At 38.9% G+C, this 72,089-nt stretch overlaps 1 protein-coding gene across 1 annotated transcript; it reads left to right on the top strand.

Moving 5' to 3' along the window:
* The first annotated feature begins 12,008 nt into the window (after positions 1–12,008).
* Positions 12,009–70,553, top strand: NUDT14 (nudix hydrolase 14). The gene is made up of 5 exons (XM_014871336.2): positions 12,009–12,353; positions 39,070–39,113; positions 53,120–53,184; positions 57,967–58,204; positions 69,061–70,553. The coding sequence occupies exons 1-5, from the start codon at positions 12,273–12,275 to the stop codon at positions 69,299–69,301; spliced, it is 669 nt and encodes a 222-aa protein (XP_014726822.2). The 5' UTR covers positions 12,009–12,272; the 3' UTR covers positions 69,302–70,553.
* Positions 70,554–72,089: the final 1,536 nt, after the last annotated feature.

Below are 72,089 nucleotides of genomic sequence, written 5' to 3'. Positions count from 1 at the left end.
AGCAGATAAATTTGAGGGCTTCGAGCATCTTGTCTTGTCTGGATGTACCATCCACTACCAGCAGAAACTTAATCTCTGTGACCAGATAGAAATAACTGGAGCCTGAAGACTCCTCTTCTGTTCTAGGAGTCATCACCTTCAAAGCCAGATCTCCCAGCTTTTTATCCCAGCACCACTGAACTCCCAAACTCAAGGGAGGGAAGGACAGAAGGAAGGGTGAAGATGCAGCAACATGAAACCTAAGTCCTCATTCACCTACATCTCCTTGAATAACAAGGGAGCAGTCCTGTTGTCACTGAGCTGCAGGGACAAAAGGTGCCAGCCCTGCAGTTCTCCTCCTGAGGCTCCCTGGTGGGCACACAGGAGGGATGCCAGGTAAGAAGAGACAGGAGGTGGTGGAGGAACTGGAACCAGTGTGTTTTCTGCCATGCACTTTTCCCCAGATAAATCCCTACTTGCCTTGCTCACAGTCTGTAACAGATGAAACTTGGTGTAATCTATCAACTTGTCTATAAATTACCAAAAGTACCATACTGGTTATCAGCCATGAGGTGGTTTCTCATGGAATTTGTGCTCCCCTCGTGAGTGATGCCCACTGTTGGAAACACACTTCTTAATTTTCATTTACCTTACTGCAGCTTTTTATTGTGAATTCTGGCTATTGCAATGACGTGGAGCATCTCCCTGCAAGGGTGAATTGGGAAAAAAACAAAGGCACTCCATAATATCAGTGTTTTTTTGTTTTTTAAATTTTGTGAACAGATTCTGGGACCTGCTCTTCTGCCTGCTTGCACTAGAGCATACAGCAGGCATTACTGACAGCAAAGAGCTGCTCTGGAGCCTCAGGGTACTGTGCAATGCAGCAAATGTACAAAAATAAATGGTCTGTTGTATGGATCTCGCAGTGATATCTGGCTGAACAATGAACACCTTGAGGGGGGCACTGATTGATGACAAGCATGGGATTCAATCTTTGTCCCAGATCCATCCATGAATGGATCAGTCCTCATTTTCATTAAATCATTGTTTATTTTACTGGCCCACTAATTGCTACTATTAAAGCAAATGGTACCATGTATGGTCTTGCAGAGTATCAACTCAGAGCTGCCTGGCACTTAGGTGTGTAGCAAGGTGCTGCATGCAAACACCTCCACCCAGAGGATGGGCATTTCTTTGATTATTACTCTGCTTTACCTTTGCCATCTCTTAGGGTAGTTCCCCCCATGGGCACTATCCACAGACACCAGCTGCCTTCCTGTTTCAGCCAGCAGCTGCTACCAGCTCTGCGCTATTCATTTGGCAGAGCTCTCACTCCTAAGCAGGTTATTATGGTTTACAGGCATTTTCCTGTGCTGGAAGGACCAGGAATGAAGGTGCTTTCATGTGCTTTTTGGCTCATATCACCTCTGTGTCATATGCAATATCCAGCTCTCTGAAACTACACCCCCTGTTCGCTGCTGACATTGGGGAACGACTTGGATTCTAGGGTACAAGATGTGATTTGCTATCTACTTTTCCTCCCAGACACTTTAAACCACCTCGGAACTCATTTTATCATTTATTTTAGTATTACCAGGAGGATATTGGATCAGTATTTTCTCTACCAAAACCAGCAACACTGTCAGCAGAGAGTTCGTCCCATAAACTGGATGGGAGCCAGACATGCAGGACTCCTGCATGAACAATGGATTGTTCTGGAGAATAATCTGTAGAAATCCTGCTATATCTCACCCACAGAGAGGTGTCAGAGATCCCAAACTGGGGTTAAGGAATAACTGCTGGCACCTAGGGTAGATTCCCGAAGACTTCACTACACACAAAGCAGCCACTAGGCCAATCAACTTCAGCATAAGGGTTTCATATAGATCAAAACAGCTCAAAACAAACATCTCACCCTTCATCGGTTATGCTCGCTTCTGTCTATTTCTTTTTCTTGTTGTGAGAAAATGGGCAGAAAACAAGTGGAGAAATATAAATTTATTGTCCATAGACTGGAAATATTTTTTTTTTCCGGTCAGCTCCATTCCTGAGTCAGCTATCTGTGTACTCTGCTAAAGGAAGTAATGGAAGTTGTCTATACAAAAGAAAGGGAGCACAAATCAACAGGAGAGAAAATTGGGTTTATCTTGAGCCACTGGCAAAAACAAAGCTATCAACCATGTGAAACAAGACAGGGCTTAGAGCAGAACTGCAGAGCCCCTGTACTGTATTGATGATATCTAAGTTGTGTGACTGTTTTGCAGCTCTTTTGCCTTTAATCCAAATAGTGTCAGCCTTCAGATTGCTTCTCAGCCTATGTGTCTGCCTGCAGACACTACTGCATTGATTTCCATCTGGTGCATGTTTTAAAAGTTTTCCTCACAACAACCTTAAAGATTAACTGCCTTTTTTTTTCCCCCTCAGAACTTCAGATTCTGAAGCATGCTGAGGAAAACAATCACAGCAAAGAAGCACCAAATCTGCGAGCTCTCCCGTGATCCGTGGGCATACAAAGATCTACCAGCAGCTGTTAATATCACGTTATGGATGATTAGCAGGACTTCCTGTATCTAATGAACATGACTCTTTCAGTGAGGAGGAGACACAGTACAGTGCTGTCCCAGGAACATAAAAACGATGTAACATTCAGTCAGGAATGCATTTACTACATGGCCTGGAATGGTGAATTGATCTCATGCTTCTGTAACAAAGATCTCATCTGTAGTCCCCATGCACTGCTGGCACTGGCAAGGCTTCAGAACGAGCCCGACGATCCTGCTCCCAAAAGGAACTGATTAGGAGGGATGTTCTAGGAGCTATTTGATACAGGCAGCACAATCCAGAATGCCATTTACAGAGCAAAAATAAAATAATACAGCAATCTTTAAGCATTTTTATATCTAAGCATGCCAATGGCATCTTCTAACCGACAGTGAAAACAGGCATTCAACACCCCTATAACCATGGTGTTCCTGGATTTGAAGCAGGTAGAGTGGATGGACAGATGTTTTGGTGTAAGCATGGCACAAAAGAGAAAATGTTTCCATTTGGTTTTTGCTGCTTTCCTGTTGATTTTAACTGGAAATATAAAGGTAGGTGCATTTAAAATCCTTCTGCTCATATCTCTACATCATGTTTCATGCACCAGGGATCCAGGATATCCAGGGATATGTGAAATAAAATGTAAAATTGTGGGATGACCTGTATGGTGAAGGGAACAAGGATGATGTAAATAACACAGGCAGCTTGTAAGAAAGCTTTCAGAATCTTTTGCCAAATATCCAACTTGTGGCAACAGTGCAAGCAAGGGGGCGAAAATGTACTTGGAGTTTTGCTTCATCAATACTATAAAATAAACCCAAGTTAAAACGGGTGTTGCCCAACCCAATTGTCAAACATCACTGCTGCAATACAAAGACAAATGTTTATTGGCTTAACTTTGAAACTGCAGCAAATGCTCTTCTATTCAATTACATAAACAAATACAGGACAGAGTATATAATAGGGTCCTTTCAAGTAAATTATGCTTTCTAAGTCACGTGTAAAAGAAAAATGACTTTAATGTTTATATTTCTGTAAAATAAAAAACCATCAAGGTTCTCCTTCTGCTGTATTCTAAATATAAAAAAATAAAGAATGTTTAAATTATGTCCATTTTATGACAAAGTCAGCAAAGCAAAGAAGCATAGCCAGGCTGACAATCCAGCTTTTCTTCTCACCATTACAAGAGAAAAGGAGAAAAAAATTCTTTATTCTGTTCTCATTTACAGTAGCACAAATCCCCAGGAACTGCACTGACTTCAGTATGTTATTTTGGATTTACAGCACACTAAAAGAGATTAGAATTCAGTCACACATGAATGAAGAACAGAACATCCACATTCATTCTAAACATATTTTCCTTTCTTGTGTATATAGAGCAGCAATGCTGTCCTTAGCAATGACAGATTATGTGCTGCTGGTTTACCTGCTTGCCTAGAGGTATTTATACAGGTACCAGGCAGGATGCCGTGGTGAAGGAAGCACTTTGTTACCCTCTCCAGCAAATGCATCCCGATTTATGTCCAGAGAGAAATGCCTGCTCTGCAGCATCAGGGCATCAGGCAAAACATACTCACAGCATTATGCATCCAGTGATGAAAACCACCTGTTTGTGAGCCTGTTCTATTGTCTCTGCCAAAGACTGGCTTTAAGTCCTGACAATTTCTCATGCAGATGTATTAGCATACATGGACTGTATATCTTTAAAATACAAGCAGAAAACTGTAGTAAAGTTAAAACAATATATAATTCCTTATCTTGATGGAGGAAGGCATTTTCTTCTTACAGGTTACTTAGTTATGGGAATCTCAAATCCAGTCTAGCAAAAGAGCAATGCAGTGAGTAGATCCCTACCAGTTTAAAAGCAATGGCATCCCCTGCATGGCACAAGCCAACTTCATACCCTAATGCCCCATGCCTTGTTTGTCGTGTTCAGCTGAGGTGCAAACTCCTCACACACGAGCAGGGAGCCAAACAAGCAGGGCCTTCCCTTTGCTCTTGACACCTGTCAACATTAAACACATCCGCCCCTCCTGCTCTGCAGGCTTTCTAATGAAGTGGCTGCAGGCAAGGAAGAGGAATTAAGAGAGGGAGCACTGCAAAAGTAAAATGAAAATAGGCTGCTCCAGGAGATCGACAGAGATTAGGGTTGGATATCCCTGGGCTCAGTTTTACTGTGAGCATACTATTGCCCACATCTCCAGTTGAAGTGCTCTGGAAACCTTCTCTGTAGCCTCCAAGAACACAGTGCAAAATAATAATTCCAGCGTGACAGATCACAAATAGGAAAGAGGAGGAAGGGTTGATTCTTGTGTTTTTTTTTTTTTTCTGAACTGTAACTAAAGAATTGAAAAGTATGCAGAACATTTATTAAAAAAAAAAAAATTGTCAAGGTTTCAAAGTCAGGCACTTTCCTAAGTTAGGAAAGGTCAGTGTCAACAGTTCTGAGAGTCCAGTATAAAATGAGTAGGATTTTGTTTTTCAGAACTTTGATTTTTATGGAGATCCAATCTCTTCCAGACCCAATCTTTTAAAGACCCAAATTCCAACTTTCCAGCTAGCCCTCAACAACAAATCAGCTCAACTACCTGCAGGTTACTTGCTAAATCATTTCAACTCACTCAGTCCAACCCTTATATTGCTTCCTGACTTCAAGTCTCTGATAATGGAATCCTGCTGCTCCGTATCTCCAGCCCACATCCCGCACTGCCACAGCACTCCCAGAATCACTGTGCTGTCCTTCATCCACATTTTTTGAAGAAAAGGTACAACTCCTTGAACTAAACTGTGGGGCGCTTACCCCATCCTTCTTCTGAGATCTCCAGCTCACTTCCAACCACAAGAATCTCTCTAGGGCATTTAGGCTATTTTGTTCTGCAATCCAATACTGATGAGCACAATAAAGCTCTGGGTTCCTAAGCACTGGCGTAATAGAAAGAAACAGGAAAATAATGTAATATGTCTAATGAAGAGGGGGCAGGAAAATGGCCAGCTGTGTCTCTACCTTTTTATCACATAAAACACACATATATTTATATTTAAATATGTCGAAATAGAAACCTGCTCCCTACATCTGGTGAAAAAAAACTCTCTGACTATATTTTTATTTTGGAATGTCTCAATTTACCAAACAGAAACATTTCATCCAGACAAGTATTCAATTAAATTCCTTTGAAAAATAGGCAAGCTTCCACTGGAGCTATGCCAGCTCCAGCTTCTGAGTAGCCCAGCTGGTAGTCTCCTGAGGACCAGGGCATCCAGCTCCCACAGTTCCAACAAATCTTGCTGGACAAATTGCCAAAAGATTAAGGACCCTTGGGCTTATAATGTCTCCAGTCCAGGGCAGAGTACCAGGCACAGCACAGTGTCGTGGTGACTGAGGAGCTCAGAGATAGCAGGGTCATGGCTACAGCCATGGCCAGCACTCCAGCATCCAGCAACTCCTGCTCCAGTCCTTTTTTACAGGCAATTTCAAACTGTTGGAACATCAGTGTTCCCTGAGAAATCAAAACACTTTTCTCCTTCCAGCTCTATTGCATACATATGTGGCAAACAAAAGAAGACTCTCTGTGATCTTTTGGTCTCCTTCAGCTGTTCCTTATTACGTACATTCATCTTATTTGTTCTTCTGTGCAGCTTATTTTGCTGCTTTTTTGTGAAAGATGCCATTTTTCTACCTGCATTTGAACAGTTCCCAGCATAATGAGATCCAGATATTGGTTGTACATGGTTCTGTAATACAAACAACACGGTGTTATCATTTTCTTTTTTCCCTCCTTAGGGAGAAGTTTATTGAAAAATCAAAGCCTTCCCTCTAATCATTTTCACTCTGTTAGCTGTAGGCAACATTTGTTGGATAGTAATTAATATAATACAAAAGTATCTAAATTTTGCATGCATATTGTTTCTTTTTTTTTTTTTTTCACAGACTGTGTTTGTTCTTCCCCCAGCTGAAAAGCTAAAAATGAGAATTTACTTCCCATGTTCTCACCTCCCCTCCTCTACTTTATACCATATTGCAACTTGTCATATTATATTGTGAATAACTTAAGAACTATTTGACATATTAGTTACACATTTATGTTGCAGAGCTTTTCTCCTTCACTATTTTTAGAGAGACCAATTTTACATGTCATGATATCCGTATCTATATTTATACTGAATATGTTTAATTTTTTTTCTTACCATATTTAGTTCAAGGCTTTTACTGATGATAGGCAGAAAAAAGAGCTATTTATCAGACCTTCATTTCACAAGGCAGATGGATAAATTTCAGCTCTTCTGGGAAATCACACTATTCTAACTAGACACAGGTGAATTTCCTACTACAGCCACGAGACAGTTCTTGACTTTGCAAAATAAAGACCAAGATGGTTTTTCTCATTAAAAGAGATACACTTTTTTCTGAAAACAAGGTGGAGCTAATCAAAACATCTGAGGGAAACAAACTGACATATTCTTCTAACTTGCTGCGGTGCACATCAGCAATACCACACACCATGCCTGTCTTGATCATGCTGTCAGTCCTTACAAACCAAATTCAGGAATAATTGCTCCAAGTTCTTCAGACTGAGGCTATTCATGGATTAAAGTATCCCTGAACCAACTGATGGGGAATAAAACTGTTGGAACATAATGTTACGTACTGCAGTGTGGATCTCTAATTTTATATTTTGTAATTTAAATGTAAATAATTTATTTTTAAAAAAGTTGTCTCTCAGAAAAGTTACTACTAAAATCAAAACAAATTTCTCTAGGGCTCTATTTACAATGCCAAAAGAATTGCATAAGCACGATTCCTGACTTTCATGAATGTAACCAGGGTGGTTATGCCCCAGAACTTAATAATAATTAAAAGTTAGATATTGGCAGCTTCAGGCTTGCTTCTCCCCAGGAGCCTAAGGGGTAAGCTTTAGAAGGCAAACTTCACAACAGCCACTTCATTACAGAAAGAACATGCATCTGATCCCCAGAAAGGCACTCAAAACTAACGTCTCTGTGGCGATGCAAGGATGGCCCACATGAAGAGGATACGGTTTCAAGCTGTCAGCCATAAGGATTCCCAACATTAGTTTACAAAATAGACTTCATTTGGGACACTTTCATCCATCCTTCTCACTAAGCCTGTACAACAAAGATGTCCAACTCTCCTAATACCCCTACGTGACCTTAACAAAAACTGCACAAGGAACAGAGGTGGAGGAAGTTCTGGGAGCAGTTTCTAGGCAGAAGACAACAGCTTTGATGGCATCCCAGCTGGATGGGGCTGATGTGGGCACACAGCTGGATCCAGTGCCTCTCGGCTTCAGCAGCCTCTCCTGGCGCTCTTCTGCCCAGAGCTGGGGATTCAGGTTATCTGAACAGCAGGCTACCCCAACAGCAAACGTGTGGCATAATTTCAGCTTAACAGCTCACAAATCATTCAGTTTGCCATCATGTATATTTCCCATATTTTTCCTTGCAACCATGAGGGTTAGAAATATTTTTTTTAAATGAAATTTGAGGACTGCAAGTCAACATGCCTCCAGTTCTTGGGGCTTTCATACTTGTGTAGCATCTTAGTAACTACTGTGTTCACAAGTACCAAAAGCAATGATACATGCAATATATTGAAGAGTCCTCTGGAGATGAAAGGTTCAGGACCTGATGATTTTTTGCTCATGAGCCATTGCATATCAAAGAACAAAGTGAGCCTGGCAGGGATTGACGGAGATTAGAAGTACACGCAGACACGCACACAAAAATCACTATGGAAAATGTGCTGCCTAACTCTGCATGAGTGAACCCACCAGCTCAGACACCTTGCTAAGCTCCAGTGGGAAGAGGGAAGTACTGCAGGGGACATTCCTGGGTGGCCACTCACTGTAAGCCTGGGCCGAGGTGAGAGGGTATGCTTGGCTCCCGGAGCCACGGAGAGCAGAAGGGCAGCAGCACCGGGCTTGCGATGGAAACATTCCCGGTTGTGTCCCAAAACAAACAGCAATAAAACAAACTGCTAATGAGGATGGAACCTGACCCTCTGCAGAGTGCATGCCCAAGGACCGCGGGGCTGTTAGGGGAAGGGAAGGACTGTGTCGGCAGAAACGCCAAGCGCAAGGGGATTTTTTAAAAGAGCAGCCAAAAAAAAATGTTTGGGTACTTTGCTGGTAATAAAAGTTACTCATGAAGTAATACAGAGCAAACACTGCTTTGAAGGGAAGAGAAGACTGTTAAACAAAGAACTTTACTCTGCGGAAAGAATTCCTTTTTAACTCTAATGTTAACATTTCATTTTTTGTAAGAAATCCCAGTGAATTTTCCCTTAAGACTCTTCAGACAAGCCACTTCTCTTTTTTCCCTCTCTGCCTGCTGACATACTGTTCTTTCTGGGAAAAGAACTAATTTTTATTCACACTTTCTCCTTTTTTTCATTAGGCTGTTTATCACAGTGTTACACAAAAAATTCTCAGAACTATTATACAGTCTAGGGACAAACATCTAGATTTTCCTATTTTACAGCAGGAGACAGCAGCTCCAGGACACTGGACTCATGAGCAAACCACCCATGACACTACCTTGTTTGTTCTTTTGTTTTTTTAATAACAAGAAAACAATGTAGAAGCCACTGCTAAGGGAGAAAAAGGAATGTATTTGATGTCATGAAAGGCAACCTGTCATTCTGACCAACACATTCGTGGTTTTCTGGAAGTCAAGTTAACAGTCATACTTGGCAAGGAAGATGTGATGGCATAAGGCACTTCGTTTGTGGGAGGACATCAGAAATAGCTATTTCGATTAGAAGTGCAATGATAAACCTGGATAGCACCCTTCATAGAAACTGTGATAGCCAAGAGTAATCCAGGTGTAAGAAGTTTGGGAACTGATGAACTAGGGACAGGATTGTAGAAACATAAATGATACTGGAATAATGCTAATCAAACCCAAAAGATTCTGCAAGCAGTTAAACATGGGTTTAAGTACTGGAAATATCTCACTGAAGCTAATAGGCATTTAGTCAGTCCTTTAACACTTTGGAATTATGGACATCTGTTTTCCCAAGTCTCTGGACACATACCACCACTAGTATTTCTGCTTTTAAATGGAGCAAACACACAGGAATGTCAAGGAACACACAACAGAGAAGTTGGGGCAGTTTATTGAGAAAACATACCATGTCCTTTGGAAACCAGGTAGGAACAGAGCTCTCCTGGCCCCTGAGCTGAGGGGCTGGGCAGCATCTCTGCATTCTATCATCTCCTAATCATTGCTGTGAATTCAGTGCACTTAGAGCCAGGTTGGTGTCACTGTGCCAGTCAGCCACAAAAGCAGTGAAAGGGAACAGGAAAGCAGGAGTGTGTCTTACCCATACAAAAGTAAGTTGCTCCCCCTTCTTATTGTCCCTTTGAATAAATGGCAGCTGAAAGAAATTTCCTTCTTGGGATTGTTCCTGAACTAGCAAATGCAAAGCCACTTGCTGCAGAGGGTATCTAAGCCTTAATAATGAACTGTAATGAAATTCAGGTCCAGGTGCTGAATGATAGTCCCACTATGCAGGACATATTTTTCCTATTTATTTTCTTGCTCAGATTTCACCTGTAAAACAGGAACACTAAGGCAGCTCCTCAATCTCAGCCTGTTAAATCCTCAGTTCAGCTGGCATACTCACAAAGAAGATTTTCCAACAAAGGAATCGACAGCTTTCCATTGCAACTGCAACACCAAAGCGATTGGTGCACCAGAGCATCCCAAAATGCATTTTCCAGGTACATTAACGAGATCAGGTCTGTGACACATCACAACCCCAAAAGCTTCCCACCTAAGTCTAGGAATGGAATAAGCAATCCATCATATAGTGTGACACGTTCCCCAAAACACACACACACTCAAAACCTGAAAGTGGTGTCAGAATGTTTATTGAAGAGGGCAATCTGACTGGCTGAACCAACCTGGGTAGCCGGTAACTTTTAACATAAGCAAACAGAGATACTGTAAACCTGCTGTGCATGGAAACTGTGTTTATACTTAAATTGGACTTGGAGGACTGAAATAACTTACTAGAAAAATATAGCTTAAGTTCCCAGGAGCTCTGAATGACCTTGAGATCATTCTGAAAAAAACAGAAATATGTAGACATATACAGTGATGCAAACAGAGTTACACAAATATTTTTGAAGTCAGCTAATAAAATACATTTCCTTGCCTATTTTTTATGATAGCTTTGCAAACATACTTTTAAAACCACACTTTTCAACCCCACCAAGCATTTTTTTTGCCACTTGCGTTATCAGAACTGATGGTAAGCATTCTGCAATGTAAGTGCTGCCTCATTTACTTCTTAGTGAGTTTTGTAATTGCTGGATCTGTTCCTTTTAGGCAGACTGCTGAAATTCTTACTCCCACATGACAAGACAATAAACTTTCTTAGTGATGTAGTGGAAATACAAAGGAAGACCAAAAAAGATACAAGAAATTTCAGATTTTTCTCAATGCGGCTAATACATTGACAAAATATTTTGATTTATATGGCATCTAAATTGCTGCAGACAGGCACATCTGCATGGAAAGTGATCACAAATCAGAGAGATAACAACCATCACAAATTGTGAGCTCTGTTGCTCATGAACTTAGAAAATAATTATTAAAGCATTAAAGCAGCCAGAATAGTGTAACCTAATGTTGCATAACTGTGAGCAAACTGTTTCATTTTCCACAAAAACCATGAAATTGCTAAGTCTAATAGTGTTTTGCTTTAAAAATAATGACATAAAAGGAGAGGGGATAACTATTTTATAACTTGAAAACAGCCAGGGAAGTCTAACTGAGCTGCATTTATTCTTCTGCCATGGGCTGAGTGTATGGCCAGTACTGGAAGCTGACCCTGAAAAGGAAAGTTGGAGATGCATTGACTGATGGACTGCAGGTTATCCATAAATCTCTATTTGTACCTGCATTTTCCACAGCACTCAATCTCCATTCAGCATGAAAGCTCCACATATGCAGGCAGGCAGAAGGGACTGTGCTTTTCACAGCAAGGCGCTCATTCTGCAAAGCCTGATGATGTCCAGGAATGGGATAACCTGGGAGTACTTAAATGGCATCAAGGCTTTGGAGGGGGGCAGGTTTCAGTTCAGTGCCGGCATAGCCCATAAATTTTGGAGTGAAGCATAAGAATAACTGATGCTCTGAGAGCATCTGCAAAGCTCCTGAGATAACAGAATGGCAAATAGGCAAATAATTCTACTCCATGACGGAGGTTGTTGTGAGTTGGGTAGGGGCCAGTCTCTTTTCCGTGCCTGCAGTGAGAGGAAAAGAATAAATGGCCTTAAGCTAAGAGAGGGGAGATTCAGAATAGATAGTAGAAACATTTTTTTCCACTGTTATAATGGTCAGACATTGCAACAGGCTGCCCAGGGAGATGGTGGAGTCACCAGTTCAATAGGTGACTGGATGTGGCACTGGGCGATGTGGTTTAGTGCTTTAAGGGTTACAGGGGCAGTGCTAACTGGACGCTTGAACCGGATCATCTTAAAGGTTTCTTCCAACCTTGGTGATTCTGCGAATGAAGGCAGCGAGGCTCCTGTGTCCCGGTGTCGGGGGTGAAAGGCAGCACTCGGCGATCCCGGCTCCCTCTGAGGGCAGAGGCCGGGGAGCGCCGCGGCCGCGTCCCGTCAGCTCCGGGGCCGCTCCGCGGCGGCTGCGCGCGCCTCTCCCCTTCCTCCTCCTCCTCCTCCTCCTCCTCTTCCCTCCTCCTCCTCCGCCGGCCCCCGGCAGGGATGGAGGCCATCGAGGAGCTGGCGGTCCAGCCCTGCACCTCCTCCCTCTACCTGCGGCCTTTCCGCCTCTCTTACCGGCAGGTGAGTGGCGCCGCCGGCCCGCCCGCCCGCCGTGCCCGGTCCCTGCGGGGCCCCTCAGTCGCCGCCTGCGCCATTTTGCAGCAGCGCCGGTGCCGCCTCATGGCGCCGCCCGCCCCGCTCCGCCCGCAGCACCGCCGGGGCCCCTCGGCCCGCCCTGAGGAGGGGCTCGGGAAGGGCAGTGCAGGTGGCCCGGCAGACCGTGGGGTCACTGCCTTGGGGTGCCGCAGGTTCCCCATGGATGTCCTCTGTGCCTGCCGCCCACGTGGGGCTGGGTCTGTCACTTTCACCCTGTGCTGGTGTTTGGGTTCCCCTCTGGATCTGGGCCTTGCTTTGGTGTGGATTGTTCACATCTCGAGCCCTTTGCTGGCCAGACCTCAGCAGGCCATCAGTTTCATCCACGAAAGTTTAGGGGTCTGGGGCATCTCTTATGAGGACAGACTGTGGGAGGCCTGATCAGGCTAGGACTGAGAAGGGATCTCATTAATGCGTATAAATACCTCAAAGGTGTGTGCCAAGAGGATGGTGCCAGCTTCTTCTTCAGTGATGTCCATAAATTATAAACACAAGTTTCACTTCAACCTGAGGAAAGACTACATCGAGGAGCAGGCTGCTCAGGGAGGTCATGGAGTCTCCCTCTCTGGAGACATTCCACACCCACCTGGACACATTCCTGTGTTACCTGCTCCAGTGATCTCCAGCTCTGGGTGATCTCCAGAGGTCCCTTCCCACCCTGACTATTCTGTGAATAACCTCAATGCCTGCAGGTGGGAAGCAGGGAAGGAAATCCTGTCCCTTATCATGGTTGTATCAACATGAGTCACTTTCCACAGGATCCCTGAGAACTGGTACCTCCAACAGCGGCAGGAATGCAAGCCTTGAAAAGAAAGTCACTTCTCACAGCACAAAGCATTGCATGTGCCTTGGATGCTTTCCTTGGGCCTGGTTGTTGGCTGGTCCAGGGGGAGCTTTTACCCAGGCAGAGTGGTGGAAGGGGAAATGAAGGAGAGTTTGGACAGCCCTAGAAATGCATGGTGGAAAACACATCTCTCATTCCTTCTTTGCTTTGCTTTGCTTCTAAACACATCAGTTGGAAAGGCAGAAGAGGAATGTATTGAGTCCAACAATGAGATAAAGTACAGAAAATGAAAAGCAAGGGTTCAAATAGGTTTCATCAAAGCAGATGAGCTGATTTTTACCATTTAAAAAAAATTTATATACATTTATATACATTTTTATACATTATTTTCCTAAATAAAGCTCTCTTCTCATTGGTTGGGATAAACCATTTTGATTCATGAACAGCTGAGAGCTTTACACTGGATTATGTCTTTTTAGGTATCAGAAATAAACCTGAAACACATTCTTTCATGTTCTGAATTTTTGCTGGCTTAGCTTACAAGTGATGGGTCTTACTACTTAATTTCATTTTAATTTCTGAGTCATGCTCTATTTATATGAAAAACGTGATTTAATTAAAATGTTCGAAATAGTATTGCAAAATTACATTTAATTGATGTGCCTTAGACGTGATGAGTATCGTAAAGAAGAAATATGGATATGTTTGGTCATGTGCTGTGAATTGACAGAGACCAGCATTGCCACTAAATGAAGAAGACTTGCTCTTCTTGCTACTTCCTCTCCTTGCACAAGTGTCTGTGCAGCAACTGAGTGAGCTGGACTGGGGTCAAACCTAATCCAGCTAAAAAAAAGAAGTTAATTTTAAGCTAAACAAGATCAGTGATTCAGTTCATGATGCTGGCAGAGGGGAGGTGGTAATGTGGTAGTTAGAGATGAGTGTTTGGGGCCTGGTGAGGGCAGAGATTGTTTCTCTTGGCTGCAGCACTGTCTTAAAATGAACTTGAAAATGTAGTTTCTATGGCATCTGCACAGAGGCTGGCTTGTGTCCAGCCTACTGAGAGCATGAGCTCCATGTGAGCACAACTGTCTGTACCTGACCTGAGAAGCAAGCCTTAGGTTTATTGAAACATATTTTGCATTTAAAAACTGTCTAACTAACCAGAGGAAATACTAAATATTTTCACTCATTTGACTAATTGTTTCAAAAGCATTTAGGTCTGCTGAAAACCCCATTAAACAGTCAAGTATCTAAAATCCAAGAGAGTTAGGATGCCTGTTCTGCTTAAGAATTTTTGAAAATTCCACCACTCCTCTAAAACTGACAATTGTTTCCAAAATCTAGTCCTTGATCTTAATGCTTTTATGCTGAGTTGGTCTTCCTTTGTCCAACTATTTTAATTCACTAGCTGGAAAAAGAAAAGAAACTTTTCTTCTTCCCAGTTCCTAATTGTTGTATCTTACAGTAACACTAATTTCCCCCTTCCATGAATTCCCTGAACTTGCTTGCTGAATTTGACCCAACTCTAATAAAAAAGTCTTTCTGGATAACAGAATAATCTAATGGGGAAAACTTGAATAATGGGATTTGTTGCACTGTGAAAACTGAAACTAGTTTGGATACTTAAATTATGCAATATATGGACTTATTGGAAGGCTTGGGGTGGTCTTATAGGTGCATTTGTGAAACTATAACACATCCCCTATAACTCATTGTCGTCTGAAGAAGATTCATTGATGCATTTTTTGGTGTAATATTAATGAAGGACAATTGGGGCCTTGGAGACTGAGAACTTGAAATCTATTTTCAATCTATTCCTAAAATAGGCATTTATATGTTTAACATATATTTTCTGTCCAGGGACATATATAGAGAGAGAGGTTTTTTTATTAATTTGTTTTCTTTCACAACTACTGCTTTTCTGTACAAATAGGAAATTGAAAGAATTTTTACATACAGTGTAGGATTTTGCGATTTTTTTCTAAGCATTCATGAATGCTTAAGTAACAGCATTGATTTCTAGACATTTCATATCAAAATTATGCTACTTGTGTGGAGATAATTTGAATCCTACTACTTTCTCTAATACAGCAAGGTCTTTAAACATAAATATAAGCTTTATTATTTTAAAGATAAATTTATATAAGTGATTTACATTTCAGTGTACTCTGCTAGTCTGATTTTATCCATTCAGCCTGCACCCCACTGAGTTGTAAACCACTGTTGTTCTAGCAGCTTTACAGACCACTCAAAATCTGTAAGACATCAGAAGAGGATCCATTTGAGGGCTGAAATCTAAACAAAATGCTGAGTAAATTAGCTCAGTTGGTCAGAGCGTGGTGCTAATAACATCAAGGTCACAGGCTCAGTCCCTGTATGGGTCATTCTCTCAAGCTGGATCAGTGATCCTCGTGGGTCCCTTCCAACCCAGAATATTCTGTGATTCTGAAAATACTTTTGTAAACCCATACAGGTTGCACATCTGAAGGAGGCTGTGGTCACACCTGATGAAGAGTGGAGCCACAGACTCAGATCATTGTCTGCCTGCTCTCAGAGGCATTTTACACATTTACAGTTGCAGGCCCAAGGATTGCATTAATGTTTTGGTCAGCTGAGTATTCTCCTTGGACATACAGATGCTCAGACTGGGAGCTGTGGACAAACACAGGAACAAAGGTGTGTGTACGTGGAATCCAGTCAGGCAAATTACTGTCATGTTAGGGAGAACCTGAGCAGTGTCCTCATAGGTTTGTGCTTGAGTCCCAAGTTCCTCTGTGTTGTAAGAGCTTGAGTCATCCTTTACACTCTATTTGGTTACATATAGAAATACTCTTCCAAAAGACCTTGACAAAAATGTCAGTTTCTGGATCTTTCACTGAAGTGAGGATTGTAAGAAATCATGGCAATTCCTGAAGTTACAGCAGTTTGTGCCCAGTGGATTCTGTTCTTCCCATAGAAGGTCACGAGAGCTTTTCATATGATGTGTTTAATCATCGGCTCCTTCTGCCCATCTGTATTTTAAGTGAAAGCAATGAGCTCTGATTTTTGCTGTAGACCATAAAAGTAGGTGTATACCCTTCTGAAAAACTTCCAGATTGAGGCACCCTGCAGCTTCGTGTTGGGGATCTAAGCTATGGAGAATAGCCTGACTTGCTGGAGAAATCACTGTATTAGTCACTCATTTAAATGATTAGTTCTGTCTTTGTGTAGTGTAAAGGTAGAAATGGAAGTGCAGCCAAGGAGTTGTGGAATTCAGCAAACTGCAGTCTGATTTTGGTGAGGGCCAATATAGAAGGGTGAAGTACAGATTAAGTTTATATTCTTCAAAATAGGTGTCTGACAGAGCTTCAAAAGGGACCTCAGCTTCTGTTTGGGATTTTCAGCTGTCAGCCCTGCTCTAGGTGGGGCCCTTAGTCAGATCAACCATATTTGAAGTGAGGTAGCCTGGGGTTGAGAGATGGACAAGGTACCTGACAGCCTGAGGAATATTTTCTTCATTTTGTCAGTAGGAACCCTGTGTCTCTATATATTTTGGTTCTCCTTGGTACCGAGAGAAGAAAATTCATTTTTCTCACACAGAGGATATCATCTGTCTAGTTTTAATGTGTACTTGCCCCCAAAGTGCAAATTGATTTGTTATCTAAATTGGCTTTTTTTTTAAAACATACATCACCTCCTGAAGAATTGGCTTATTTACCAGGAACTCCATGGCAAATCTCTTTTCACTTTTTCCTATTGAAGTTTTTCTGCTTTTCATAAATAATTTATTCAAGAGACCAGAGGGATGGCTAATGAGAGATTAACTCAATGCCCAAGGGCTAGGGCATTTCCCTGGGATGTGGTAGAGTCAGGCTGCAAAATCTCACTTCAATTAATATTGCTTCCCACATCACAGGAGCGTGTGCTCACTGCTGGGAAACACATTTGTGTGTAAATCTTCAGCTCTCTTTTGTGTATTCTAGCCATGCACTAGCCTATATATTAGACAAAAAAAAAAAAAAAATACAAAGTTTAAAAACTCTGCTGAGACTCCAAGTCATGGAGTCGATGCTTGAGTAGCAAACAGTTAAAGAGAGTCCTTAGTTTGAGCAGCGTTAAGTATCCAAATGGGATTGGATACAATGAAGTCTTCTTAATCAGCACCTGAGCTGAGAGGGATTTCAGTGGTTCTGCATGTTAGATTTGGACCCTTACACAAGATTTTGACAGAGCTATGGTAGATCTTGCTGTAGCAATTTAAGAAGTTACTGCATGCAAGTTTTTCCCCTGTGTTTATGTTTCTTAACCCTGCGAATCAGCAGAAGGTGGAGTTGCTCCAGCTCTTGCTCTGTTGTTCCAATTCAAACTCACTACCATCAGCCCTTTAAGCCAAATCACTGAGCTTTACACAGAGCTGAGTGAATTGCCTATGCATATTCTTTTTGGTGACCTCTGTGCTAGGAACAGCACCCTTCAAAGGGGAGGCAGAGCATCCATCAGCTGGGGGGAAGCATCTAGCTGGGGGAATAATAACCTGAGCTGTTACAGAAACTTTTGTCCAGAGCTCACATATCAAAGCCTTTGTGGATCTCTCCCAGACTCCTGTACCTTTGTTTTTGAAAGTTGTTCTGGCAGGAGAGCTCTTGCCACTGTTTCCTTGCATTTTATAAACATATTTATGCATTCTGCCCAGGAACTTTTAGAAGTTTGCCACCAGACTAGAACCAACTGTCAGTAATTTTCCCAGTGTGTTTGTATGTGAGTGAGTTTGTGTTTTGAATCTGTGGCATGGTGAATGGGCATCTGTTTCAATGATGCGGGTGGGATAAACCTCAAAAACTCCATGCATATCGACTGAACCGTGCAGTCAGTAGTGGTAAATTGGAACTATTCGCTCTTTTCTGAGCTTCACATTCCTTCCACACTTCAGAGTAGGTCAATGCCTTAGCATCACATTTCCTCTATTGATTAAATACTTAGAATAATTTATTTCAAAGTTAAACATGAAAAATGCTCCCTTCAAGTTCATTTTAATGCATGATGTTTTTCATTCACTGTTAATGGAATTAAATTATTATATCTTTGAGTTTTGCAGTTGTTGTAAACCAATTTTCAAGGCGGCTGTAGATTTTTACACCTCATGAACTTTGTAATGGGTAGAAAACGTGCTTTATGAGCAGAGTGCAGTTCATCAGTGAAGTTCTGATCTGAGTTTGCTACTGCTTTCTTTTGTGACCATGAGCAACCGCTGTGTCTTACACTTTTAACTGTCATGGAGATGTCATCAAGATTAAAATATGTGTATACATGGAGAAAGAAGTGAGGCCTATATCATTAATGCCGTGAAAACTTTGAAGATGAAAAAGCAAAGCAGGGCAGTGTAACAATAATATTAACAATCTTATTTTGCATTTAGGAATTTTTGTATATGGTAATAACAACATGAATGTGCCCAGCTGCCTGAAAATATTCTCTGGAACTTCCGTCTGCTTTTTTATAAACATAAAACATTCTTTTCTGTTTTGACAGTTAAAAATTATGCTGTTGAGGGAGTAAACAGATTTTTAAGTTACCTGTTCAAACAAGTAAGTCTTCTGTTGAATCTTCAAAAGGTTCCAGTAGTAGGAAATATGTTACCAAGTAACACATTTATTTGCAGTTCATTTTTTCAAAGCAGTGAAAGGAGATGCCATTTTTTCCCTGTGAAGTTTGTCTCATTTTCTTCAGCTTGTCAAGTCTGTTATGTCAGTGTGGAGTATTAATCTTAAATGGAAACATACTGCTTCCAGCTCAGGGAGTCCCCGAGCTGCAAATTGCAGGAGTCTGGGAGTATTTTAACAATATATTCTTCCTTGGGCATCTTGGCTTCTGTCAGGGATAGATCCTGGATGAGACTGATTTTTGATCTGACTGCTGCTGTGTTAACAGTGAATGTGGTTGAAGTGCAGCATAATTCTTTCTTACGGGTGAAAGAAAAGAAAGAAAATTTTCTGCAAAGACAGCATTAGGGAGTTAAGTACTGTGGGAACATAATTTCCTTTGAGAGAAATGGTGTTCTCTGCAATTAGAACACAGATTTAAGAAAAGGAACTAAGGAATCTAGGCATATCTGCTTCTGACTCTGCCATATGCTTTGAATTCAGCTCTGAAAATTTGTACAAGTTATTTTTGTATAAGACATTTGTGAATTACTGAAGGAGGAAATGGGAAGCATTAGTTAATAAGAACAGTAGTTGAAAAGAACGCTTGTACTTGTTTTTGTTTCAGTGAAATTATGTCCTGTTAGTCGTAATTTCTTTATCTAGCATGCTTTGACAAGTGAATGTAAGCTTTGAAGCAAATGCATGAAAAGTAGTTGACAGTGACAAAACTTCGTATTTTTAGGTCAGTCATACTATGATTTAGCACGCTTGTGACAGCAAATGTCACATAATGGAAAGAAAAAGGCCTTGTTGAGCACCTTTTGTAGCTGAAATGTGTCTGCACTTACATAAATGATCAGTAAAATCTCATTTAATGCCATCAGATTACTTGGGTTACTGCACAGTAACTGTGAAGTTAAGACTGAGTGTAGGAGGAGGCACGTAATTTGTAGTGAGCTTAAACTCTACTTCTCAAGTTCTGATAGGCAGCTCACTGAGTGCCACTGGAATACTTGCAGGCCATCCATGTGAGGCAGCTTAGAAAAGCAGATCAATTATCAGCAGGCTGAATGTGCTACCAAGGCCTACAGCTTTCCTGGAAGATGTTTCGAGGTCTGCAGATGAAGAAGTTGAAAGCCATCAGCTCTGGCAATACCACTCCAGTAGCCTCATCTGCAAGGACTTGTCTGCACAGGACTTTCCTGATTAACTCCATGTCTCATTCTACAACAAAGAGTCTGGTTCTGTTTACGTTAAACCATTTTCAAAGTACGACTGCACTTTGAATTCATACCCTACCTTAATCCATGTTAACTTTTCAGTGTGTGCCCTAAGGGAGCAGTAAACTAAACTGGATGACTGTGTCCACACAGGGGTTTAATGGAGTTTAAGTAGCAGAATTCAAGTTCATCAAGGTACTTATTTCAGATTCATTTTCTTGATGTCCTGGTATAGACAAGCCCTAAGAATAAAAGTGGTTTAGTTCTAAATGAATGAACCATGTTATAAAATTCATCACTGAAGTTTTATTATACTTTTGTGTGTGAAATACAGCTACTGTAGGGTAAAAAGTAGGCTTTTTTGTCTTGTTTGGTACCATCTCTCTTGTAGTAATTGCAGTTAGATCTGAGAAATAAAATAGTGCTCATGTTCTTCCAACAACTAAATGCTGAATTTTTTTTTCAATTTGGATCAAAATTCATGTGTTTGCTTAAATAGCAGAAACTTTTCCTCATACAAAAAATCTGTCATCTGAATCACAAACTCAGCTATGACATTATGTGTATTTGATATGTTTTAAAGCAGATGAACACTGTAAAATTTTAAGTGTTTATAGCAAATCTGAATATCATGGAAATTAGACATTTTCTGTAAATGGCAGTATTCTTTAAAATGTCAGGGTTTGATGTTCTACAGGGGATGAAACTATCCTACTCTATTCCTGAAAACAAGTGTATTTTAAATAATTTTATCTCAGCTGCTGCCATATTTAAAATACATTTGTATTTTCAGCTGTAACTCATAAAAGGTCAGCTCCCGTGCTCTGAAAACTCTGGACAAGTTGATACTGCATAAATGAGCATGTTTTACACAGCAGGCATATAATGTTATCTGCCCCTCTGACTTGCACTCAGATCAATTACTCTCCATAATTTTTAACTAAAGTTAAAGAACTTAGCTTTTTGTTACTGTCCTTCAGACATTGATCAAAATCTTGTTAATACAGTAACACTAAAGTTTACTGAAGTTTAAACAAAGTAAAGCTCAGTTTTTCTTAGTGGTCAGCTCATGTCACACTAAAGCCCTGATCACTGATCAAAACAGCATTAATTACTTGTTTCACGTTGAGGTTGCTGTGTCAAAATCCTTTAAATACCTCTTGGAGCAGAGAGGGAATCTTACGGCCTGTGACAGAGCAGCTGGTGTGGACATGGGCTGATGCCCCAGTTGACAGGTTGTTGGATTAGAAAGAATATCAAAGGCAGTGAGTAAGATTAGGGATAAGTGAACATCTGACAGCAGTTTGCAGCAGGGGAGAACAGATGATAAACAATGGGAGCGGGGTGCGTGGGGGGGGTGAGAGGTGAGAAGGCCATGGGAAAAGTGTGGCGGCAATCACTAAAGCTCCAGGTTGCTGAGCCTCATGAATAGAACAGGAAATGGGATTTGCTGGGACAGATGTGCTGAGTGGTGATGAATACATTATAGGGAAATGAGGCTAAACTCCTGAAGGTGAGAGATGTTCTTTCTCTGAAAATAGAAAATATGGGAAAAGAAAAGTTTACCTCTGGAGAAGTAAACAGTCTTGAAAATTAATATAGAAAGGAGTAATGCTAATGCTAATTTTAATTAAATTATTATTCCACAGGAGTGTTCATGATAAACTCTAAGTCATGTACTTGCAGCATAATAATCTTACAGTGCTATTGCATATATAGGATTGAAAGTGTTTATTTTAGTCATAAGACTGCACAAATGGTGGAATAGTTTGAATGATGGAACAGCCTGGAATGGAGACTCTGACTGGATAATGCTTAGAAGCATATTCTGTATCTGGCATGTATTACATAGCACTCACAAAACATATGTTTGATCCTGCCACTGTTAAGAGACTTGTACTGAGTGATCTTGTGAGGTCCTTCCAGCCTTAACATTTTTTCAATTCTGTAAAGTGATTGAATGCTTGTAGAAAATCATACATAACTCTTCCTGTTCTTTAGGGTATTGTTTCTTCTTGGACTTCCTGAGTGTATATTCTTGATGGATCCTTTTCCAATATTTATGATATAATTATGTCAGAAAGCCAACAGAAACTTTTTGCATGTTTGCTTATAGGGCTGTATGTCAGTTTTCTGACTTAGAATTTCTTACGAGATTTTTTTTTCAAATTTATTTGAATAAAAACTCATTAAAAACATCTCACACTAACATTTTAATAATGTATTACTTTAGCTGAAGGGAGGATAAGCAGAAAGTATAATTGTTAATGTTATGAGAAAGTACCAATAAGATTTTGTTCACAAGGCAGCTGGAAATTTATACCACAATGTATTCTCACAGTTTGAGTTATAGATACAAGCTTGGTAAAATAATGTAGAAACACAAACGGTGAGAGTCACCAACTGGAAAACATAAAGCTCAATGTTGTAAGGACAAGAGATGACTTAGCAGTAATGGGAATGCCCACCATCTGTCCTTCCTGACCTCAAATCCCTCAGATGTGCTGCCCCTGTCTTCAGGTTGAGGAGATGTGAGGCTGGCCTCCTTTAGTCCCTGGTTGTTCCTGGCTATGTGTACTGTAACTGTAGCTCTGGTTTGTGAAAGAACAAGGGATTGTAAACAGAATCTGGGATTAATGTGTCCCATAGCTCTGCTTCATGGAATTAGCTGTTCATGTTTGAGAAATTCCACGTTTAGTATCTTGACCACAGTGGCATCACTTGAATACAGCAACTGAAGAGTTGGTAGAGCTTTGAAATTACAGATGTTCCACAAAATTAATGATCAATGAAATTTGTCCTTCAGTCAGCCGTAACCAAAGATATAAAATTATGGTGAGCACATCAAAACAGAGACAAAAAAAAATCTGTTTTACTGATTCCAATTAGCATAAGTACTGTCCTAATAGGTGTTGTTGTGTTTTCCATAAAACTGATTTCTGCATTTGCATGAAACTATAACCAAGGAATTTACCATTTGTTGTAGGCAATTCTCACTTTAAAGATCATTTACAGTTGGCTTGCATAGTTCTTTACTTTATATCCCAGTATTGAAACTGTTACAGGGTCACTGTCATGCAAGTTGCAGAAATACTGCAGTAACACATAGAACTATATATAAATCACTAATCAATTAATCACCAATTCATTCAATTTACTGAATGCCAGTAGTATATGGTATTTAAGTAGTAGGTACATTTCTCACTAGGAGTGCTCTCTATTAGAACGGATGACAGATTAGAAGATGTTCACAAGTTACTTAAATCTTTCTGTGTATTACCCTTTCCCTGTGGGAAGATGATAAGAGGACTGCCTCTGTGGGAATCAGATTTCAGTTGTGTCTATCAAAATTGAGAGGTAAAAGTGAAATTAAGAAAAGAGCAGAATCTGGAGCTAGTTGCATCTGTCACTTTGAAGTGATTTTTGAGAGGGGGTGGGGAGAAAGGAGAGGATGAAAAGCCCTGAGGATCTTTGTGACGAGGGTCTGTGAGAAAGTCTTAGGAGAAAAATCTAAAGATTGTTCCTAAGCCTTGGCTTCTGTTAGCCCCCTGCTGCTGTTCTTCATCAAGTTGTTTTAATGGCTTTCAAAGCAAGTGAGTGGAAAATGGTTTCTCTGGAACTTTAAGGAGCCTGAAGTGAAAACTGTCATTGCTTTATAAGTAAAACACATCAAAGATCGATGGAAGAATTGCTTGTTAAACACATTGTAGATTTAATTGAAAAATGGCTGATATTATAAAAGAGACATCAGATCATCGTAACTGCGTAAAGGTGAAAGTTTCATGGCTTGTCATCTGCTCAGGAACCTGCATTAAGTATCTCTTTCATAGCTTTTGTGACCCCCTATGTGTCTGCAAGATGGTTTTTTTTTCCACGAGTGTTGCGGTTTTTTTCATAACGTATAGATGGAAAAGTACCAAAGCATAAAAATATGTAGGTGGTCGTTACTGCGCTTTTTAATTTTCTGTCTGTCTTTAGGGATGCCTTTTTCTGGTATTTTTAATTAACGAGTGCTTCAAATTCTTATCTGTTTCTGAAATAGCTGTTTCTCTTTGTGTTGCAGTGCATAATATTTGGTGTGTTCAGTGTGTGCAAAGTGCATTTGTGTATCATCTAGTAATTGCAGGTTTCTTCTGGAACCTACCCTCTCATTTTCCTCTCCTTTCCCAACTGTCCATGCCCTCTACCGTCCTCCCAATCAGTAAATAGCATTTTTTTATCATTGTGTTGTAGATCTCATGCAAAAAAGTGAAGGAAAAAAGTGTGCATTGAAAACAGCATTTCCACTGAAACTATGAGCCTAATTTTTTAAAACCAAATGCTTTTTCTGATCTCATGCTGCGTATGATCATGGTACACATTTAGTAAGCAAATACAAACAATTCTTTTTAAAGACTAGAAGAATTCCTCAGCAAGCTGATAAAGTACAATATCCATCTTCAGATTTCAAAAATATTCAATGTTGTAATATCAATTTTAATTCACAAATTTCTTCTGGAGTAAAACAGCTACATCTATGCATGATTCTGACTCCAGATTTGATTGTATAAAATGTAGAAAATTGTATTTCCCAAGAGCCTAATATGTGATGATTGCAATTACTGGATTTTCTGCAAATGATAAGGCTTAGAAATGGTATGTTTCATCAGAAAACATGACATTATTTGAGTGAAATCTGTAAGATTTTCATTATGTACGAGATAATTTAAATAGGGAATGAGAATATTGACTGTGCAATCAACTGCATAGAATTTGATCACTTGATGTTATTGTTTTAAGGATTCTTTTCAATTATATTTGTCATTTTAAATTATGTGTTAATTAGCTGTAATGGTTACTTGTGAACTTAGAATGGATATAGCATTTTGGTTTGCTGCATAAAAAGATTCTGGACAATAAATGGGTCTGGCCAAATATTAAGATCTTTGGTATGAATTTTTATAACTGTGTGAAATTGCAACTTTGCTGAATAAAATCAATTTTTAGCTGCTCTCGTTGATGAAGCCATGATGGCCTCATGAGGCCTTGATGTTTCTATTCAGTCCCAGTTTAAACAAATTCAAAAGCAATTTGAGTAACTTTTTTTACTTAGTAGGTAAGCTGATTGGAGTAGCAGCAGCTCAGTGCTTTTTAACCAGAAATTATATATTCTGTCAAACTGACTGGCAGTCATGACAGGGAAAAAATAGGGGAAAACAGTAAATTTCTCTATCAATGATAACATTATAAATAATTTTTTTAAAAAATGTAAGCTATGATGCTATATAGCTCTTGTATATATTCTTATCCAGAACTGCTAAATTAACTATCACTGTTGACTTTATTTAGTTTCATTTTGGCTTCAAGACCTGCCTTTGTTATCATTATGCCACTTAAACTTGTTGAGCTTTTGAAGCAGCAGGATTAGAAGAAAAATTGGCTTTCAAAAATCAAATCTTTTGGCAAATCAGCTTTAGAATTTCACATGTGTGTCTGCACTAAGCACTCTGTTTTCAGCATCGTAACATTTCTGACACTTGAAAATATTGGACACAGGCAATTTCTGATTTACTTTGCGAAGCTGTGTTGCTCTTCAGAGTGACATTTCCATAACACTGCAGTTTGTACAGCCTAAAATTTTATCTGTAATTCATCTGACTTGTACTGTTCAGATAAATTAAAAAACAATGAGATCAATATTTCTTGTAGTGATAGGAGAAGGGAGAACAGCCTTAAACTGAAAGAAGATATATTTAGATTAGCTATTAGGAGGAAACTCTTGGCTGTGAGAGTGGTGTGAGGCACTGGCACAGGTTGTTCAGGGAAGTTATGGTTGGATGCCCCATCCCTGGAAATGTTTAAGCCCAGATTGGATGGTGCTTTGAGCAACCTGGTCTGGTGGAAGGTGTCCTGGTCTATGGCAGAGGGTCCGGAAATTGATGATCTTGAAGGTCTCTTCCAGCCCAAATTGTTCTGTGAATATTGGCCCCCTATTCAGTGAAACCCATCACTAATCATTAGTACAGAAATTACTGCTATAGTATTTTACAGGATTGCTCCACCAAATCTGAAACACTAATGTCTCCCTGATTATTTCTGTAAACCACCCTTATTTCTTGTCAAGGAGAGGTGGTTGACCTGTCAGTCTGGAGAACCCTGTTTCTTTTTATCTCATTACTTTCTCTTTGATCTGTCTAGGAGTTCAAACCTCTTGGCAGAAATCTGACAGGACTCACGGGAACATACGAGCCTCCCTAGAGCATTATGGGATACTCCATAGAGAAAGATTAATTTGTTAAAGTAATACTATAAATGTCAAGATTTAAGTGTAAGAATTACGTCGAGAGGTGGGAGAGTAGAGATTTAATCACACCCAGGGGCTGAAAAAAGTCAGGGAAACTATTTCACTAAACGGAAAAATTGTCAGGAAATTTGCTTTTGAAGTATTTCTGAAAAGACTTAGATGAATGCCAGTTGGCATTGTGTTTTCCCTCCCCTCTGTCTGTACACTCTTCTGCAGCCCATTGGATAGAGCAGTGTCAGGCCTTCCAGTCCTGCACTAAGTGGGATGATAAACCACACCCAACAGTTGTGCCTTGGGGAGAGGATGAAAGGGAGAAAAAACGACTTTCTGCAGTGCTGTGTTATGTATACGTTTAGTGAGAAAAGTGTATCTTGCTCTTGCAAGGGAAGGTGTCTGATTGCCTGTAATAGTTGTGAATGTTGAATCTTCATTCTTAGACCAGCCCTGCTCACCCTGTGGGGTGAACTTGTGACCTTGGTTCTTTGTGTAAGATTTAGGCTGTTCTGTATATGCTGTGTTTGTGCCACTGCATGCTGAGAATGAAGTCTTAGAGCTTAAAGTGTCTTGGTGTTCTATTGAAGGAGCCAACAGAAGTGGCCCATAAATAGTTTTAACATGCTCACAATATTCAGTACACTGCTGAGGAGACATGCTCAAAATCCTGGGACCCTGTCTATAAACATACTTGGAGGAAATGGTAGCCTTGTGTTTTTGTGAGATTTGGTCTATAGGATATGTCCTCCCTCTGCTCTCACTTCACCACAGAGACATGGCACTGCTGCACCTGGCTTTGTTCCCAACTTTGTTGAGACTCAGGATGTGCCAAGTGCTGCCTGCTAACCTTGGTCAAGCTTGTTAATGCTGGATCTTTGTTGGCAGGTACCAGCCTGGTGTGTGAGGCAAGGGGAACAGTTCACTGAGCTGTGTTTTCTGCATTGATTTGAATGCTGCATCAGAAGTATTTTGTCCTTTGTAAGTTATATATATATAAATGAATAGATTTGTAAACTATTTTAAAATCATACTCATGTGATCCGTGATATTGCTTGTCAGGTGCATTAGGAAAACCAAGTAACTTGGCAGTTATGCATGATGGATTGTTTTCTGTGTTGTTTGGGTTTTTTAAGACCAGTTTTAATGATACAACAGTCTCTGGGTTTTTCTTATCAGCATTCTGCTTCAGGTGACACAGTCAGTAGTTGGGGCTTTTTTTAAATTAGAGCAGCATTCATCAACAGCATGGTTTTTGAATGCAGATTTATTATCTGTTTCAATGTGGAGTGGCCCAGTATTGTGGTAGAAGAGGGATAGTTTTATTTTCCTGCTGGCTCTTTGTCAGCCAGAAAAGATTTTAATCAGATCCTATATAAGTTGCTGTGGATTGTTAGAATGACTAAGAAGGTAATGAGAAATATTAGACAATTGATGGTGGTGATTAGCTTTTGGCTGAAGTACCAGTGGCAACTTAAACTGTGGTTTTATGGTATTGTCAGTGTTGTTTTCCTGAATGACATAGCAAAATTAATGATGAAAGGACAGTTTCTTTCCTTCCTCTCTTGGATGAGGGTCATGACCTAGGGTAGCAAATAAGAATAAATTATGCTTGTAGGCGTAGTGGTTGCCTTGGGACTGATGATTTTAAGATTCATTTACTCCTTCTACCTACTTTACTTGTGTTTGCTTCTCTCCCTGCTGTGCCTGCAGAGATGAGGTGAAAGCCCTAAATCCCAGCAAAGTCAGGGAGGTGAATCTCTCTGGGACAGAGATCCTACATGAGGCTATGCTGTACCAGTAACTGTCTGGGAATCATGAGTTGTGAGAATGAGATGTGGACCAAAGCAGTGTTTGTCCTGTGTGTAGCATTTGGAGAATCCTCTTCCTAAGGGGTTGAAGGGTTATTTTGACTGATGAGTGCACAGGATGAGTACAGGAAGGAGCTCAAGAATATTCAGTGAGAATTCTCATCAACTCTGGGGTCTCGAACTTGCAATGGGTACTTTATATTGAATTTCACTCTGTCTTGAAACAGCTACTACAGACAGACATGATTGATCTAGGTATGTTATGATGAGTGCAGAATTATTGCCCCTGCCTGTCATTAAATATCACTAGTCTGAAATTTCAGTCAGGCCCTTTATCTTGGTAACTTGTCAAAAGAAGCAGCTGCCAGTGGACAAGAAAAGATGAAAACAGGTTTCTTGGAGATATTTTTAATTCTTTTGGTCTCTCTAAAAAAAAAAAAAAAATTAAACTATTTTTTTTCCTTGTAGTTATGTGTGTCTCAATAAAATTTGTTGTCTTTAGTAACTTAGGAGATTAAGTGCCATTTTCCAAAGTAATTTTCAGGAATTGGTCTCAATTTCAATAACACTTCATCAGATAGTAAAGCAGAAATAATTCTGTAATCCTAGACAAATATTGCTGTTTAAGTCCCACCACAGGAATTACGTTATTCAATAAAGATGTTTAGATGCAACTAGGAGTTCTGCCGTTTGACTGAAATTGCAGGGGTCCAGAATAAAGTCTAAATTCAATTCTTCCATCTTTCTAGTGGGGATCTTAAAGGTGAAGGTTGTTGAATGCTAAAAAGTGCTTTCATAAATCTCACCTTTTGGAGTTATTCATTATTATAATTTGGGAGTAGGGCTGTGAACCCATGTCTGTGTTCCCCAGATTAATTTATTACTAAACTACAAAAGCCATGCTTGTTTATTTGTTTATTTGTTTCCAACTGCAACAATATGCAACAATTTATACAAATAATGAAAACTCCAGAAAAAGTTCTGAAGCACAGAACACCCGGGAGTTCTCAGCAGCCTTTGGGTTGAGGCATTTCCCTGGCTTTCATTCTCGGAGCTGGAGCCAGCAGCTATGCATCCTGGACCTATGTTTCTCAGCCTCCTATTATAGTTATTGCAAATTGTGTGAGACTTTTTCTTAAACAATAACAAGAAAAATATTGGTAAAATATTAGACACAAAGCCTTTGCTTGGGAAGTTTTCAGCAAGGATGGGTACAAGCGTGAGATGTGCAATACATCTGTTTGAAAGTACAGCACTTATTTACAGTAAAGTATTTTGCTATCACATCAGCTGAATGCAGTTTCCAAATTATATTATCTCTGTTAAAACTGCTTTACCTTTGTCCAGTCAAAGTTTCAAGTTTTATGTTTTCCTATAATGTTCGGAAAAAATGGAGTAAGTAATTTTGTAAATATGGAAGGTGTATGTTCCTTTTATCCCTGCAAAATAAGAAAGTGTGTTACAAACTTCAAAGGGAAAACACGGTTTAGTGAAAATGGAGAAATACATGCAGAAAAATTCAATTATATAACAGGAATTTAAAAGAACAGTTGAATATTCACTTTAAATTTTATCATTTGTATACAATGACAGAAGAGTCTGAAGACTCCTCCTGTTAGCAACTGGTTCCTTTGTACAGAATTGGATTTAACCTAATACTAGGAAATCCCCATCTGTATCTCAACTCATAACCTTAAATTATATGCTGACTTGGCAGTAAAATGATGTGAGAAAAGTCATAAATTTGACCTTTGTCCATATTGTGTTTCTTAATGTCCTTATTCTTTGTAGTATAGATTTCAGTGCACCGCTGTGGATTTGCCTTGGAATAGAGCGTGTTTGATCTGTACATGCAATTGTTCCTGATAATTATGTGTATTTAAAAGAGAAAAACGAGGTGAGAAAGGAGATTTGATTTAATTTAATGTACTTATATATGCTTAATTCTCATGTTTTATAAATTTCATTCAAAGGTAGGCGATCTTAATGATAGCTGAATGCCAAGGTAAACTGCAACAACTCCATTGTTGAAAAGTACACACAAAAAAACCAAACTGTGACCTGAAAAGTAAACTTCCAGGGGATTATAGGAGAAAGTTTACTTACACATCAGGTATCTTAGTTGTAATTGTTCTGGCAGTTGATGTACATAAAATGAACAAAGTGGCTTGGCCCAGTATTGCATTAACAGTTGAATAAATTAATGCATTCTCCATTGTTTACTTTACCTCCCAAAGTGTGAAAAAATTGCACCTTTGAACAGTAAACTCTATTGCTATAACCATCTGTTTGCAGTTTCATTACACACTCCTACCAGAATAACCTTCTCTTTGAAGAGAAAATTGATATGGGTTGTAAAAATTACGGTCTCTGACCTTAGGTTTTATGTCCCTTGAGGTATCCCTGGTGTGGTCTCCACTGGTAGATGTTAAGGTTTCTTCAAGAAGTACCTTCATGTCTTCCAGCTAATTTCAGATAAGAAGCCCATGCATCAAGAGTTGGCTGTCACACAGAGCTGAGCTCTCCAGTCTCTGTTCAAGCCTTAAAATGAGCTGAGTGAGACCCTTGCAGCTTTGTCCTGCCCTTCCCAGAACTGCTGTGTCAACTGGGGCTGGCATAAGGTCCTTTAGAGTAAAGGATGTTTTGTCTCCATGGACTTTACTAGCTCAGTCTTACTTCTGAAACTGTTAATATTGTCAATTAAAGCCAATTAGCAGCACTAGTATTTTGCTTCAGGTAGAATGTTCACTTTTAATTCTGTTAAAGTGTCATCAGTTTCTGTATTTTTGGATGCATACTCCACAAAGGCACTAAAATCAGTCGTTTCCAACTGAAATACTCGAATAGGGAAGTTAAAAACTGAAAAATGCCATTATTTGTAATCATGATGCTTTTAAAATAAACATTCTGGATAGTTTAGTAATGAAATATTACAAGCTTTGTTTAAAAAGCAAACATTCCCCCCCTTCCTCTTGAGCTTAAACAGTGGCTTGTTTAAAAAACCTAGTAAAATTCCATAACACTTAAACTCTTTTGAAGTAGTTTTTCAACATCAGCAAGTAATTCTGCAAATTGCTTTTGAAGATGAGGCTTCATTTACCCCAGCGTGTGCAGTCTAATGGAGTGGATTAGTGGGTGTGGACTGAAATGGTAATTTAGGCTTTTTTGTGTGCATGTGTCTCTCTGTAGAGCACTCCCTATCAGATACATCTGTGTCCTCCTGAAGAGTTGTGAGTGGACCAAGGCTGTTCTGTTTAATAGTCACTGCTGCAGACTTGCAGTCTGTATGATGGCATTGCATTCATGTTGAAGAATAATTTTTCATTATTAATTTTTCACTTTCATTCTACTAAATAATTTTTTCAGGTTTTTTTTCTCTAGAGCAAAAATAAAATTTTAATTAGGTGAGTTCCCAGAACCAGCCCACATAAATATCAGTGGTGGGGTAAGAGTAGATTAAAGATGTGCAGATGGAGCAGGAAGAGGAGCAGCCTGGTTTTGTTTGATTTATGCTGTTTTGGGATTGCACCCCAGGACAGAGTGACTTCAACTTTGCATTTGAATTAGTAGTTATTTAATAAGATAGCCCAGCACGAGTTCCCTAATACTGATGTGTACATTCAAAAGGAAGAGAAAAGGTCACTTAACTAATGCAAATTGAAATGATTTTATTGATTTTAATATTTTTAACTGAGTTGCGTGGTTTTATGCTCGCTGAAATTGCTTCCTTTCATTTTGAAAGATGATGTAGAACTTTCTGTGAAGTCTGTAATTATATAAAAAGAAGACAGCATTCTCCCTGCTTGCTACAAATCAAACCTTTCAAGCAGACAAAAAAATTATGATAAGTCATTATTTCAAACAGATTTCAGATGCAAAGTAGTCTATTCAAGACAGAGTTTTTCTTTCAGATGAAAAAGCTGAATATTAAATGTCCTTGAATTTTTGACTGTTCATTTGCAGTGGGTTTTTTTGGTGGATGAAAATTTTTAGATACAGCATGGCAGTTCTTAGCTTCTGTAAATAAAAATCCACTACACTGACTCATTAATCCAATAAAAATATTCAACAGGAAGCAATGAAGCTTTTAAAGTGTATTGAATAGGTATTTTATTGTCATTTGGAAAACTTCAGGTGTCCAAACTGGCTTTAGCTATCTATCTCAGTTTGATTTCTGTTCTTCATACAGGTTTCACTGCATTGTGATGACTACCAATGCTTTATTTCTTTAAAAAAATTACAAAATTTGTATTTTGAGGGTGATTTTTTTTATTCACAAAATTTTTGTATGTGGCATATGCTGAAAATACTACGAAAAATGCTCTGACAGTGCAAGGTAATTTGGTGACAAATTGTCTCTGTTAATGAAGTGAAAAAAATAAAGTCCTGAGTTTGTCCTGGAAGTGCAGTTTCTGTGGGCACATAAATGTGGGCATGGAAAATATTTTGTATTGATTCTATAGAACAGAGAGTTCCAGCATTAATAATTTAATAAATGGCAATAAATGGTTTACATTAGGTTATCAATGCTCATATGTTGCCACTGAGAACTGCTACAGATGTGACATCAGTTCCATTAGGCTGAAAACAGAAAAGTAACAAGGAAGCCTCAACTGACAGCAGCATTTCTTCAGTAGTGAGTGGAGAAAGGAAGGGAGAGGTTCATTTGCAGAGGGATGAGGACATCACTTTTATGGCTTTACTGTAGGGGAAGTCCACTCTGTTTAACCCAGAATCTGGGACTCGAGAAGCAACAGCTAACACACGTCTTTCCTGTTGTAGAGCCATATATTTTATAAACCAAAAAGTTCTGAATTACCGAGTTGCTTTTATTGCAAATTTATCTCTTGGCAGCTTTTACTGATCATAAAAAGGTGAATATGGCTGAAAAGCATTAAGCTGAGACCACTTAAGGAAATAAAAGTGGCAGGAAGCTGCAGGAGCTGCCTGTGTTGGTAACAGATTTTTGTCTTCATGAGGCAGTTACTTGACTCCCCAGGCACACTGCTCATGTGGATTAACCTGATAAAAACCCATCTAATAAAATAACAAGTTCCGTGTTCTCTTGCTATGAAGGTCTGGGCAGCAAGTAGACACCTCCACAGGAGAATGCACAGTGAATATCCAGATAGAGGCATTGCTCTGCACATTGATACTAAACTGTGTGAAAGCATTTGTAGAAGATTGGTTGAATGTGAAAATAAGTGCAATAGGAAAACAAGTTTGTTAAGTTTCTTTTTGAAAGAAAAGCATAGCCCTCAAACCTTTAAAATATTTTTTTGAGAGAAAAAAAAAAAAGCAAAAAAATTGATTATTCCTCTAGGGAGTTTTACTGGTTTGGTCCATGTAAATCATTAAACATTAATCACTCTTGCTTGGCTTTGCTGACTCTGCTTTAAGACCGTTATTTGCCAATTAATTCTCTTATCTGTTTTTCTGTACCTATAGTATTTATTTTATTACATGAAGAATGTTTGTTATCCCTTTGCATTAGGGACATTAACTACTTTTGTGTCTTAAGAGTGTGAAAACAGTAAATAGAGCAATGAGGACAATTATTTTTATTTTATAATTGCTTCAGCTTCTTCAGTTGGATTTTTTTTGCAAATATGGAACATTTACTTCTTGGCTAAATCCAAATGGTAGACACTGGGGGATCATGACTGTTGTTTGTCATTTTAACCCTCATAACTAGTGCATGTAGCTTATCTAAATCACAATATATTTGTCATTTTTCTTAACTGCCTCTGTTTGTTTACATCAACTTTTGTCTAACTGAATTGTAAGATCATTGAACAGGAACTGTTCCCACTATATGTGTTTAGTCCCCTTCACAATGGGTCGCCAAACCTCATGTTGTCTCTTCTGTAATGTAAACAGAAAGAAGTTAATCATTGTCATGGACAGATTTCTTTTCTTTCTCTTTTAGTGGTATATGTGATGTTAATTTGCTTATTTTGGACATATTTTGGACATATGTCTCCTGCATTATAAGTGATCTGCCTGCGTGGCCTGTTACCTTTCTCCTCAAAAATAGGTAATACAAGGTACAAAACCTTTTTACTGAGGTGGTTTTGGTGTAACTTTACAGTTCTTGGCCTCTTCAACTTTCTCTGCCCATGTAGAAGTTTTCTGTGGATAAACATGGGAGATGATTTAAGGCAGTGCCTTTAATTTGGTCACTTTTAAAATTATTAAATACTTGTATAAGGCAAATAATCTGGGAGAAGCTTTAAGTAGATTTTGAGTAAAGATCATTTCTTCTTTACATGTATGTTGTCTGCCCAGAGCTCATTTCAAGGAGTCATTAAATAAGTGACAATCCAATGTAAATTTTGTTTTGTTGAATAAAACTCCCAACAGAGTGACTACAGGAAATCTGTTACTGTAAACCTGTGTGTGGAGGATTATTTTACACACCCTTGAGTGATGTTGTGAAAAATTATTACACAAAGTTAAAGGAAGCATTTGGAGCGGTTTTGTGAGTGTTCTTTCACTTGTTACACCAATATGTTTTCAGTTTACTCTTCAGGATAAAACTTTTAATAAAATCTAAGAAGAATAAGCCTTTAATTGCACACGTTTAAAAGATACATGTAATGTAGTTTGTCTGCAGCTGTTTCAGAAGCTGTCAGTTAATTATTTTATACATAAGCAAGGCAAACCTCTCTGTGCAGCTGCAGGACTTGAGCACTGGTTCATTGAGATGAGGCAGATCAGTGTCCAGAAAAACCTCAGCCTTTTTCCCAAGTAGCCAGCTATGACATAGCACTTCTATATTATGGGAAATAGTGAATTTTTTTCACGTTCACCATCTCTGTGTGATTCATGGTTTTACAGACTTCTGCTATGCCAGCCCTTAGTGTGGCACTCTACCAAGGTTACCATAAGCTGTGTGACATGGACTACAGCATCCCTGATCTTTCTCTTCCTGGCCTTGAAACTCAGTAGCATCTTATTATTGGAGTATCACAGTCTCCTTGTGCAGACTGTCAAGCTGGGAGAGAGCTGCTCTTAATTCTGGTTAAGTTACCAATGCCATTACCAAGTCAGTCTTACAGACAATATGGTCTTGTGACACACTTTGCACATTCAGATAGTACAGAAATGGCTATTTGTGCTTGCTTTTTAGAGTTGAGGGAGGACTGTTTTTAATTTGGGTGCCTTTTTAAGGCACTCTCTTTTGCCACCCTTCGGTGCCTTTTGCCAGACTTGGAAGAGTGTTCTGGGGAAGCATGGCTGTGTGCTTTCTCTCTTCTTAAATTTTAGAGACAGGTTGCCGGGGAAGATGGACATCTCCTCTGACCTGGTATGGCTTTCTTATGCAATTAGTACTTATGTAAGTGATCTGTCTTCTGTGTAACATGAAACGAAGTTGTCTCACATGCTGCCTCTCCTGGAATACAGCTTTATTAATTTACACATACTATATGCACTAGTTGAGTGTTGCAACATCACAGAACCTGATCACTGAGCACAGAACTAGAGTGTGATTACTTTGTGATTAAAGATTTACCAAATCGATTATGTGTTACACAAGATTGTTGCAGTATCAGAACTGCTATTCTGAACAGATTGAAACTAGTGTAAAATACTTCTGAAAATAAAACATTTATCTTTGTAAACATCACAGGACACATTTCCTGTTTGAAGAATAATTTTTTAAATCTTTCTCAAATGTCATAAAATAATCCTTTCTTCTTCCTGTCATCAATGTTTAGATCTCCCAGTAATCAGTTATACTCAGTTCTCACTGTATTGAGACATACTGTGATTGTTCCTTATTAGACATTGGAGAATGGGCTACTTGTAATACTGCAATTATTACGTTATGCAAACATATGCTTATTAAAATGACAAATGATAAGGGTTTGAGAGAGCCTTTAAGTTTCACAAAGATACTTCTCTTTTTCAGGAATTACATTGACCACTGATACCTTTAATATTGCAGCTATCTGTAACTGTGGTGATAGCAGAGCTTTGTCCAAGACCAGGATATATAGAGTGGAACAGTTTAACAAGTCATCATTGCCACTTGGCTTTTAAAAGCATGAATCTTGGTCAGTTCAGCAAGTAATACTTTTGTCCCAAAGATATGATAGAGATACTACATGTAGCTTGATATAGTTGGTTAGAAGCTGGCTGGAATTAATGTTCTGTAAAGTATGTAAAGCAGCATTAGAGCCATTGGTAACTGTTTACATGCTATTAATAATTAGCAACCTTCCTACCAGTCTGTTAGGAAAGAACCATGCATTGGGTACAATAGAAACTCAACTCCATTCGGTTGGGTTCAAATTACATTTGACTTCAACAATAGGGCATGAATGGGGCTCATTTGAGTTTCTGCCACTGTAAACAAAGAGATGTTGGAATGTTTCATTTGTTTATTGATTTATTTATTTGGACAGGTGCAACTTGATCATATGAAGTAATTTTTAAATTCAAATATAGGCAGAAAATATCTTAGTAAGCATTGTCCAGTCAGAGTATATGATACTAACCAATGTCTTGACTCAAATTAATTCAGCCTATGGCTGGTTTTGAATTTGGGTCTTATACTAATCAAGTAATGTTCTAGAGAAAGTGCTTTACCTGGACTTAGAAAACAGAAAATACAGGTTTTCTTTTCTGATTAATTTCTTTTTAAGTACTAAGTTCCTTCTTTTCCTTTCTGCTAAACATTATGTGCATGTCTGAGGTAGGCTCTGTTAATGGTAATAGAGCTCATCCTTGGGAAGAGGTCATTCAGTTCTGATGGATCCCATCTGTATGAGGACGATTCTCTAGGGTGTAATTTCCCTCAGCTATTTGAAACCCTCTCATAAGTGCTCCAAAGCAATCAGGTTCTATAATTTGCAAAATGATGGCAAGAGGAAAGAGCCAGGAAGATTGTTGGTGGGATCGTCTATTAGAATGCAGTATCACAGGGCTAACAGCCTAAATTAATGCAAGGAGAGACTTGGTTCAGACTTTTTTTGCCATCTCCAGCAGCTGGATACCTGCACTTCTCCAAAGTGGACTCTACAAAGGGAGAATGGATGATGGTAGTACCAACTTAAGATTTGGGTCAGGGGAAGGTTGAGACTAGAGAAACAATATGGAGTTACATGCGGAAGACATTACCCTTGGTAATTGGTTTTCCAGTTCTTTGGTGTTAAATGGAAAATTGCTCAGCAGTCTGCTAACAAATCCCAGAAATACTTTGCTTACAGGTAGAAATAAACCTACAGGAAGATTGAGCTGATCTTGCACATCAAATACCTTAAATTATTTTACCATAGAACACAGCCCATGTTGCAGCTTTGTGTTGTTTCATAGTCCTATCAAAGTTGTTCCTGTCTCTCACCAGGTGGAATGAATTGGATATACACTCAGATTTGGAAGCAATGGCTTTAATATTTCAGTTCACACTGAGAATTTGCTGTGTTTATTTCCCTTTCAACATTATATTGCATTTAAACAATGGCAGGGCTTCTCCTGTAGTGCACACATTCAATTCCTGTCAGTGCTAACAGAAGGTATGTGCAGACACCAATGGAAGCACGGATTAGAGTTTCTCTTGAGGTGAACAACTGTTTATAATTAGAGTTGTGGGAATGAAGAAAAACCCAGCTAGCAAGCAAACAGTCCCTCTTCCAAAAAGCTTGGTAAACTCATAAAGCTCAGGGGCTTAATCTCTGAACCAGAGTGCTTGTTATCTAATCCCCACCAGCTGTTGTGTACTTGGTAGCCATGACATCTGTAATAGAGCTGAAGGGCCTGTCTATATTGGTTGGCACCTTTACCCACCAACTGAACTTGATTCTTCTCTCATTGCTCACATTTACCTGCTTTAAATCATTAACCAGTTGCTCAGGGTTTGATCATCCATTTAACCAAACTTTATAATAGAAGTCAAGTGCTGCTTTTCACATTAAGCATATTTTAGGTATGTAGGTCTTCAGCAGGTCTCATTTTTGTGTCGCTACTAAGAAAAAGGTATCAACCACAAGAATTTCCTCTGGTTTCATACTGATTCCTAATGTAGACTTAAAACTGACCTGGGAGTGAAATTTCTTGAGTTGTATTTGAGCTGAAAAAACACCATCAAACTTCCAGTAAACAGAGTAAAGAATTATATGCATCTTCATTAACTGATGTGTATGAATTCTATAGGTAAACTATAAAAGGTGTAATATAAATGTAAGCAAGGTATATGTGCTCATTATTACTGTGACATAAACTTTTTTTCAGAGATCACTGTCGGCTGTGATGTAGTGCATATTGTACTTTTTAAGCTGGCAGAGGACAGAAATTGGCCCATCTTGAGAAAATCTGCCATTTAATGTCTCCCAGTTCTTGAGTGCTGTGATTTCAAGCCTGCTGTGAGACAGTGCCCTCAGCACCACCAGCAGTGCAGAGGAACAGCTGCTGTGTAGAGTGGAGTGTGACCCCTTCATGTTAGGTGTGGATAAAACTCCTATTTTGGTCCTTGTGAGGGGTTAGAGGGAAGGTGTTTTATTCCTGGATCCCACATGGCTTTAGTTAGGAGGTAAGTGCTGAGCTCTTCTTAAGGTAAGAGCATTTCTAGACATAGAAGAACATACCTGTGGGTTATTTTACTGGTTAAAACAGAGCTGTTTATGGCTTCCTGGCATGTCAATGGTTAGATTGAGCAGCTGAAGTTGATGCTGTGGCCAAAACTGGGCCTGAAGGCTGCAATAAACGTATGCAAGCTGTCATCGTTATATTGTTGCCCAAGATTTTGACCTGTCCTAAGACAGTTCTCAGTGTCTGTAATACTAACTGTCAAAATCCAGAATACTGGTCTCATAAATAAAACCAGCTATACCAAGTTTTCAAAGAAATACCTCTTAAATTTTGTTAAATTTTATTATAGGAATTTTTCAGTTGAAGTTAATTTGACTGATTTTTAATTTTTCCCCCCCCAGAATGGCACTAAGAAGTTCTGGGATTTTATGAGGACACATGACAGGTAATGATGGCATCACATTATTTCTCATTGTCTTCATGTTGTATTTCATATTGTATTTTCTTTCATTGGTCAAGTATTGATGTTCTTTTTCCTCCAATTTCCTCTTCAATTCTCACTTCTTTTGTAATACTTGCATGTGGTTGTCTACTGTTTAATATAGAATTAGCAGAAATTTCAAAATCTTGTGGTTTATTATGTTTTCGGTAAGTTTTGTCTGTGCTTGACTATTCCAATATTATAGTTTTAACAAGTAATTTATTGTACATTTTAATAGTTACATAGAAGATGGAACTGAAAGCTCTTTTTTTTGAGTGGGAATTTATTACCTGAAGGAAGGAGTTTCTTCTGTCTTTCCAAATGTATCTCTCTGATCGGAGAAGAAAAGCAATTAATTACTGACTTCAAAGATCAGTTCATACAAGATTATAACAAGGAGTATATGAAACAGACCAAGTTTCAGTGTTATTAAAAACTAAAATATTTATATGTCTTTCAAAAAGTATTAATATTTAATCTGTTTACTGAAAATTGAGGTACTAGAAGATAAAAATAAAAAGCAAGGGTAACAACTTTTTCCAAGAAAAAGCTTTCCTAAATCTATTAAATGTAAAAAATGTAGCAAGACACTAAAATAAATTGTGGCATAACCAGAACCACATCAAGAGATATGTTTTTTATGTGCATTAAATAACTAAAATCAGTTACATTTTGGAAAATTCTTCTCTGTTGGAACCCTCTAAGTCCTTACATTAGTCTTTTTGTGACACCAGTCTTTACATACATGTGGGTGCCTGGCAGGGATATAAAATTCCAGCAACACTTTTTATCTATGTAAAGATTATGAAGGTAAAATTTTCAGGAAGACTGGGAAAGTATTAACTAGATTAAAAATGCCTGTACTGCTTGAGAATGAGGACAGAAGAGGGAGTGATATTTCAATACTGAACTTCACACTTGCTTTTGGAATTTGCCTGGAAGACAGTTCTGTCTTTGCACTTTGTCTGTCCATATGGGCATGTGCCTGAATTTATGATGGCAGATACAAAGGCTGAAATGATAATTGATTGCTGGAAATTTAATATATTCTCATTCAAGCAAGTGAATCCAGCCTCAAGTCACAGTGCTGAAAACATGACTTCTAGATGAATTTGTATGACTATTTTTGTTTAAACTTTAGTTTATCACTGTGTGATAATGTGTGAATATATGCAACTAACTGAGTGGGGTAAGTATTAAAGGATCAGTTTTCCATGAACTTCTTGGGAACAGTATTGCTGAAGGACTTTTGTGGACATTTTTAAAATAGTTGAGAACATAACTTTATAAAAAGGCTACGGCCACATGTCATGCCAGTCATCTCTGGTCACATAACATTTGTTAGCTTCAGATGTACAACAGCTGCCACCCGAACTTATTAGTGACTACTGTTGAACTGCAGAATGTTTAACACTCTTTCACAAGGAAATTCATTGCAGCTTTTGACACCAAAGGTAGTAATGTGAACTTTCTGCATAGGAAATCCAGGGGTTTACATGAATTTTTTTGTGAATAGGAAGGCAATTATTATCCAATACATTAGTCAGATTCAAAATCCCTTGTAGTATATTAAAGCCCTATATTTTCCTGTATTTTAGTAGCTGTGATGCTTGTTATATGGAAAAGTCATGTTAACTAGTTCCTGAAGATTACAGAGAACTTCAAACTGAGAGAGCTCTTACAAGTTTATTGCTGTCAATGAAGGCTAAATATTGAAGGAGATGTTTCTGGGACACATGCTCTGTTGTATTCCTAGTATTTCCTACTGTGTGTCTGCTTGAAGAATTAAGACCTCTTTTCCATAATACTTTTTCATTAGTATTCATAGCTTACTAGTTACAGAAGTGATGTAAGACTCTTAAATGCTCCAAGCATCTGTAAAAGGGCTGTTTACCTGAACTGAGTATGTTGGAATGCCAGATCTGTAAAGAACACATATATATGTGTATATATATATATATAATATTTACATAGAATTGATGTGTATTATGAATTTAGTGACGGTGAATGAAAAAACCAACTGTGTAATCATATAAAACCAGACATTGTGCCTAACCCATGTCTTTATTTGTCATCCTTTTTCAGCAGCACAAGCAAACATGCTTAAGACTGACTTCCTTCCTGCATGTTAGTGAACTGAGAACTTGTGTGCTGGCTTTCTTTGCAACCCCAGTATTCTGTCTCATTTCAAATTAGGTCAATATAGGCCAATATTTAATAGATTTGTATCAGAAGATACAGGAAAATATTTACTGAAAGATTAAGTTATTGTTGTATAAATGTGTCCTTTCCAACTGTTCAGATGAACAGCTGATTAAATATACAAAGACAAAAACACAAGGACTGCAGTAGTAGTCACTTCATTTGCCTTAGATGTGAGTCATCTTTTAAAATCTCACTATATGTTGCAGTAGGGCAAGATCATTTAACCATATGGAGTCTGGTGGTGTAACTAGCACAAGGTAAAATAGCAGAATTGGTATTACTTTTCCTTTTCTTTCTTTTTATTTATTTTCTTTCCTTTGGTTATTGCAGATCTGGGCATGAGTCTACGGTATGTGGTTCATGAGCTTTCTTTAGGTCAAGATCATTCAGAACTAGACATCAATCCTAAAGTCACTTCTGTAATGTACATTGAACAAATAATTGCTTATTCCCAATCCCTCCATGTCACTTAAAGAAAAAAATAGTTACATGCAATTTATTACTGGTCACAGAATAAACTGTCTTAAGGCAAACCTTCAGAACTTCTGCTGTCAAAAGTCACCTGCATGTCAGCATAGACAAAAGAAGCAGCACTTCTTACAGTATTTGGGTTTAAATTCTAACAGAAGGAAGATCCATTACACAAGGACATACCCATGGACCATCGTTTGGTCCTGGAATGCTTTGCCCAGAGAGACTCAGGAATCTCCATCCTTAGAGAAATCCAAACCTTGACTGGACAAGGCTCTGAGAAATCAGGCCTAACTTAGAAGTCAGTGTGACTTTTAACAGGATATAGGATCAGATGATTTCCAAACGTCACATACATCCTGAAGGTTTCTATGATTTTTCCAAGCATATTAAATGCTTAATGAGTGTTACAGTTCTCATCTGAAAACTCAAAAATTTGCAAACTTGTCAAGAAGTCTGTCAATTTCTAAGCCATTTTTCTATTGGAAAATAATGACCTTACTATTGTTCTTGTCCTGTGGAGTTAGATTTAAGTTAATCTTTCTTTGAAACATGCAGATGAACATTATTAGAGCTCATTGGAAGGTTTTATTATGTTGTTGGAAAAGACAGTGAAGTTTACCAAAAATGAATGAAGTAAAAATCCTTGATTTCCTCTTCTCCACTGTAATTATTGAACAAGTTTATTGAGGTGTTGCTCCTAAGAGTTACATAATTTTGGCCTGTTATGTTAGGCAGTTATGTTGTGTTTCTGCAGTTATGCACTGCTTGCTTTTCTAATTAAGTGTAATTTTCCCTTTAATACTCAAGATTATGTATTTGGTCATTATTAAACATATCCTGATGAAAATCAAGCAGAATGCAAGCAATGAAAATTTAGATGCAAGGTGTATTTCAAGATTCTTTTTAGACTTGGGTCTGTCAGAACTGGTTAGCAATTTGTGGGGGTGTGATTTGTGGGCTGAAGAGCTGTTAATTTTTTAAGGTTCAGCTTTTAAAAATAAAAGTCTTTATGAGGAGAACATTTTCCTTCTACAAATTTGTGGTGATTTTCTGTTAGAAATAGAAACATACTAAATTTTACAGAGTAACCATCGATACCTGTAACAAAAAATTATTCTCTAAAACCAGACTCAGGTTACAGTTATATTCTCTCTCATCCTAATTTTGCTATATTTAGTACAGTAAGAGCCTGAAATGTAATACTTAAGTTCTACATTCATCTACTTTATAAAGCAATAGACCACATTCGTTTCAGGTTTCAGCAACTCCCCTTAAACAGATTCAAGGCTTTTAAAAGGCATAATTTGGGAACAGATGAAGGTCAGTGTACAGTCATGTGCTCCCTTCTGTGCTTTGAGTAATAACGCTTGAGAACAGGGACACAACTGTACCTTTTCCTAGTTGACAAAACAAAATTATGCCTGCCTCTCTATTTGAAAGTATGAAAAATTCACTGTGAGGCTCACTGCATTTAAAAGAGAACAATTTTGAAGAGACTGAATTGTGTGCAAGATAGTTATGTGAATTCCTCTCAACTCTGAAAATATTATGTGATGAATAAAAAGCATTTGGACTAAAAAACTTGCAACTCTGCATGTGCATTGTACCCCATTCCTGTTGCATTTTTACCTTCAAAAACATGTCACAGTGACTCAGCAGTAGTTCCTGACTTAAAAAATTCTTAATGAAAAAAACGGAAAGTTTATTCTAATATTGCTGCTTTATAAGATTTGCCTTTTTTTTTTTTTTTTTTAAGTAAAGAGATTAATTTGTTTCACATTTAAAACAAATTCATTCCTAATCTAATTTGCCTCCTCGGAAGAAATGACTTTACACTTTATCTATTACAAAGATGTAATAAAGTGTAGTTTTCCATCAGGAGTGAGTTTACAGGGTGAAGGAAACCAAAGCCATCTCCTGCAGGTACCAGTCCTGGGGGCAAGCAGGAAGAGTTCTCGAAGGCAGGTTAAAGATGAGCATAAGTCAGAAGGTGGAGATGAAGGTGTGCAGGCTCTGTGCTGTGCAGTTGGCTGGCTGAGGGCAGAGATCAGGAGGTGTCTGCCCAGGGCAGTGCAGAATTGGTCCAACAGCTGCTCCAGGAGCCGGCTGCATCCCGGCTCTGGCCACGGGAGCCAGGCATGGGTCACCAGAGCCCGGGCAGTGGCCTGCAGGAGCCATGGGTGCTATTCTGGCTCCGTGGCTGTAGCAGGCAGCTATGGAGACAGGGTGGAAGTCATGTGCCCTGACCACATTATAGGAGTGGATTAAATTCCTTCTCCTATTTCATATGCCAGATCACTTGGGCTTTATGGAAACTTAATCCTGTATGTATTTTTCTGGTTTATGTCCTAGTGTATTATAAGACACCATGAAATTTAACTCAGATGCTTCCTTTGTGCAAGAGTTATCACAGTAGCTTTTAAATACAGCTTTCTAACATCCTTACAGGTAAAGAAAAAAAAGACAAAAACAAAAAAAACCACGTTTTCTTGGGTGGCATATGCCTTTTACTTTCAATGATGAGCTGTTGTTCTGTAAACCTTGTCTGTCTTTGTAATGTCTCCTCCAGGTGTCAGTGATGTGGAATTTTCTTGATTATCTTCAAAGATAGTGTGGAAGATAATGCACTGTTTAAAATCAACTGAAGGTAGTTCAGCAAACAAAAATTATGAAAAGTTTAGGGAAATAATAGCTGAGAGAAGGGAATGAGAGCTGGGCATGTTCATGCAAAGGATAGCACAACTGAGGAGAGAAATTACCACTTATCACAAAATGTAAAGGAATGTTACAGGGCAGGCCAAAATAATTTAATTTCATCAGTAATCAATGACAGAATGAGAAATTATGTATGGTGGGGTAAGTATTTTTTAAATTAAATACTAAGAAACTGTTTTTACCAATAAGCAATATGATAATCCAGGAAGACATGTTTTGTAATCACTGTCATTGAAAATGCTCAGGTCTAGGCTTGATATCTGTCTATCAAGGATGTTATCAGGATAATGATAATTTTCCTGGTATTAGAAGGAAAAAATATAGTAGCCTATTAGTTTCCTTCAATCCAAGTAATTACACTATTTGTTTGCATACGATATTTGCAAATAAAATGCACTCAATGCTGTGCTTTTTGTTGTTCATTTTTGGGGTTTTCTACAGTGAAGACTTGACAGATCCTCTGCTTTCGTGCCAGGAATTCTGCAGGCGTATTTACTGTCTTTTAAAATGAGTTACTGTGTTGTTACCTTAGGATCCAATCTGAATAAAAGCACAGGAATGAGAGAAACATGAGATGAGATGCCATAAAGTTATCAGAGAGATATGAAATCATAAATTTTCAGATTCTCATTTCATCTTTTTAAGCATGTGATATGAAAGCACCCTATTGCATATAACCTCTTCTCTGCTGTATCACTGAAACAGGGTAAAATGGCAATAAAATCTGTATTGAGGGCATTGCTTCATTGGGAAGTTAAATATTTCCCTAATTTTAGAGTAGAAGCCATGAAAATTCTTATAACTATGCCAGTACACAAGAATTTTGGCTGGTTATTCATAAATTTCTGAATACAGGTTTCTGGTATCCAGATTAGAAGCATCTTGGGTTTTTTTTATAAGTTTAGGGATCTCATTTTCTAGTGTTTCCTATAATACTAAAAAAAAAGTATGTGTTTATTCTCTTACAATCACTGAAATCATAAAGAGTCTTCCCTCTGCTTTGAGGTGATTTTGAAATAAACCTGTTCTGTGTGAAGGGTTCCAAGAGTTTGTACATGGCCTAGAGACAGTAGCATGATCATGGCCTGCATTTGGGATTGGTAAAAATAATCTTAGGAAAGCTAGGAAATGTTCTGTAATTGGAGTGCCTGTAATTTAGAATTTTAGCTGAAAATATCTCTTGGAAAAGAGATAATTTAAACCTTATTCTAGAAATGGGACAATTGAGGAAAATGTGAACAACTACCAGTTTCTCACTGATGGTACTGAGACTGGCAAAAGATTGTGTTATGCATATCATATTTGGATTTTGGTAGGTAATATACAAAGTTGCTGGTTTCCCTTACCTTAGTGCAGAACACTTGAACTTTTTTGTTTTGTGAGCTGTCCTTGAAAACCTGATGGTGTGTTAAATCTTGACTTTTGCCATTTCAGAATGGAGCCATACTTAGGCTTTTTTAGGTGGATTATTTATTGGTTTTATTATGTGATAGCATTTATAAATGGCAGGTTCACAAATAATTAGGAATTGGAACAAAAGCCCATCAGGCTCTGACATCTGTTGCACATAATTCCCATAAAGCTGTATTTAATCAAATAAGTTAATATAAAACCTGAATTTATTTATTAAAATATTTTCTTGAAAGAATCCCATTGAGATGCAGTGTGTCATTTCTAAGGGTATCCTGGGATACTGGCCAAGATATGACACTTAAGGAATGTTATTGAGAGGAGCGTGCTTTGATGTCTCATTTGTTTTGCAGTTGAATTTTCTTTTTATATTTTCTTTGTTGTATGAAAATAAGTTGCTGAGAGAATTGTTTATTCCAAAGAAGTTGTCCTGATCATATTCTCTGGTTGGCAATACAAATTGCTACTTTACAAGTAGATATAAATTGTGTTTTAAAAGTGCATGTATATGGGTTTGTTACCACTTCTTGGTTCATTTTTATGCTGGTCTGATGATTAACCAAACATATGCTTCCTGCTTTATGGTGTCATGAACAACTTCCTGCTGCAGTTCGGTTTACTGAAACCAATCTTCCTTTTGATTTTTTCCAAAGTAACGTTTATTTTCTTAAGCATACATGGCTCACCACTTTATCCTGGGTTTATTTAGTATTAAATATTTACGTTGTGTTGGAGAAAGCATTCAAATTTCATCCGAATACAGAAGTCTTTTAGACGTCTCTAATTATCTATTGCCAAATCCACTTTATCTGTGATTAGTATGAAAGGGTGAATGTTTTTGTCAGGAGCTTATAGCTTTGCTTTTGTAATAGGCTGCATTTTAAGCAGCCAATTGGAGTGGTGTTGGCCTTTGAAAGATGCAAAATGCTTTGAAGGAAGACTTAAATGAACCAGTAAAGATTGTGCAAGCACACACATTTAATCTCAGGACTATCTGCATTATAGTTAAAGCTCTGGGAAACTAAAGGAATTGCACTGGAGAATAATCAAAGGGTACAACTTTATTACATCTCTGTTCTGAAAATGAGGGGGCTGTTTTCTCTGGCTTAAGGTACTGGGTGCTGTGCTGATAAAAGGAAGAAGACAGCACTTTAGACACCACATAAGACATTTTCAGGACATGTCCAACTGTGAAATTGATGGTTAATTTGAGTACAGAAATGGCACAGGAGCTACATACAATTTTTTCTTACGGACACCAAAAATACTTTTGAAATAAGATGAAGTATGCCCTCCTGAAGGTTGACTCCTCCCAGAGAATTGGTTTTGAGTGTTGGCTTTCAAACAAGTTTAGGTGTTTTTGATTATCACTTTTGAATTGAAAGCACTGTCATTTTAGATTAGAACAAGGAGAGGACATGTTCACAAACATGAACGTGGTTGTGTGGAGACCTCAGTGCACCTTGCAGGATCTGAAGGGGGCCCACAGAGAAGCCAGAGAGGGACTCTCCATCAGGAACTGTAGTGACAGGACAAGGAGTAATAGGTACAGATTTAAAGAGGGGAAATTTAGGTTAGATATTAGGAAGAAATTTTTTACTGAGAGGGTGGTGAGGCACTGGAACAGGTTGCCCAGGGAGGTTGTGGATGCCCCAGCCCTGGAAGTGTTTAAAGCCAGGTTGATAACACCTTGAACAACCTGGTCTGATGGGAGGTGTCCCTGCCCATGGCAGAGGGGACTGGGAGTAGAGGATCTTTATGGTCCATTCCAACCTCTTAGCATTTTATGAACATACTTTATTTGTGATCTGGGGTGTTTCTCAAACATAATATTTTAAAAAGACTAGATGGAATTATAGGCTTGACATGGAAAACTATGAATAATCAATTTGTCATCCCTCTATGAACAAAGAAAGCCAGATTCATAGAAGTTCAAGAAGAAAAACAAATTTATACTTTAAAGCTAAAACAATTATGGGACTTCTAAATTAATTATTTATTTCTTACTAACTTTTCATCTAGTATGATTTGTAAATCTTGACATTTTCTCCTTTATGAGCTATGTGGGCTAAAATATGAAATGTATGTTTTATATTCACATGCTCTCCAGCAGAGATGAATGCATCTCTAAATACTTCTGTGGTTGCACACCACATTTGATTATTTTCTTCTGATTGTATCAAAGGGGTTTTTAAAACCAAATATCTGTTGAGAGTCAAGGGGGCTGATTAAATCACTTACTTGCTTTTATTCCTGCATGCTGTTTTTCTGTCTCTTTTTGGAATCTGCCATTCCTTTTTCTTTGTCTTCTTTGAGAATGGTAACTGAAATACTGCAGGCGCTGTGTTAGTAGTATTGGAGGGATTTTGGTAGTTTGGTTTGGTTGGTTTGTTGTGGTTTTTTTAGAAATCATACATCATTAGTTCCTAAAGTCTCCCCCATGGAGCTGAGAAAATTGTTTGTAGGCAGCACTTACCAGTATTACAGGGTTTAAATTAATATTGCAATGCTTTTTAACCTTTAAAAGTAGGTGAAACTGGCTGAGGTTAAGAGCTGAGAAGTCCTGGCTTTCAATGTTAATGTCAGTCTTTTTTTAGGTGTTTTATCTTCCACTGTTTTCTGATCACAATTTGTGTATGTCACACACATACCCATGCTTGATACAAGCAGCTCCTGATCTTACAAGGATTTAAGAAAGGTCATTTTTTTTACCTGTGTTACCTCATAATTTACCAAATGTATTAGTATTTTAGTTATTAGTACAAGATTGTCATTAAAAGTCCACATCTCCAGCCTTGAGAGTCTTAGCTCACTTAGAGAAGTACAGGAGTCTTGTCCTTGTCTTTGCTATTGCTATACTGTGGGGATTTTCTAAAATTATTGTTTAATTTACAAATTCTCATTTGTAAAGTCAGCGTTAAGCCACATCTAAGAATAAAGAAATACTGAATCAATCTTTATTTATTAAAGGATTTTGAAAGTTTTCTAATGAAAAGCAATTACTAAGTGTCAGCAGTTGCATGGGGATTAACTATAGCCCTAGAAGCACCCATTTAAGAAGCTGTGGTAAAGTTCATTTGCTGATCTTAATTGTTAGGATGTATTTCAAAATAATTAACTTTGTATGGTCCATATGTGTGTGTGGTGTGTGCACATTTTAACACGATGTCAGTTTTCATCTGTCCCCTACCTCAGAGCTGCTGTGGTCAAATGCTGCATGTCTTGTGTTGCTCCATGAAACACCACCTTCCTTTCTCAGGTTCGAGAGTGTGAAGTTGTAGTATTTCTAGCTAAATGCCTGCTGAGCTGGAATATCACAAACCATCAGTTACTGTGATTTCAATAAATACAGAGCGTTACTATGTTGGGGGAAGGAAAAATGTGGAAGTCGTTTTCTATGGCATACAACAAAGTCATTTTCTAAACTATTCTCAGAGGTGTTTCATCTGTAAATGTTGTATTCAGGTGGGTATTTTCTCTTTCCATAAAAGTCTTAAAGGTGCAGGAGGAATTAAGGTTTTGCACTCTTATGTTGCAATGTCCTTGGGTCAACTGTCTGATTTCTGCACATTGACTTAGTTTAGGGAAGTCAAATATCCATCAGGGAATCCTAATACCTGTTTCACTCGGGGCTTTTTTGAAGTCTGAATGGTTAAATTCTACATGAGAGCCTTGTTGGAATCCCTTTCAGAAAACATGGTGTTAGATGCCAGGACCAGGCATACTTCAACTGCAAACTTAAGTACAGTAACAGCTCAAGTACAGATTAAATGCTCTTTGTATGTGACATTTTAGGTACATATCTTTCTTAAAATATTTTAAAGCTACTCTCATTGTTCCCATATTCATAAAAAGAACAATATTCTGCATCATTGCACAGTAATCTGTTTATATGCATGCTTTCTTTGGGGAAAACTACTGTAATTAGAGTAGTGATTTAATTTATGTATGAAGTGAGTGGGAGCTACTGCAGTGGGAAGTTGAGGACGAGGTTGGGTTGGAGGCCAAGTAGGTCTGTGGTCTTCACCAGCCCTGGAAGTCACTGTACACACCCTGTCATCTCTTAATAAGTTTTTTTCTGTTCAGTTGTAGTCCCTAATGCAGCCACCGACAGATGTGGTGCAGAGGAGCCGAGTCTCCCTCACTGGTCAGTGGTATTTGCATTCCTGACCTCTCCTTTTACACCTCTGATTTCCCTCAGTCAGCCAGCAAAGATCCACACCTCTGGAATATGGTGAAAGTAATCTGCCACACAAGGTATAAAGATCAGCTGGTCTAAACTGAGACAGTGTTTCCCTAGTGCAGAGGTGTTACAGTTTGTTTTAAGGCATGGATGGAAGCTTGAGATTTATCCTGATCCTTTTATATCTGGTTATTGTTCTCCTTTGTAAAATATAATAAAAAAGTGGTCCTATGCTCCTGTTTGAGACATGAAGCCTGTTGCTACATTAGGACCTTTGATATCCATTTTAGATTAAACTCTTGTATAGTATTGCTGCCTTCTTTTAGGGAAGGTATCTGAGCTCTTTTTTGTTTTTTTCTTTTCTAGTGCTTCTGTGTGTTTTCCCCAAATGTACAACTTTGGCTTCATTTCTTTTCTGTATCTTTTAGTTGTGGAGATACGAAAGTCCTTGTGGATGTTTTAATTTCTTTGTGTTTACTCCTCACTTAAAACTGTGTATATAATATCCTAAAATAGGTATGGTTATAGTATTTTGAAGGGAATTGCCTTGAAACATTAAATATCTCTGTAATACCCCATGGTATGGTACCACTGAAAAATGTATTTGGACCTACTAATGGATTTGTAGTAGTTCTTTTTGGTAGCCTGTATCATCTGTAAAAATAGCAATTTCAAACTAATTTTGTAGTGAATTCTTTGTAAGATGTTTAAAACTCCAGAAGATAAATATTTTCCTTACAGGCCAGACCAATCATCTGAACCCACATCTTGGGTCGTTATAAGGAAACACATTGAAAGTGGCAATGAGGGTCCTCCACTTAGCTCAGTTGAACTGTCTTGCTCTAACTTTGTGCAATACTCCAATAACTGTCCTGAATGCAGCCTTCAGTGGATTTTCAGAAGTTACAGGCCTGATAACCTGTAGAAATATTTCATGTTATGTTGTTTCTTGTGAACAAAGAAACAACAAATTCCCAATGTTATCCCCCTCCTAAGAAGGTATAATTCTGAACTTTCTCTTCCACAACTCTCCAACTTTTGACGGGAATTATTAGAACTTGTGTGTTGTGGTTTGTTAAAAAACGTAAAATTCTGTTCAGAATTGTTTGTCAGTCTCTCAGAAAATTAGAAGTAATTAAATAGAAAGTTCTACAGATTTGTGCCATTTCTGTACCCTCTCATCTCAAGATGGTGTGAGAAGCAGACAATTGTAATAACTTGCTGCTACTCCTTTCCAGCTAATTTGATCTTGTTCCTTAATTCTGACAGATTGTTTTTAATTTTCCCATCTGTTCCATAAAAATCTCAAGTGATTGACTCCTAGGAAAAAATAATGTCTAATAGCTGAGCCATTTTTAATGAGTTCGTATGAGTTATTTAATGAGATGTGCTGAAGAAGGCAAGCCAAAGGAAAGATTGGGCCTGGGGTGGTGGATGTAAAGAAAGGTAAAGGGCAACCATCTGCTTCAGGAAGCTTCCACTCTTCACCAGCAGCTTTAGGCTGCTGCTCTCTCCAGTTTCAGGCAGTGCCCATGGACAAAACAGCGTAGGTTCAGTAGCAGTAATTCCTTTTCCCCTTTTATTTAGAGCAGTGTCTAACCTCAGACGGGAATGCTCTGGGGAGAGGAACAGTCATGAGAAGGAAAAAAAGAAATCAAAGAATAAAATAATAATATTTAAGTAACCTTAAAAATACTAGGGTCTGTGGTTTAACTTCATTTCTTCCAGCAATCTACACAAACTCCCAGATATTCCAGAAAACCCTAGTGCCAGTAAAGAGAGTGAATGTTCTCCTTCAGCCTCTCTGAAGGCTAAAACCTTTGCTTTAAAATTTCCTGCAAATGGCATCTCCTGGGGCAGGAAACCATCAATATGCAGCACAGGTCTTTGAGAATAGCAAGCATGAATATAAATACTAACATCTGGACTGCTCCCTTCTGTTTTGGTTTTTATATATTATTATAATAAACATTAACATTATTTTTAATAATCATCAGATAGCATTTTCTTTGGCAGCTTGAGACTTCATTATTAAATCAAATAGTGAAAATAAATATACAGCTCTTTTACAAGGAAAGTTGAAAGTTTGACTCAACCCTGCAAATATGCCATTGTGAGTCTAATCTATTGTAGAATTCATAGAATAATGAATTAATGTCTCGACTGCACACAGTGAGGCAGAACAAATGAGAGAATGCTGCCATGGTAATGAGCAAAATACACACTTGTTTTTCAGGGGCAGTGGGCTACCAACTAAGGAGAAAAGCTTTTGTCTGCATTTTCTTACACTAGTAAAACCTGAGAGTGTGTTAGGCAAGCAGAGAACATCAGTACTCTGCATACCCAGAGCATGTCCAACTACCCAGGCCATCAGGTGCCCCCATGATAAGTACTGCAAGCAACCAAAGAACCATTGAATGTAGCAGTTGAAGCTACTGGTTTAAATTTGTACAAAATTGGACTTGGATGGTGTCTGTTTTGAAACACCATCAGCAAGTAGCTGATGAGTTCAGCAAGTAGCTACAGATGGGAGATGCTCTGTGCTTATACAGAAGTCACTGGCTCTGAATGAGACTAGACTGTGCCTGAGGTTTTGACTATCCTAATTTGAGAGTGATATAAGGGGAAAAATGTTTTCATTTGTAAGGATTTTTTACTATCTAGTACCACTGTTCTTGGACTGGAAGAGTAGGTGGTGGTGGTGTTCCTGTTGGAAAGAAGGAATTGATTGGTGTTTATTTTGCATGCCAGGAGACAAAAGGGACTTTATTTTGAGCAAAATTGTCATGGGTTTTGGGAGCATGACCCATTATCTATCCTTCTAGGTGGACTTTAGACAAGGATCTTGTTGTGTTGCAGCTTTAATACTAAATCTTACATGTATTTATGTAATTGAAATTAAATTCACAAGATGTAAGTTTATAGTTCTGCATTAATCCTTCATAAAGCATTGATCTTTTGTTTTTTCTATCTTCCTCCTCAGTGTGTCGATCCTGATCTTTAATACTTCTCGGCAGTGCTTTGTTGTGGTGAAGCAGTTCCGCCCAGGTAATCCTCTTCTTTAGATTTACTTTTGCTCTCTAGTGAAGCAAGCTTTTAAGGGTTTAGCAGTTAAAAGTTGGTGCATCTGTGGTGATAAAATCTTTGTTCTATATTCTGTTTCTTTGTATGATAACCCATCCTTTTCAGTCAGTCAGAATTTCTAACCAGGGAAATTTCCATTACAGATGAAACGAATGATTAGGGTAGTCTTACATTCTGCTTTTGGGCTGGTTATTGTCCTCTTTTGGATGAAATTACAAACAGCTCTACAGTGATTGTGCAAGAAATTGCTTTAATTTGAAGTTCCTTCTTGACCTACTTGTACAGAAGCACAGTATTTTCCTTTTTGTTTTGTTTTGTCTTAAGTATTCTTTTTATTTGTACTGTCTTATTGTGCATTGTATGGTTGGGAATTTAAAAAGAGGGAGATTCAGGACTGTATGCTTTTTCATCAGTATATGGACAGCTTCATTTTACCAGTTATTATGAATTTAGGTTAACATACTTTTTTTTCTCTGTTTTTGTATGCTTTATTTTAACTCAAAGCAATATTTACTTTCTGGAAGTTAAAAACTAAATGCGTATTCGCTGCATGTTAATTAAAATAAACGACAAGGTGTTTCCTGACTGTTGCTAAGAGACCGTTTCAAGACTGCTCTTGGTAGACCTTATAGAAAACTTTCTAGGGTAGTGTCACACTGCCCTTTCTTCCTGACAGTGGTTACAGCCTCTCCAGCACTGTGCAGCAGTGTTACACTGACAGTGCATCCTTCTCATCAAGTGCTAATTGACTTGTATAAAGTGTTTGGTTATTTGCTCATCACTAATCCACTGTCTTTTATTTGCCAGCGAATAAATGCCATAGCTCTTGCTCTCTTTGAGGCAATCTTGGGGAGAAGCCTTCATATGTGTGCATGCAAATATATATATATATATATATATATATATATATATATATATATATATAATGTATATACTGAGCAGCAGCACATTCATTGCATTATCTCTATGAAAGTGTCAAATCAGCCTCAAAAGACTGCACTGTTTCTGGAGTTAAGCCATTCCAGAGGCTGGAGCTGCTCAGACACCTGGCCTTAGGCACAGTGGTCAGTCAGATACCCCACAACAGTTCAGTGGTCACAACCATGTCCTGCCATTACTCACGTCCCTATATTTATATCTCCATTCCATGGTTATTGTCTTCCCTGGTGCCTGTTCCACAAAGCAAAGACAAAGGCTGAGGCTTTTCTCATTGCCAGATGCTACCAGGGTCCCACCAGGAAGGCGATCACTCATTGCTGTGAGTGAACAGCTGACACTCACTCTCCAGGCACATCCACTGCACGTGTGCTGGTGCCATGTGTGCTCCCCTTACCCTAGGCTGTGCTGGCAGGAGCAGCTTTTCCCACTGATGTCTGTGCTGCTTGTAAAGGCACTCATCCCTCCCTGCCCATTCCCACCCCATTTTGTTTGGCAGCAGCAGCAGCCCTTTGCATCCACAGCAGAATGGCTGCAGACAGGAGGTTTTGAGGATCAGGGAGCTGAAGGAGTTTATGCTGACTTGAGGGTGGCAGAAGCACACAACCAGTGAGGCAAGCAGTGTGCTCTGGGCTTAGACCATGTTGAATGATCATGAGATCACACATTTGGGAGGAACAGAAAGAAGAAAGATAAACATGTATCTCTGTATATGTTCCTCACACATGACTAATTTGCAAATTTATTGGTCAATTATTATTTTGGTAGGCAATTAACCACACATTTTCAAATACAATAAAATGATATGTTGCTAGGGTTGGGACCTATGAACATGTACTCTGGTTTATTCACTGTAAATATAATGATCTTTCAATGCATTGTGATGTTTGTTTTTCCATTGACTTAAACAGTATCAAAGATTTGAATCACAAGCCATGTTCCATTTCAAGAGGTACAAAACACCAGTGCAGTCAGAAGTTTAGAGAGGAGCCAGCACATTCCCAGACAGCCAAAGTAGGTCCCTACTGTTGTTTTCTTCTGTTTAGGGATAGCAGACAAGTCCCTGTATGTGTCATCTACAAAGGCTGCTTTTAATAACTGCAGCAATCTTCTTTGCTCCATTTGGTTGAAGCATCTATCCTTTGTCCCATGTTACAGAAAGGAAGGTGAGAACATCAATTCTACTGCAGTTTCCACTCTGAGTGGACACTTTCTTACAGCTGAGTGGCTCCAGGTCAGTTAGTCCAGGTGTGGATTCCATCACTTCCTTGGGAAGCCTTTTCCAAATCCTGACAACCCTTTCCGTTGTCATTCTTCCTGAAGTGCAAGCAGAAGCCCCCCTGGCACAGGTTGGTTCCTCACCATGCTGCTGCTCATGGCTGTGTCCATCTGGCCATGGAGGGGACTGCCCAGCAATGGTGCAGTGGCTGTTCCTGGCCAAGGAAGCATCAGAGGACAAGAGGACAATGGACATGGGACAAGTGAGTGGGTGTCTGTGCCAGGGCTTCTGGATTCCGCTTTCCAAACCCTTTGTGGATTTGCAATAAGATGGCAAGCTGTGGTGAGGAAGAGGAGGGTCATGGGTTTCCCTCTTGAGGAGTGTGCCTTAGTCAGTAGGTCACACACTGCTTTTCCATCCAGTTCTTTATCATCCAGTGCATCACTTGTGCAGTCAGTTGTGCTCCTTCAAGAGAGTTATGGGAGATTCTCTGTTCCCTGATAATAGCAGGCAGCTTGGCTTTCTAGGCTTTGCTTATCTGTGAGAGATAAATTGAGTTTGAACCTTTACAAGCCAGGTGATACCAAATCATAATCAGACTCCTTGGTGAATGCTCTAATATTTGGGCTCCTACAGAAGTGGCTGGCACTGTTTCTTTTCTTCCTTATCTACTGAGAAAAACTGTTCCTGGGCTTAAAGTGTGGGCAAATCACAGGACTTTGCTCTGAAAAGAACTGCTGGATTAGGTGCTTCTGGGAATGTAGGTTTTGATCTACATGGAGCCTAGCTGTGCTGAGGGAGAAGGAGAATGGCAGGTGCCTGATGAAATGACAGGATGGGTCTCAGGGATACAGAAGACTTTTAACACTCTTAAGTCACAGTTTCCTATTTCTGTACCCCACACTCTTACTTGCATCCTGTGTTAGTGCCCAAAGCCTTTAATGGGATGCATGTGCTGTTCCTTTTTTAATTATCTGATGTGGGTATGTCAGTACTAAAAAGAAATAAAACTTTCAGAGGATTTGGCTCGTCTCAGAGAAATCTTGGATGTAGTTGTCATTTATGATAATTTTCCTAGCTTTTAGAAGTTTTTGGAATAATGACAATAGACACCCTTCAAGGAGCTGTCCCTTAGAGCTGGCAGGGAATATTTTTTTTCTGGCTTCATGCTGCACTTCAAAAAGAAAACTGAGCTCTAAGTCATGTGTCTCAAGTAAGAAATGGAAACTCCAGTCCGTACCTGTTTGAATCTCAAAGACCTGGATATACCTAAGACTAGCAGCTTTGAAAGGTTTAACTCCTGGAGAAAGATTAGATTTTGGATATTGGACTGATCTAGACATCTCCCTTTCAAGTGCAGGTCTTGCTATTCTACACTTCTGAGGTGTCAAGACAAGAACTGCAGAAAGAGCCCAGGCACAAATTTCTGGGGTGTAGACTCTGCCTCAGAGACCGAGTGCTTAAGAAGTCACTGTGGTACTTCACTGTTATGCAACAACATTTCTCTAGAGATCTTTTTTAAGGAATACCAAGCTACAGTACCTGAAAGGACAAAAAGTTGTCTATTAAACCTGAGTCCTTATATATAAATTCTGCAAGATTTAGAATGGGAAATAAAAGAGAAACTAATTTGAAAACCATATTATGTGTATGTGAAATATGCGTGTAAAATATTTTAATGGAATAAAAATAGGTTCAAAGTTTAAAATAGTTTTATTCAGGGTGGTTTATAACATTCTCTTGGAAGCCTTTCATGAAAAGCAGGGGATAGACGTAAGGAAACTTCAAGGAAAAAACAAGTGGAATTATATTAAAGTTACAATGATCTGGAGTTGTCTGTCAGTAGGGATTCTTTGTGTGTTGACATCCAGTCCTGCAGTTCTCGCTCTGGCAAAATTTCTATTGACATCAGTGAGAGGTTTTGCTTAAATAAGGACTAAAATCTGACATTTGCACTTTCTTCAGGAGTGCATTACAGTGGCAGCTGTTTGTAGATTAGTTCAAGAAGTCTTTTTCAGACTCCACACAGGAATTTGTGCAAGGAACTGTATGTTCAAAAGAGGATTTTTTTTCAAACAAACATACATGCTTTTCATACCCTTCCTAATAACAGCTGAGTTGACAGGCTGAAAGACTCATCATTGGTTGCACATGGTACTTTATGTGCAACCCAGCTTTCCTACAAGATAACTGCATAGTTTAAATTAAATCCCAATATCCGCATTGCCCAACAAATGGAAGCTGTATGGTGCTTCTGGCACTTAGATTTCTTGGATGAACTAGCTTCCTTTTTTAAATTTTTATTTATTTTAAGGTGTGCATGAATTCATTTCAGATGATGTAAGTACAAATAAGAGTTTAAAGAATAATTTTACGGACATGGCAAGGGAACCTTTGTTCTTTAAAATTCCAGTTTTGTGTGTCATTATTTTAACAGATAACACAACTGAATTCCTTGTTACTCTCAAGTACTCTCATGGTTGTTAATTTCCAGGCAAAATTTGTCTACCACCTTTTTTTATATTTAATATGAAGAAACTAACATACTGCCCCTTGTTCCTTTTTCTTTTGTCTTTTGGGGTTTTCTTAAGCTGTTTACATGTGTGAAGTAGAAAGGCATCATCCTCAAGTCTTTCAGAATCAGGACAAGGAGAGCTTTCCTTCCCTGGAGAATCCCTTACCTGCTGTGGTTGGAGTGACCTATGAACTCTGTGCTGGAATTGTGGACAAGCCAGGCCTTTCTTTAGAGGAAATTGCTTGTGAGGAAGTTTTGGAAGAGTGTGGCTATCTTGTTTCCATTGCAAACCTCCGGAGGATCACCTCTTACAGGTAAATAGCAGCAAGTTACAACACTTGGATTTTGTTGTTTCACAACAACATTCAGAAGTGCCCTGAATGTTCCCTCTTGCCTTGTTTAAGCAGTGTGTTGGAGGAACGTGGACATCTGAAGGTACAAGAAAGGTGTAATTTTTATCAAGTGAGAGGACTATTTACAGAAATGTAAGGAATTATAAATATATAATCAATATGATAATTATGGGATTGAATTCCCAGGAAGAATCATACTATTGTGACTTATTCCAAAGACTGTTAGAACAGGGAAAAGTTGCATTGGGCTCTTCAGAGCAATTTGTTACAGCACTAGGAAACAGCCTATCTTTAATATACTGTGTGTTTTCCATCTCTGGTTCTTATTATTCAGATTAACAATAGAAACTGCCTAAGATGCTCTCTGATTAACCTTTAACATGATTTTGCAGAAGCATGAGAACCTGTGGCATTAGATCTCTTCATAGTATTTGGTCTGTAATTAAAACTTCTCTGAATTGGACAATAATTATTGTTATATATGAAGATTTTGCTGATTTGACTGTGAAAATTATTACATTGTATTTTTGCAGGGTTTCAAATACTGAAATAGTTTTTAACATGTTTTAAAACATTTATTAGGGGTAAAGGGAAAAATTAATATGTAAGTGGAAAAATACAAAATGTGAGTTGTTGGTGAAAAAAAAACCCTCAAGAGAAACTTTGCACACAGCTTTAATCCTATTATATCTCATTCCCAGCTTTTAGTATTGTTATCCAAAATGTATGTATGTTTGTATTTTACAGAGAAAGCAGCAGGTTTTTTAGTTTCTTTATTTTACTTGACATCTCCATTGAACTAGGCACTGTCATTGGTTTTTAATTTGGGAATTGAATACAAATCCACAGCTGTCAATCCTGGCAAATGTTATTTCCTGCTGGATTAACAAGCAGTGCTTCTGTTGAGGGGAGGGGGTGAATCACAGGAGCTGTCTTTTACAACTCATTGAAACCAGATTAAGGGTTTGTTCTACTGAAAGAAAAAGTGTCTTCCAGATTTATGAGCAAAAGCTGTCTATAGAATTTCATAGGTTGGGTGACACTGACAGGCTGCTGCATGCAGATATATACATATGTATACGTAGGTATGTATGTGCATACAAATGCAAAAGAGGAAAAGTAGAATACAATTCCTGTGGAAGGTTGTAGATTTTGTGTAGAAGTTTGATTCATTATTAATGATTTATAGCTGCCTAAAACTCTCTGTTTTGGTGTTGATAAATGTCTTTTTATGTTACAGTTGATTGTTTGTTCAGTTGGATTTTTTGGGGTTTTTTTTAATTGCACCGACTTGTGACGAGTGTAGACAATTGGGGTTTTCTTTGTTGAGACGCTTGCAAAGAGCTCATAATCCTCCATTGTCCATGTGGACACAGCTTTCTGCCCATGGAGATCCATGCTGAAGTCAGAAGGGCCTGTAAAATTTTTACATTTATAAATTAATATGAAAGGTTGAACCTCAAAGATGATATTTAAAAGGGTTTTTTCTGTTTGATTTCCCATGCTCTGTTATTAGGATTTTAATCCAAATGTTTTGGTATTCCTATTAGGAGTGTCCTGTTTTGCTCCAGCCAAGGACTGGCATATCTTTCTGATCCTTGAGGATTTGATGCAAAGATAGGAAGTAATCAGTTCATTTATGGTTTCCTAAGGATATTTTTTCTGTAATGGCTATACTACATATAAGAATTCGTGGGCTTTTTCCAAATGCAGCAGGTTTTTCCAAGTGGCTTATGCTGCTGTTTCATGCTGTGACTGTCAGTACAAAGCTCAGGCATAAAGCATTGCATTAATGCTTATGCATGCCATTACAATTGCAATGCATCCTGCACTTCTACTCTTATCTCCCATCCCAGCAATCTGTGTAATGGTTGCTCTGCGGTACTTATTGATCCAGTGCCTCAGGTCAGAGTTTTGGGGGGCTCTTTCTAGATGCTCCTCTTCCCAAGATCAGCCTCAGCTAGACTGGCACTAGCTGTGACAAATGTACTTCTGTGCTTTCTCTCAAATCTGATCATTCTCTGGCCTCTCTTGGAGGGTTTTGGCTTTCTCTCTGAAGTGTCTTATCTGTCTGTACCACAAGCAGTTTTTCCCACATGCCTTGCCAAAATTTCCCTTTTTTTACTTCAAGACTGACACTTACCACTCTGTCCCCAGTGGGCATGAAGTACTTCTGCACCTTCCACCTGTTTGTTAAAACATGTTCCCTTTATTTTATTTTTGCCTGTGCAAAACTATTTTAGTTGATTTAGTCTTTCTCTTCAGATCATGTTTTCTATATATCTGATCATTCCTTCTGCTGTCCTCTGCCTTCTCTCCATCTGGTCTGCATATTTCTTAAAAATTTAGTGCCCAAAGTGAAGCACAGTACTTTAGTGGGGGTTTTCCTGGATAGAGTGGAAGCATTACTTCCTTTAGTCTCACAGATCATTCTTTATACACTGGAGTTTGTTGTTTGTCTTTTCTGCAGAGGCATTACATTATTGATACAGTTTATCTTCCACAATGCCTCCTCTATCTCAAAGCTAGGGGTTGAACCTGATGATCCTTGTGAGTCCCTTCCAACTCAGAATATTCCATGATTCTGCATTGTCATTCACCTCCTGTCCGTGTTCTGTGTCATCACAGCCTTTGATCTGAAAGCAGGGAGTTGTATTCCTAATGACATCCCTTTCTGGAATCATGGTAATGAGAAGGAAATTGCCTGCCTGGAATAAAAACAGGAGTTGAGCTAGACCTGACGGAAGGGCATGAAAAGCCAAAGACATATCAAATGTAAAGGGAGAAATGGTTTTGGCTTGGGAAGTCAATACAGTTCTGTGCCTAATGGATTAAGAAAGATGGAGCATGGACAATCCATAGGGAGAACTTAGACTATGGGAGAAAATTGAATATGAAAACCTTGAGTGGAAGAAGAAAAAGAAGAGATGAAGGAACAATGCAGAGAAAAATCATAGGCTGGGAACTAATGGACCTGGGGAGAGTACATTCATTGTGGTGGAGAAGAATTCTCTGTAAGGAAATGAAGAAAGTACTTAGACTGTATTCAACTTTGCTCTGTTTTCAAGCAGTGAGAACTGTATAGGTTAGAGGTGATCTGAAGATTGCAGGGATTTTCCTCTTTTCTTATCAGGGCCTGTAGCAGAGGTTTTGGTTGTTTTTTTTTTTTTTAGTGCTTCTCAGCTAACCTGGAAAGTGTGACCCCAGAACTGCCACAGGTAGTTCATACACATGCAGGTAACCCACTGGACCCCTGTATTAAGTTCTGTCAAAGCTCCAGTGACTTACTACTCATCACATAGAAGTCAGACACTGAATTAAGCAGATCTCAGCCTTAATTACCTTGAATGATCCACAGAAGAGCTGTGGAGTCAATGAGGAGTCAGGAAAGAAGTCAGGAGTTGGGGAATTTACGCCATTTGAGTAAGAGTCTTTGGAACAAGTTTTTCCAGCAGCAGGAGGATAGTATGGTGTGGGTGAGTGAAGGAGGCTGGGTTGGGGGCAGGTAACAAGAAACACAAACATTTTTAGAGGAACTTAACTGGAGGAGGACAGAGGAATCACACTTTGAAAATCAGAAATATCTGTTCCTATTATAGAAAAATGCCAGACAGGAGGTGAATTGAAATGCAGATAGTTCATGTTGCTGTGTAGACAGAGGAGGGATCATTCTGAAAAGAATCTGTATTGTTTGCAGCCTGTGTGGTGAGTTTAGTATCATCACTGCACAAATTTCTACTTTTGTGCTTGGCATTCAGTAACTTCATTTCGGTATTGCAGAAAGGTTGGTTTAAATTATGGCAGCAGCTAATTCACTTTTGGAGACTTCCAGGAAGTTTTGGTGGCTGCTGGTGTCTTGAGTTCTTGTCAGTTGTATGTGTGGCATCAGCCAAAAATAGCATAGGTGGTTGATGTGAGGGGGCAAAGGAATTACCTGCTTTAATAGTAAAAAAACAAAATGAAGCTAATCCTATGGTAGTATAATTATAAACTGAGGGTTCATAAAAGTTGAAGGTTGCAGTTAAATTCAACATTTTTAAAAGCTCTAAAAGTAATCTGTGAGCTTTCCTTAATGTTTGGAGTTTTTTTCACAAATGCAAAATTTTTTAAGATAACGTCTTACCTTGGACTTATTCATATACCACATGTAACAATTTTTCTATCTGTCATGGTATCCCAGCAGTTTTCTGATTGAATCCCATGTGCTGAAATTCAGCTATGAGTTAGTTTCTTAGGTTGAAGCACTTCCAGCCTTGAGGCTTGTTTCATTACAACACAGGGGCAGGCAAATAAGTTATCGTTTTTGTTGTTGGCATTGATGTTATTGTTGCTATTGCAAAGTATTTTCTTTTAATTCTTAAAAATGTTGGTTGTCTTGAAGAATATTTATAAAATTAATTGGACTTCAATAAAACCTCAGAACATCAAGGTAGAGTTGAACCAGAGCTTCTGGTTCAACTTCCTCTTCCCTTCATTACATCTTTATTTTCTCCCAGAGGCTGTAAAAAAACTCTTGGCCTGACCTGGATACAATAGGAGCTGTAGGTTCTCAGCCCCACTGCAAAAAAATCACATGGATTCATTTAAAGGCTGACTATATTAAAATAGGTACTTACTTTAATCTTCCTACATTTGATTTTTTTCCCAAAGTGTACAAGAAGAGCATCTAGAGAATTAATATTGGATGTTCCAATTACTCTGCCATGGCTTTTAGCCTCTGTGCAATGAGGTAAAAATGGTTTGTATTCACAGGTTTTTATGTAGAAGGAATAATAGCCCTGAAAATGTTGGAGTGCATTATAATTAGAAAGATCACCTGCTAGTACACCTGTTGGGTGATGGCATAATGTAATATAATTTTATGTTAATTACTTCTGTGCTTTTTTCCCTGCACCTGCCGCTTATAATGTCAGAAGTGTACAAAGGTCCTAAGAAGTGACAATGGGAGCTGCATGTCACTCTTCATCAGTTTACATGTTGTATGCCTAATTGGATCTTGATTTAAGCATAAATAACAGAGATTTGTGTCACATTTATTTGTAAACATGAATTATTTATTCACTCCATACCCAAATTCTGCATCCAGATGGTTTATGTCTTATAAAAGGATATATTGCTTTCAGGAATTTGCACATTAACTATGGAAGATTAAAACAAAAAAATAGATATATTTCTGTGTTAATAAGAATGTTGATTGTTTATAGATATTGTATTTTTTTAATATTAACACATTACAAGAAAATTTGCTTTTAATTGCTGTCTATCAGAAATCTGAACCAAAGTAATAAGTAAGTCTTCACAAGGATAAGTCAATTTATGTGTTCTCCATGTTGCAGCAGAGTACAAAATACTGTTTATATTCTCATACATGCTTGTTTCTTCAAATTAAAAATATAATATTTACAAACATGATACTTATGAATGAGATAATTGGTTGGCATAGGCGAGCACACAGACTTGAGGAAAAGTCAAAGCTATTCTGAAACAGAAGCTTTGAATTTTGGCCCTGATCACCAATGTGTTTGTGTGTGGACATGCACACTTGTGTGCACGCTCATTGTGAAGAAAAACTCACTGGCTGTTGGCAAACCTAATCTCGCTTGTGGCTTCAGACAGTACTCAGCCTTTTTTTAAGCCATAAGATATTGTTTCCCACTTCTGATAAAATTGCATGTACTGTATCTTTATGCTCATGAACTTAGGACAAGTGAAAAGTCCCATTTTGTGAGCTCCATTTCATGCGCTGTGTATTTCCTCATGCACTTGATAAAAAAGGAAGAGTTAAGCAAAGGCTTTGTGGTAGCTGCTATTGCCGTGTTTCAAAAACAGATTGGAGGGACAATCTGCCTCCTGTGATTCCCCCGGTCTGAGGAGGAAGTAGATGGAAATACTGTAATTACAGCCTCCTGCTGCCAGCCAGTCCCACCCCTGGGCAGGAGGTGAGGAGTGCTTCAGAGTCATTCTGCAGAAGCTCCTTCTCTACTGTGGCATTGCCTAAAACTGTGTTGCCCAGGGCTTTAAAAGCCATAGCATGATTTAATCTCGCTGTTTGAGTGTTTTATTCAAAATGAAATATGGGAAGGCAGCATACAATCTTGTTTTGATGTGTTAAACTTATATATAAGTTACTATTGTGATGAAAACCATACGACTTTGGCATCCTTACTTTGACATGCTTACATTCCTAGACTTGCTGTTGTCAAAGGTAATGGAGGTTTCTAACTGTCTGAAGCAATGCAGAAAGTTTAGTGCTAATAGAGTTTTGGGGTTTAAAATCTCTCTGTTGAGATTACAGAGCTTGTGAGCTTAAGCCCTAATGACTTGCCAAGGAGTATTTGTCAGCTCTGTAGCTGTTAATTGGAACGACGATAGGAGGAAACAGATCCTCACGATAAAGAGGCAAGGAAAACCGAGCTGTATTTGTGTAGATCGTTTGCCTTTGTCCCACAGTGGCAAATAAGTCAAGCCCTGTGCAGACACATCAGAATACAGCTGGAACAGTCAGCCAAGGTCAAGCCAGGCTTAGTAGGTCTGCATCAGTGTGAGCCATGACATGCTGGGTTTGGGCAGCACAGTGCTAAACCCTGTATTGACACCAAAGCCTCAAGTCTCACCGTGGGCTGGTGCTGAGTTCAGACCTGCTCACCCTCCCCCAGCCAAGCCTCTCTTGTCCCAGGAAGGCACCTTTATCAGGAAGGTGGCTTTGTGGCTTTCCCAGGCTGAAACTCATCACTTGCAGTTCGGGTGTGCTGACCCCTGTGATTTCCACAGATGCAAAGCTAATGAATATAGCTGTAATCTGTTAATAGGTGACTCATTTCAGACCATGGCAAAAGTGTTTTATTTGTAGTGGGAAATACTGGGGTAAGGAAAAGCATATGTTACAGGTGTGGGATAGAAGAAAACCATTGCAGAAAGAGGAGTAGAAATAAGAGTAAAGGCACATCACAATTCCTTAAACAGCATACTCAGAAAGTGCAGGTAATTGTGCAAGAGCAGAGGAAATTGCTAGTGACAGATAAACCTGAAAGCACACTGCAAACATTTTCTGTAGCCTGTTCACCAGTCAGACCCACCTTCTCCCTCTCTGCTTTCTGCCGCCTCTGCCTCGCTGCCCAAAATTGCTGAAATGTACAATGTTTTGCAAGGTTATTTGGAAAAACACTTTATTACTTCAACCAGAAAAGCTTCAAAGCAACAATGATTTCTATTAAAGCCAAAGGTACTAAGACAGACAAAATGTGAATAGCATTGATTTTTGTGCAATTTTCTAAGGACAAGCAGGATACATTAGCAGTCTGGAAATGTCGTGGAAGACAGCAGTAAGCAGTACTGGAGAATATTTAATTTATTAAAGGGTAGTCCATGTGGATCTATGCAAAAATGATCAACTGGCAGTGTAAGCCAGAACATTTAGAGAATTAAATATCAAGTGAAAAAAGGTAAGATATGTGCCCCTCTTAAGAATTAAAGTTTATTTCTATATCTTTCAACTTCTTTCTGAAACCATTGAAATAGTCTTTTAGAATCAGAGATTAATGGAATATTCTGATTGGAAGGGACTCACAAGGATCATCGAGTACAGCTCCTGACCCTGCACAGGGCACTCCAATGGTGACACCCTGTGCCTGAGAGCACTGTCCAAAGGCTTCTTGAGTTCTGTCAGGCTTGGGGCTGTGACCACTGCCCTGGGGAGCCTGTTCTAGAGCCCAAACACCCTCTGGGTGAAGAACCTTTTTCTAATATCCAACCTAAACCTCTCCTGTCTCAGCTTCATGCTGTTTCCTCGGGTCCTGTCGCTGGCCACAGGAGTGTAGAGATGACTGTCTGTTCCTCTGCTGCACCTCGTGAGGATGTTGAAGACCCCAGTGAAATCTCCCCTCAGTCTCCTCCAGGCTGAACAGACCGAGTGACCTCAGCTGCTCCTTGTAAGGATTCCCCACCAGACCATTCACTATCCTGGTTGCCTCCTCTGAATGCTCTTTAATAGCTGAATGTCTTCTTAATATTGTGGCACCAAAACCAGCCCCCAGGACTCAAGGTGAGGGACAGTCCCCCCCATGCCCAGCTGGCAATGCTGTTCCTGATGCCCCCCAGGACACGGATGTCCCTCCTGGCTGCCAGGGAATGGCTGACTCATGTTCAGCTTGCTGTCAACCAGGGCTTCCCTTTCCACGGTGCTGCTCTCCAGCCTCTCATTCCCCAGTGTGTCCATACATCCAGGGTTGCCCCATCCCCAATGCAGAATCCAGCACTTGCCTTTGTTAAACTTCACATGGTTGGAGATTGCCCATCTCTTAATTTGTTGAGGTCTCTGCAGGGCCTCTCTGCCCTTGAGGGAGCCAACTGCTCCTCCCAGTTTAGTGTCATCAAATTGGGAGGAACTGTCAACTCTCTTGAGGGAGATGTGACAACAAATTAAAGCAGGGAATATGTTTATAAATAACATCCTGCAACTGTCTGCAAAGCCACCATCTAAATAGTGAAGGGATTCTAGGTAAGCTTAGAAATGTTAGATTTGCTGATTTGGGGAGAAAAGAATAGAATAGAATGCAATAAGTATTACTTATTAATAACAGCATTCTTTAATTTTATTTATAGCTCATTTGGAAGTTTTTATTGCTTTTTAACTAATTTCTTGTGGCAAAGTTGCACCACAGAAGAGTAAGTTGTATAATCAAGTAAGAGAGAATGATCATGTGGGTATGTCCTCCTTTGAATATGTGTTGTTACAAATTTTTGTTTGTTTCTGTGGTTAATTATATGACAATCGATGTGAAGAAATACCATAACTTTGGGCATCATAACAAAGGAAAGACCTTGATGTCCAGGACTTTCATAATTTGAAGTGTATTAAGTGTAGTAGCTACTCTAGATATGTTCAGTTCATAACAAGAGAGTAACATATGATAAGTACAAAGAAATTAGACCATGTAGAAATCACCCCTTGCTGTTTGAGCTGTTGTGGAAAGAACCTGAGTCTTACAGTGTGGCACCTTGGATATTGGTTTTGCTTTACTTTCCCTTACTTTAGGGAAAAGATGTGTGGAAAGTGAACTGATTTCCACAGCTGTAGCTATTTCATAAGGAAATATTCACAGGTGCTATAGAAGGAGATTATGCTGTAAATAATCAAGCCAGAATGTTCTTACAGACATACTTCTTACATAAATTATCTGGTTTTGTATATAACCTTTATATGATATCAAGCGGACATGGAAATACTCAGGTTAAGATAATTTTCATTTTCCAGGTAGGGCAACCCAGAGGAAAGTGTAAAACTTGACATCATAAATAACAGGACATTAAATATATTATACACAGTCTTGTGTTTTTCCTGGAACCTGTGGCAACCAGCAAACTGCATTCTTTGTCTTGCAAATTTTGCAGTTAAAATAGTTAAAACATGGATCAAAAACTCCAGTCCTAACACTGGCATAAAGTAATGACCACAGAAGGAAAGAAGTCCAATATCAACCTTCAGAGTTGAAAATGCCAAAGATGGTTAAGCTTCTTTTCATAGATGTACAGGAATGATTCTGGAGGGATGTTGTCTAAAGTCACAGAATGCATCAGAAGTAATGTTAGGAAAAGAATTCACTGATTTTCTCCCTATTCAGTAATTTTTTTTAAGTGTATATTGATGTAAGTAACCAATTTCAATAGTCACTATTAGAAACCAACTTCAGTAGTCACTATTAATTCCCCAAACAAAATAATTGCCAGTGTTCTTAGAACACTGAGAGACAAATGATTAATTCCTGCTGTGGGGTGTGATATGTGCTGGATTAACTGAAAGATTTAGTTGACTAATGTTTGGGTAAATCTGGATATACACTCTGAGATCCTAACACTGCTACAAATCTGAGAATCCTCTGTATGTGTAATAATATGAAAGCTAATTTTTCATCTTGCCCTAATGCCTCATTCATAGTTTCAGTGAACTTTGGATCCAGATTTAATGTGAAAAGTCACTTGTAATCATGTGAAATGAAGAAATTGCGATTACAATGTGAATATTTTCTTGGAAGGACTAAATGAGTGGATTATGTACTTATCCCTTATTTAATAATACCTAAATTAAATAGTCCTAAGGAAATAGAGGATTAACAAATAAGAAGTATAATACACAGCAAGCAGTCTAGCTGAAGAAAGACTACATAATCTAAAATATCCTCAACTAAATCCACTGAAGCAAATTTAGCAGGGAGACTGAATTACTTTGGACATGTGCGTGCTTACAGTGGTCCATTTGGGTCAAGGCTAAAGTTCAGGAAGGATAGAGAGTGAGTCTCAGACTGCCTTTCCCTTCTTTACCTATCCAGTCCATGAGTGCAGGACTCCAGCTGTGAATGGACATAATCCTCTTAAGAGTAAAAAATCTAAATATTTGTGTAAAAACAAGCAAACAAATGTAGCACGACAGCACACAGATACACTGGGGAGCTTCTTCCTGTTGTTTGTGCATCTCTGAGTCATCCTGCAGTTCTGCTCTTCCTGAGGTCAGCTGAAAGAACTTCTGGTGACTTCAGTATGTGTAGAACAACAACTCACCAATACAAAAATATTTTTTCTTTTTTTTATTTTCTCCCAAATTCACATATTTCCCAAGCATATATTTGAAGATGGATCTATTTTATATGGAACTGTATTCAAAAGTGTTGGTATTTCTGCATGAAAGCTTCAATCAATTTCTTTTTCAGTCAATTTCTGTCTCAGTCAATTTCTATCTCAGGTGTTAAGGACCTAGGTTTCCATTTCTAGGTCCTTACTGCCTTCTTTCTATCTAAAACAGTTTCTTCTCTGCTTTTTTCCAGATCTGGAGTTGGTGTGACGGGTTCTAGGCAGACACTGTTTTATGCAGAAGTAAATGACCAGATGAGAACCAGTGGAGGAGGTGGCCAGCCTGAAGAAGGAGAGCTGATTGAAGTTGTGGAAATACCTTTAGAAGAGTCCATGAAGTTTGCTTATGATGAGACTTTCCCGAAGACAATGGGTGTCATCTTCAGCTTCATGTGGTTCCACAGCAACATAGCACCTAAACTACCCAAAAAGTAAAGCACCGTGATTTTAAGGAAAGCTTTTCTGCTGGTGTTGTGCATGCAGAAAGCTGCAAATCTGCCTGCCTCAATCAACTCAACTTCTCACAAGACAAAATCTTTCTTTAAATAAATTTGGAAGTGAAATCTGAATTAAAATCATCACACAATTTCCATTACTAGCAAAACACGTACTGGCATCACTGGGGCCAGGATTTGACTTGGAGAGGCAAATGTTGATTTTTGTGCAAAGGTTAAGTGAATGTGTCCAGTTCTCCTTTTTGACAGCACTATTTTGAAGAGCTGCCCAAGCCCTCAGCTCAGCTGCCTCAGGAGCCTCTCACCGTGTCTGTACATACTGGCAACTGTGTATTCATTGTCGGTTTTGATACTTTTTTGAAGAAAGGAGCAAACCTTAACAGTAACAGATACCTTAACAATGATCCTGAGTTCAGCACAGCTTTCAGGGAGCAGCTTTCTCTGTGGTGTGTAGCTCCTGTGCAGAGCAGGCGTTTGCATTTCTGAACATGCAAACCTTTATTTCATAAGCAAACAGGTCTGTAAATCCTTCTGCTATCGTGTCACTTTGACAATGGAGCAGCTGTAAGATTATGTGCTCCTGATTGTTCCCATCACAATGCTGGGCAGCAGTGATGGTGGTGATGGAGGGCTGAAGGATGGGGGCTTCTGCTGGAACACATGCTTCTTTGTTTGCTTTATGGGCAATACTTGATAAATTATATCAAACTTTGTCCTCTAGAGAGGGACCAGAGAGGCCAAATTCTTTTAATTTGACTATGAGGTGACTAACACAAGTAATTTCTTTGAGGTTTTCTGTGTCTCAATTTCCTTATCACCCAAATGGGAGGAATGGGACTTACCTCTCAGATAACATTCTTGGAATATAATGATTGGAAGTGCTTTATTGTGATTTTATCGTGATTTGTCAGTTTACATGGAAGCCTGTGCACCTGCATAGACATACTGAGGAGCACAATTAGATTTAACAAAGTGGTCTAATTAGTACGTATAGTAGTTCTATCAGCATAGTTTGGACTGTTTGTCATGTGAAACTGTTAAGAGCATGAATGAGAGAGAATCAAGTCTGGCAATTTAATTATGCACTCTGTTATGTTATTCACTGAGTTAATCAACATGCCCACATTATATGTGTCTCCAGGACTACTAAGGTGCTAAGTGTGTTTAGAAGAGAACTGCAAATATGCCAACTTGAACTTAACAGCTGAAATAAATGCAGCACAGGGGTCTGATGGTGTCCAGTGGCTGATTTTAAATCACTGCATATCTCAATAGGTATATAAATAAAAAAGTTTTTTTTAAAAAAAAAGCTTTTAGAATTGCTGCTTGCTGGTTCTCCTCCTGGTAGGGAGGAAAGGTCCTTGAAAAGCGACTGAAGAAGGAGCAGCCTCTGTCTGTGGAGTCAGACTTTATGTGAAAGTTCAGACACAGCTGTGTTGAGCTGGGCCTGGTCCATGGTGAGTCAAGGGCTGAGTTATTGTGAGAAGCAAATAAATTCTGTCTGTCTGATGTATTTACATTGGAAGGTGTTTCAAGGTGGGGTCTCCACTACTCTGTCTAGTACAGTGTGTCCTGATTGCTGCTGAGGCCTTTGTGGACTACTACAGTCCATAGAATAAATAATGCCTTTTATTACAGGCTGTAGTTACCAAAGTTTCTATTTGATGCCATCAAAATTACTGGTCACACAGCAGCTTGTTACCTGGTTAGTGTCAAGCTAATAAATGTGTGTGCATATATGTCAAAAGCCTTTTTTCTGTATAATGCAGAAATTGGGGAAAGTAAAATATTTTGGCCTCTCCAAGGCGCTGTGACTGTGCCTCTTAACATACCAAACCTCCGAGGGGCAGTGCCAGGCTTGCCAAAATTTGGCCCCAACTTCTGCTGCTGGTCAGCAGGAGGCTGTTCCCCACTGCTCACCAGTATGGGGGGGCTTGCAGGAGGTGTCTGCTGGGGCCATGCAGGGTGACACCGAGAGCCACTGCCACCAGAGCAGCAGCAGAGACTGCCCAGGGGTGGGGTGAGAGCTGGAGGTCACGGTGTGGGAAGGAGGGGACAAGTGGCAGCATGGAGGGGATGGGGAGGGAAGCCACAGGGGTGGCAGGGTGGCATCAGTGCTCTGCTTGCTTCGAGGTGACCTCACCAACACAACCTACCAGCTTCAGAGTGGTTTTAGGCAGCTGATAGTTGTGGATAATGGTGATGGAGGGCAGTGGCGTGAGCTGGACATTCCTTCAGCACTTCTCCATGACGTAGGCTGCCAGACAAGAAGCATTATCCCCATCTCCCACTCTGCTCCTCCCTACTGGGCACACACCTACAAACTCCTGGGGGACTGCAGTGGTTCTGAAGCCTTTACACCCCAGGGGATGCTGGACTCCATCCCTGTGCTTTGCTTCACCATCCCCACACTGCAATTCTCAAACACACAAAACACTCACAGGATTACTTTAATTTTCTTCCACAGTCTGGGAATTTTCCACAAAAAACAGCAGTATACTAAAAGCTGTGCATAAAGCAATGGAGGATCTGGAGTTTGAATCTGCAATATTAAATATAAACATATCTTCAACCTCTTACTTTTTCTATGTTAATTTTGGTGGGAGATTTTATAAGCAATTATGAAGGTTTGAAAATGTGGGTCAAAGGGCTTGACCTTGTTGAGTTGTTTTTTTTGACACAGTAGATGATTCATATTTATAAAAATGAAACCAGAACAATTCAGATGTCACTTCACTCATCAGGGCTCATTTCAAAGATCCTAATTA

The sequence above is a fragment of the Sturnus vulgaris genome, chromosome 6, assembly GCF_052056855.1.
Source record: "Sturnus vulgaris isolate bStuVul1 chromosome 6, bStuVul1.hap1, whole genome shotgun sequence".
NCBI classification, from domain to species: Eukaryota; Metazoa; Chordata; class Aves; order Passeriformes; family Sturnidae; genus Sturnus; species Sturnus vulgaris.
The sequence above is the reverse complement of the archived record's forward strand: the minus strand, read 5'-3'. Positions and strand labels throughout refer to the sequence as shown.

What these genes read in the sequence shown, in the direction of transcription:
- NUDT14 (XM_014871336.2), top strand. Translation starts at nt 12,273, where the DNA reads ATGGAGGCCATCGAGGAGCTGGCGGTCCAGCCCTGCACCTCCTCCCTC. An exon ending in TCCGCCTCTCTTACCGGCAG is followed by an intron (nt 12,354 to 39,069) that starts GTGAGTGGCGCC and finishes TTCCCCCCCCAG; the next exon opens with AATGGCACTAAGAAGTTCTG. An exon ending in TTTATGAGGACACATGACAG is followed by an intron (nt 39,114 to 53,119) that starts GTAATGATGGCA and finishes CTTCCTCCTCAG; the next exon opens with TGTGTCGATCCTGATCTTTA.